Source organism: Pocillopora verrucosa, chromosome 5 (genome assembly GCF_036669915.1).
Source record: "Pocillopora verrucosa isolate sample1 chromosome 5, ASM3666991v2, whole genome shotgun sequence".
Taxonomy (NCBI): Eukaryota; Metazoa; Cnidaria; class Anthozoa; order Scleractinia; family Pocilloporidae; genus Pocillopora; species Pocillopora verrucosa.
This window is the reverse complement of record NC_089316.1, coordinates 975064-1033589: the sequence shown is the minus strand read 5'-3', so window position 1 is coordinate 1033589 and position 58526 is coordinate 975064. Positions and strand designations below refer to the sequence as shown.

At 37.7% G+C, this 58526-nt stretch overlaps 7 protein-coding genes across 15 annotated transcripts; 4 read left to right on the top strand and 3 right to left on the bottom strand.

The window, feature by feature from the left end:
- Positions 1 to 928: 928 nt before the first annotated feature.
- On the top strand, positions 929 to 4008 carry LOC131783041 (ectonucleoside triphosphate diphosphohydrolase 1). Of its 4 annotated transcripts, XM_066167247.1 has the most exons (4): positions 929 to 1084; positions 1256 to 1303; positions 1434 to 1522; positions 2682 to 4008. In XM_066167247.1, the coding sequence occupies exon 4, from the start codon at positions 2700 to 2702 to the stop codon at positions 3930 to 3932; it is 1233 nt and encodes a 410-aa protein (XP_066023344.1). In that variant the 5' UTR covers positions 929 to 1084; positions 1256 to 1303; positions 1434 to 1522; positions 2682 to 2699; the 3' UTR covers positions 3933 to 4008. The 4 variants fall into 4 exon arrangements, with proteins under 4 accessions (XP_066023344.1, XP_058955778.2, XP_066023343.1 ...); XM_059099795.2 differs by lacking the exon at positions 1434 to 1522; XM_066167246.1 differs by lacking the exon at positions 929 to 1084 and having other exon boundaries at positions 1132 to 1303.
- Positions 4009 to 5611: 1603 nt separating this feature from the next.
- On the bottom strand, positions 5612 to 12828 carry LOC131783027 (elongation factor 1-delta). 2 transcript variants are annotated; one of them, XM_059099774.2, is made up of 12 exons: positions 12608 to 12827; positions 11444 to 11512; positions 10810 to 10891; positions 10382 to 10444; positions 10042 to 10076; positions 9080 to 9163; positions 8453 to 8507; positions 7981 to 8027; positions 7195 to 7210; positions 6642 to 6704; positions 6352 to 6467; positions 5612 to 5709 (listed from the first exon to the last, which is right to left on the bottom strand). In XM_059099774.2, exons 1-12 carry the CDS (start codon positions 12728 to 12730, stop codon positions 5671 to 5673), a joined length of 792 nt encoding a protein of 263 aa, XP_058955757.2. In that variant the 5' UTR covers positions 12731 to 12827; the 3' UTR covers positions 5612 to 5670. The 2 variants fall into 2 exon arrangements, with proteins under 2 accessions (XP_058955757.2, XP_058955758.2); XM_059099775.2 differs by lacking the exon at positions 11444 to 11512 and having other exon boundaries at positions 12608 to 12828.
- A 118-nt stretch (positions 12829 to 12946) lies between these two features.
- Positions 12947 to 26316, top strand: LOC131783032 (sperm-associated antigen 1). 2 transcript variants are annotated; one of them, XM_059099781.2, is made up of 24 exons: positions 12947 to 13074; positions 13311 to 13461; positions 14154 to 14228; positions 14538 to 14622; positions 15186 to 15311; positions 15550 to 15614; positions 16113 to 16234; positions 17211 to 17372; positions 17593 to 17670; positions 18069 to 18175; positions 18289 to 18323; positions 19093 to 19556; positions 20252 to 20426; positions 20780 to 20860; positions 21156 to 21450; positions 21755 to 21862; positions 22063 to 22152; positions 22704 to 22817; positions 22989 to 23141; positions 23597 to 23722; positions 24107 to 24212; positions 24704 to 24778; positions 24884 to 24979; positions 25080 to 26316. In XM_059099781.2, the coding sequence occupies exons 2-24, from the start codon at positions 13325 to 13327 to the stop codon at positions 25178 to 25180; spliced, it is 2976 nt and encodes a 991-aa protein (XP_058955764.2). In that variant the 5' UTR covers positions 12947 to 13074; positions 13311 to 13324; the 3' UTR covers positions 25181 to 26316. The 2 variants fall into 2 exon arrangements, with proteins under 2 accessions (XP_058955764.2, XP_058955763.2); XM_059099780.2 differs by having other exon boundaries at positions 15547 to 15614.
- LOC131783033 (phenazine biosynthesis-like domain-containing protein) lies at positions 24710 to 32853 on the bottom strand. 3 transcript variants are annotated; one of them, XM_059099785.2, is made up of 11 exons: positions 32675 to 32853; positions 30143 to 30242; positions 29461 to 29559; positions 28389 to 28451; positions 27988 to 28040; positions 27635 to 27665; positions 27059 to 27143; positions 26688 to 26881; positions 26545 to 26607; positions 26050 to 26165; positions 24710 to 25156 (listed from the first exon to the last, which is right to left on the bottom strand). In XM_059099785.2, the coding sequence occupies exons 1-10, from the start codon at positions 32771 to 32773 to the stop codon at positions 26053 to 26055; spliced, it is 900 nt and encodes a 299-aa protein (XP_058955768.2). In that variant the 5' UTR covers positions 32774 to 32853; the 3' UTR covers positions 24710 to 25156; positions 26050 to 26052. The 3 variants fall into 3 exon arrangements, with proteins under 3 accessions (XP_058955768.2, XP_066023353.1, XP_058955769.2); XM_066167256.1 differs by lacking the exon at positions 24710 to 25156 and adding an exon at positions 30801 to 30853 and having other exon boundaries at positions 26026 to 26165; positions 30143 to 30244; positions 32675 to 32750; XM_059099786.2 differs by lacking the exons at positions 24710 to 25156; positions 30143 to 30242 and adding an exon at positions 30312 to 30410 and having other exon boundaries at positions 26026 to 26165; positions 32675 to 32784.
- Positions 32854 to 33373: 520 nt separating this feature from the next.
- On the top strand, positions 33374 to 34667 carry LOC136281058 (RNA polymerase II-associated protein 3-like). The gene is made up of 3 exons (XM_066167259.1): positions 33374 to 34137; positions 34243 to 34338; positions 34438 to 34667. The coding sequence occupies exons 1-3, from the start codon at positions 34089 to 34091 to the stop codon at positions 34536 to 34538; spliced, it is 246 nt and encodes an 81-aa protein (XP_066023356.1). The 5' UTR covers positions 33374 to 34088; the 3' UTR covers positions 34539 to 34667.
- A 541-nt stretch (positions 34668 to 35208) lies between these two features.
- Positions 35209 to 41622, bottom strand: LOC131783035 (phenazine biosynthesis-like domain-containing protein). Of its 2 annotated transcripts, XM_066167255.1 has the most exons (11): positions 41476 to 41591; positions 39817 to 39869; positions 39167 to 39268; positions 38490 to 38588; positions 37747 to 37809; positions 37347 to 37399; positions 36996 to 37026; positions 36415 to 36499; positions 36045 to 36238; positions 35902 to 35964; positions 35209 to 35529 (listed from the first exon to the last, which is right to left on the bottom strand). In XM_066167255.1, exons 3-11 carry the CDS (start codon positions 39246 to 39248, stop codon positions 35417 to 35419), a joined length of 783 nt encoding a protein of 260 aa, XP_066023352.1. In that variant the 5' UTR covers positions 39249 to 39268; positions 39817 to 39869; positions 41476 to 41591; the 3' UTR covers positions 35209 to 35416. The 2 variants fall into 2 exon arrangements, with proteins under 2 accessions (XP_066023352.1, XP_058955772.2); XM_059099789.2 differs by lacking the exon at positions 39817 to 39869 and having other exon boundaries at positions 39167 to 39266; positions 41476 to 41622.
- A 5802-nt stretch (positions 41623 to 47424) lies between these two features.
- Positions 47425 to 48629, top strand: LOC131783052 (neurogenic differentiation factor 1-like). Its single transcript, XM_059099805.2, has 2 exons — positions 47425 to 47449; positions 47611 to 48629. Exon 2 carries the CDS (start codon positions 47617 to 47619, stop codon positions 48307 to 48309), a length of 693 nt encoding a protein of 230 aa, XP_058955788.1. The 5' UTR covers positions 47425 to 47449; positions 47611 to 47616; the 3' UTR covers positions 48310 to 48629.
- Positions 48630 to 58526: the final 9897 nt, after the last annotated feature.

The window sequence follows — 58526 nt, the reverse complement described above, 5'->3', positions numbered from 1 at the left end:
GTAAGTATTGAATTTTTTCCGTTTCGCTTCGTTTGTATCTTTTTTTGTTTGTATTTGGTTTACTAGGTTACCCTATTAGGTTACTTAACTCTTATTTCTGTTTTTTTTTTCAACCTACCCTTACTGTTGCTCTCTAAGATAAAAGTACTTTCAGTTGTAAAGAAAACGTTTATGCTGTTACAATTTGATCTTAATAATTTAAGACAGTCTACTTCTCAAATTTTAGGATGATATCATGGCGCACTTGTGCAGTATCAAAGATATAGGTGAAGACCATTTGAATTTGCCTGATTAATACCTAATTAGCTTTTTTCTTTTGTAACATTTACCTTTCCTCTATTTTTTTGTAGGAAATTTATGTTGTAATTAGGTTTATTCAACCTTACGAGAGCACGTAAAAAGGCAATCGCTCTGACGAAGGGCTAACGCCTAAAAATAAACTTTAGGAACTCATTACGGTGACAAATTTACACTATCTACTCAGTTGATGAAACCAAATAATCTCATATGTGTCGAAAACACATTTGAGAGTAATTACGTTCTCAATGAAAGTGAAACCATGTGAAATTGTGTGTGCAATTTTGACATTTATCGTGTAAATCTTTTTGCCGTTTGCCACTGCCATGTATGGATGATTTTTCCGTTTTAATTATCGCAGAAGGACACCGTCTTCACTAATTCTCAAGAGACAGGAAAAAGACAAGTAAAGATATTTCTCCTTAATTGACAACTGTAACATTTAACACACTGCTTCACAGCTGTATTTGCAGAGACCGTAAATTTCATCATCGATTCCCATTCTGTGACGTTGTACAGTTCAAACACAACTGGAATAAATTACGAAATTCTGCTCACCAGCTGCACGAAAAAATTAGAGCTCATTAACTAACAAAGAAAAAACTGTTCGGTTTAGCATTGATGTTTTTGTCACCCTGTAATCATTCGTTCTTCTAATCGGCAGCACGTATACGTAGAGTCAATCAAAATCTGAGTTACTAGGGCGGTTCAATTTCCATGAAAGTTTATTCAACTGAAATCACTAATTAAGTTTACGAGAAAGCTAAATTTTATATTTAAGCAAGGGGTAAGTTTCGAAAGAACCTGCGCTGCGGCGGTGGGAGTGTAAAAAAAATAACCAGGTTTTATCAACTGAATTGATAATGTAAACTGCCACCGTTGCTTTCGAAGCCTTTACGGTAGCCAATTTTCAACTCGGTTGATAATATAAAACTTAAATATCTGAATTTAATTTTAGGTTATCAGTTGCTTGAGAATTTCTTCCAAGTTCATGATAACTGATCCGGTAAGTTTTTTGCCTAATTCACATTAAAGATAACTGTCGTTTTGATACATAACTCAGCGTTGAATCTATTGGCGGTGGATAATTATAAGAGAGTGATAATGAACTATTGTGCCTTAATTTGTTATCACAGCAAAACATTTAAAGGAAGTTACAAGCTCTAAAGACCAACAGTGCTAGTCGGAGAGCGCACTCGTTAAAACAGTTGGTTAAAGTCAAATTGTAAGTTGTCTTCATGTTCTGTTTTGTTGAATGTCTTCGTGGTTATGTTGTTCTAATTTCCTGGGTCTCAGTGGGTTTGTGCTATCTCATTTACACTTAGTTACACGATTGATTTACTGTAAGAGCTTTGCAACAGGTATTTAACAAGGATCAAAGACATTATAATTGGACATTTCATTCCCTATTAACCCTCAAGGCAAATATTTCGTCGAATTTATGCGACGTATATCAACAGATATCACAAAAGAGTTAAAAATTTTTAGTTTCTTATTGTAAGAAACGTTTTCTAAGGGTCTCGATGTTTCATCCGTCAAATGGCCAAAATCTTAGAGAATCTTAACGGTTGATTACAAAAAGTTATCCAGTCATTGCCGAAAAATCTCTCTGAAATGGAATCAGAATTACCGGATGTAGGTAAGACATCGGCTTCAATATTTAGGTCATCATTTGTTCTCACATTTTTACACCTGTAGTGCTGAAATGACTTCCCTTTGGAAAACCTGTAGTTTCGAAAACATGTCACGTGCATTTTTGAAAGTGAAATACCATTTCACCTCAACAAGTCACTTGGCCGCTATTTTTTGGGAAGAACTTTTACAAAAAAGTTTTTTTTAGCTTTGGAGTTACCAAAAAAAAAAAAATCGGTGAGTAGAGCTGGTAACATTTGGTTACGAAGAAGAGTGATCAAAATACACCAAAGCATTTGGTCATTATTCTTCGCTTGGGAGAGGGAGGGAGGGGGCTCTGTAATATTCTTATGACCCCGACCCCCTCCCCTCATTAGCAATTAATTGGAAAGTCGATTTTCTATAGTCTTCCCGAAAAAAAATATTGGTATCTGGGAAACTGCCCGCCTACTCCTCCCCTAACTCAAAAACAGTCAATTGACAACAATTTAAGGTTAATGTTGGGCTAGGGGAGGGGTAGGTGGGCAGTTGCCCAGATACTGATATTGATCCGTCTTCCCTTTAAATTCTGTTGGCGACTACTGATCCCTCGCTCGGTTCCCCCTGAAAATTATGTGATCCCCAAACATCCTCTGCCCCGCCCTTAATGGACCTACTTAACTATTGCTACATGGGTTTACACTTGGCCTTGAGGACTTTATTCTACGCATGCGACAATTTTGTATAAGTTTTGCTTCATTTTCTCCTAATAGTATTCTTGCAGCAAGGAAATGGGTCGACAACAAGGTAACCTTATCTTGCTACTGATGAGCCTATCAAGCATGCTGGTCCGCGGATTAGGCAGTCGCGTGGTACAAGACGAAACTGAGTACGTCATTATGTTTGATGCAGGCTCTACCAAAACAAAGCTTGAGATCTACAAGATTGACGTCGCCTCGCCCCCGTTGGAAGTAACAGACGTGCACGAACTTGATCCTTCAACCAGCAAAGCAAAACCAGGTATCGCCGACCTGGACCCATCGGAAATTGAGGCATATCTACGACCCTTACTAGATTCAGCGATGAAGACAATACCAGCGGAAAAACACTCCAGCACACATCTATTCTTCCTCGCCACTGGTGGAATGAGACTGTTAGATGAAGATAAATCTAAGGCGATTATGGAGCAAGTAAAAGGAGTCTTGAACGATAAAGCTAAATGTCCATTTATGTTTGACCCTGAAGACGCTAGAGTGATCTCGGGGGCACTTGAAGGGATCTATGCCTGGATGTCTGTTAATTTTTTGGAGGGGAATTTTATCCCAGGGAAATCCCACCATACCTACGGGATATTGGATTTGGGCGGGGCTTCCCATCAAAATGCTGTCCAATTTTGGCGAAAGAAGGATGATTTGTATTCAATCAATGTGGGAGGTAAAAAATTTAATCTTTTTGCCAGAAGTTATTTAGGGTATGGGTTGAATGAAGCTCGCAAAACATACCTTGAACGACTGCCAAAGAAACCTTTCAAAAATGGTGTTATCAAAAGTCCGTGTCACCATAAAGGTTTCAATGAAACAACTGATATCAGTGGTGAATTATTCACCGTCGTAGGAATTGCAAATGTTCCCGCCTGTCGAAGAATTATTGAGAAAACGTTTTTCTGCAAAAAGAGTGATTGCCCGTTTCATGATCAGCCCAAATTACGCGGGAATTATTTTGGTTTTGCTGGGATATATTACGCTGCCACGACCATCGGGATATTGTGTTCCGATTGCACCAAACCCCTCTCACCAGCCATGTTTGATAAGGGATCGCGAGATTTTTGCGCTAAAACACTCGAGAGCATCAACAGCAACCCGTATGCCAAAGATCATTGCTTCGGAGGCAATTTCGTTTTTGAGCTTCTCACCCACGGTTACGGCTTGTCTGCTCACAAAACTATCATGGTTGGCAACACATTGGAAGGGTTTAGTTTGGGCTGGACCCTTGGTGCTGCTCTGTTCAATTCAGAATTGTTGTGAAAAAAATACAAAGGTAGAATTCCTTATGTAGTCAGCCAATCAATGACATGCATTAGTTTATTCGGGGAAAAGTCATAAGTTACTTAGCAGGGAGAGGTATTTAAAAAAGAATAAAGTATAAAGGGATTTCAGGATAACTATCGTAAGTTATTGGATATCTCAAGTTCTGTTCAATATGCAATAAAGTACGAAACATAACTCAGTCTGCGTGACTGTGATTTTCGTTCAAGAATTACATGTGAACTTAATAAAAAAGATCTTTCCCAAAATTCATAAAGAAATCAGGAAGAAGGGTGGGGAAATTATAAACTATTTGAAATCGAATCATCTCGTCAATCATTAAAACTAGAAGCGAAGTATTCACTCGGGTTTTCCCACGAGTCGATCACTTGTGAATTTTCATTGGCTCCCTATCAAACCGTCTTGTTTTGAGAGGGTAATTTACCAACTGAGTTAATGACGTAAATTAGCCACCGTAAAGAATTTCAATCGCTCTGGCGAAGGGCCAACATTCGAAATATCAGTTTTGAACCTTTTACGGTGGTCAATTTACGCTATTACCTCTGTTGATAATACTAAATTACCCTATTGTACTCTCCCACCGGAGCAGCAGCACATTTTCTTTAGAAACTTAACCCCTTTACTCATAAGGTCATGTGATAACTTTGGTTTTTTGATACAAGTTGTCCAAAAGCGTTTTGGTCTCGCACTTGATCGCCGTCGAACCATACCGGAAATAACCGAAGAGAGCCGAGTCTCGTCATTGAGCTTCGTCGCCCGGTTTTTTTGGTCGTTTTTACTGTTACAGAAAGACGCCCTTAAATTATCAGCTTGGACGGAAGAGAAACACCAGATTGGTGAATAGAGACAAAGGAGAACGAGGACAAGAGAACTCCCAAGAATGACTGGAATCTTATTTCTCCTCACAATATCACCCACGAATCACTCATTAAGGTCACGAGAATAAAGGAAATGTTCTAAAAAAAAAAGCTCTTTATTGTTAAACGAATTCTCCTTGTTGGCACCTTAGGAATGCCTATTGGTGTTAGGGTGTAAAGGGTTAAACGGATCGTAATTGAAACTCTTGAAATATTAGGTTGGACAACTGGCGGCTGATACGCAACTCCTCCATCTAAACAGGTGTTGATAGAGGCTCAGGGAGAAAATGTTGACAGCAGGGCGTGAAATTGCGCCTAATACAGGCGCCAATGCGACTAAATTTTTCACTTTGGCGACCAAATCCTGAAAGTTAGTCGCCAAATTGGCGACTAGAACGTTTCATCATAACCTTACCAAGAGATATAGTGAATTAAAAAGATTTGCTAGGATAAATCCGCGGCAAACTTCCTCGTTAAGTTTGTTTCCAAAACGTAGCACATGCATCTCGATCGATAACTAGACGCCATCTTGGATTTAGATGAGCCTGAAGGTTGTATATCATCCATCCTAGTGTCCACTTTGTAGCACGTTAAAGATCTTTTCCCTAACTTAATTTTGGAGGGTCTATCTAGAACGCTGACAGCGTAAAGAAAGATTTTGTTTGTCTTTGAAAATGGCGACCAACTTTTTTTGAATTGACTACCACTTTGAAGAATTCAGGAGCCAAATGGCTATCAGAAAAAAAAGTTAATTTCACGCCCTGTGACATCTATTAAAACAAACAATAAAATGCCAATCGATTGAATTTAAATGAAGTTTATTCGATTGCTGCGTAAATTCACAGGCATAATTCAGTAGTTCAGAGCTTGTTGAAAGCCACGACATCCACACTTTGAACCTGCAAGGCGCACAAAAAAAAATGAAAAAAAAATATATACATACCAATGAAAATTTCAACAAGGCCGGCTTAAGACAGACAAAAGAAATCGTGGAATAATTTCTGGCGGGTGCGGCAGGGAATTTGGCCACGAAAGAGGGCGTAGGGTATGCTGTGGACTCCTTAGGAAGAGGGGGCAGGGTGTGGTGTGGAATACTTGGGAAGAGGGGGTAGGGTGTGGCGTAGACTCCTTGGGAAGAGGGGGTAAGGTGTAGTGGAGACTCCTTTGGAAGAGGGGGTAGGGTGTGGTGGAGACTCTTTTACCATTTTGATTCTTCCCCAATCTTAAGATTCCATTTACACCTAGGCAATCATAGAACTAATAAAAAACTATTGCAACTAATAATAATGATAATGATAAACGACTGTAGATGCATGTATTTCATATATTTGAAGATGAAAGTGATCATTGCAGTAATAAACACTACTCAAACATTGGTGAAAATAAAGCTTGAAAAAAAAATTCAGGCTTGTACCGTTTGTATTTTTAAAACTGCTAATTAAAGCAGTGTTCATAACTGCAACAATCTCTATCATCTGCAGATAATAACAACAATAACAAAAATGATAAAAAGAATATAAAATACATGTAATTATACTTACTAAATCTTCAATCTCTGTGATTTTTTCCTCAAGGAAATCTGTACCACATTTCTCATCTTCAACCTTACAAGAGATCTGAAGTTTTTTGATACCATATGCTACAGGCATAATCTTACCTAGGAACAAAGTGTAAGGTTTTACTCAGCAGCAGAACTCTCCTCATCTCCCATGCAGCTAATCACATCAACTGATATACTTCATATCAAAATGACAAAAATACATTATGTCCCATGGTGTGAATGTATAACAGATCAACCCTTCTCTTTTGCCAGAATTAATATTAAACTTACTTGCTTGCCACTCCAATCCATCACATTCAATTGAACGAACAGCCTTTTCCATGGCAGCAATATCTGGATACAGGAAAGGATAAAGAATTGTCAATCATCATGTACCTTTCCGCAATCCCTAACTGACTGGCTGACTAACCAACTACCAAGCTGTAATCATTTTTCACTTCTAGAGAACATTGTAGTAGAGTAACTTGAATTTGAAGCATGCTTGTTACAATTATTTAACAACATACAACTTTTCATGAGTTAAAGCTAAGAAATGGCAGAGAAATAGATACAACCCAATTTCACACACAAAACATGGAAAACATGATCATGGATCCAAACAGAAATTTCATCCAATAGCACCTTTGATTTCATGTTAGAAACTACTAGAAATGAAATCTCAGATACTGGAACAGTCATAAGGGAGGAGAGTACAAAAATTCTGGCCTAGGAGATTTTACTGGTTAAAAAGTAGTGTAGTCAAACTTGATCTAGCCACATCAAATTTAATTCCCTGTTGCCTAGCTGACTCATGCAAGCAAGTTATTAGGTATATAAAACAAACCTGTTTCATCATCCCACTGTGACAGGAAAATTAGGCAAAAAAAGAATAAAGGAATAAATAAAGTTAAAACACCACAACACTAATAATGATAATGATGACGATGATGATGATGAGAGTGATATCCATAGTGATAATTATAATGAAAATAAAATGATGAGAATGATGATGATAATAACAATCACATAATATACTACTTCCTCAATAGGGCCTCTAAGGGCCCAAATGAACAAATAATGAAAAAACTATTCAAATAAACACAACTTGGCTTAAGATGCTGACTGGCAAGGGGTGGATCAATTGGTTACTGAAATACTCAAGCCAGAGACTTGAACTTGGGACAACTACACAAGTTAAATTTGCTGGCTCGACTTTGTACAAAACTTATCTCAATTTAAAGAGCAAAGTAAATACTTTAACCCCTAAACTCCCAAGATCTGATAGTTAACTCTCCCTTCTTGCTATTACACATTTCCTTGTAAATAAGTTATGAGAACTTGGTTTTAGATTGAGATAACAATTACTACCTGGTAAGTTTGAATATTCTCGTGACCTGTTTGCTGGCTAATGTTTAGATATTGTAGGGGGAAGTCACATGTTAATCACTTCTGAAAGTTAAAGGGTTACAGGGCTAAAAACTCCTTATTTTGAGAGACTTCACGCTATTTTGGGCTAATTTGAACTACATGATTACTTGTACAACCCATAGCTTCTAAAACAGAAAATATTAATTTTCAACAACAATGACCTTCCCCATTACAACTTTATAACATTTAAGTATCATCATACCGGTTTTATATCCAATATGATATTTGATTTTGCTATTAGTGCTGGTTCTAAAATAAAAATGCACAACCAAGCTATAAGCATAAGACATGAATAAGGATTTCAGTGCATCAGATTAAGAGGTTCAGTACAGGAGGAAATTTCTTGGTAATGCCTTTCTCTTGAGAGAGATTGGAATGACAAGGCACACTGCTAGTATGATATGCTGTCAGTGGTGACTGGTGCACCCAACCACAGATTTAGAAATAGAGATTTGACTCCAAGCCAGGTCATTCTGTTGTGTGGCTCAAACCCCTTAGCCTTAAATAAGGCCTCTCTGAATCTAATAGTTTAAATATGTACTAATAGTCTGAAAATCTGAATGAAATAAAAAGTTCTACTTGGGATGGAGTGGTACCTCACCCATGAGATATGTCCAGGCAATAACCAGTCACTACAACAACTTTTGGCCTCCTGTAAAAAAAAAACAACTTACTTTTTGCTTTCTTAGCTGCATATTGTGCCAGTCTTTCTTTTGTGACCTCATCTTCCTGTGAAATCAAAGAAAAAACATGAGTTTATAGCTTGTTCTATATCTGGAAGATATAACTCCTGAGCCATCAGATAAACACAGCGTTCTGTGAACTTGGGTCAAGACTTAGATAAGTAAAGAATATCACACATATTATCTGACATGTCATAATAGTTGCAATTTCTTTATTGTCCTAAAAATTAGCAATTATCTTTAGGGCTAAATGCATAACTGTCCTGCAGGGAAGTTTCCTTTTCTAATTTCCTTGTTTTCACTCAGATTCCTAAGATTCCAAGCAAGTAGAACAAAAATGCCCTCTTTTAAAGTGGATTTCCTCAAAACCTCATTCAATTTTCTTGAACCCTTTATACCCTAACGTCAGTATGCATATTCACCATACTGTTCTCCATAAAGTTCCTACTGCGCTGACAAGGAGATGTTTTTTTTAAACAAGAGTTTCTTTAATTTGTGATAGTTTGCCCTATTCTCATTACCTTAAAGTTTGATCCAGGGATAACACTGTTAGGAGAAATTACAATGCAAGCAACTCTTAAGGCTCTAAGAGTTAAAACAAGATGTCAAGAAAATCACCTCTTCATCTTCATCATCATCTGAGCCAAACAAGTCAAAGTCCTCATCATCTTCATCTTCCTTGGATTCCTCCTTCATCTGAGGCTAAAATGCAGGAAAGGAAAAAAAGTGATAAATTCTAGTCAGCAAGAAGTCATCCAAAAGAATTTCTGAATGAGATACCTGTAAATGATTTCAAATTACTGTACAGAAGAAGAGTTGTCAAGAGAGATCTTGGTGGTTTTTTTATATGGGGGAGGGGAGGGAGTTTAAGCATGTCTTTAAATCACTGTTCACAGTCAGGTTTCTTGAATGTCCATATTTTGGGTTGGTTAATCCTTTAAGTCCCAGAAGTCACACACATGTTAATTCTCCCCATAATATCCAAACATTATCCAACAGACAGGTAATGAGAATACTCAAACTTATCAGGTAGAAGTTGTTATCTTGATCCAACAAAATTTTAGTAAATAATTCACCAGAAAATGTGTATCAGCTAGATGGGAGAATTAACAATCACACCTTTGGAGACAAAGGGTTAATCAGAATGAAGGACTAGAAGGAGGTTGACCTATGACCCCTTTTGGTAATTGTTGCCTCTAAGAGTCTGAAAGTTGTGTTTATCAGACCTGAAAAATCTCTGCTGTGCATGCAATATAGAGACAATAACCTTAACCCTTTACACCCTAACATCAGTATTCATATTCTCCATACTGTCCTCTGTACATTTACTAAGTTGCTGACAAGGAGAATTTGTTTAACAATCAAACGTTTCTTTAGTTGGTGATCATTTCCTTTATTCTCATGACATTAATATGTGATTCAGTGATGATATTACAAGGAGAAATTTGATGCTAGTCACTCTTAGGGGTTAAACAGTTAAATGAAATGCTAACTGTAAACTGACACATGATAGCACAGCAAATACATGACTTTGTATTACTGCCTACTCTGTAAGTTTTTCCGAAACTTTACTTTCTTACTTTTGATGGCTGACTTGATCCTTGTGGTTTATTTCCTATCAACAGAACAAGAAAATATACAAAAATATTGAAAATAAATATATATAAATATAAAAAATATTAAAAAAGGAGAATCTGCATAGTATAGCTAATTTCCTCTTTTTTTTTTTTACAGGCAATATGTTTGTCTAGCAATATAGAAATATTATAGCTTCACTCAATTGCTGGCGAATTCAGGGAGCAATACTCTCACATGTTAACTATAAATTTGATGTTGTTGGTGTGCCCTGGATAATAATTTGGTTAAGATAAGAACAAGCCATCTACTCATTAGTTGAGATAACTTGCCAAATGTTATTACCTTTTTCAAGTTGATCAACTCGTAGTGTGAGCTTCTGAAGGGCAGTCTTGAATTCTTCAGTGACTGTGGAAGATCAATCACAACATATATTGTATTTCAGTAATTGGAGAATGTCGTCCAATACCAGTATGTTATGATATGGTCAGGCAGAGTTGAGTGACAAGGAGAATTATGGGACAGGTCTTCACTCCAGGGTGGATAACAAGCTTGGTTGTTTGATGGAATCTGAATTGAGAGATCTGAGTTTGAGCCCTCACCAGATTGCTGCATTGTGTTCTTGACAAGTTACTAATCTCTCTTACAGTACCTCTCTTTACTTAAAAGTATAGATGGATACAGAAATTGCTGGGGGAGGGGGGAGGGGGGAGGACCTGCCATAAAAACTTTCATCCCCTCTTGCAATGTTTGAATAATAATGACAATAATACCTTTCTTAAGTTCACGGTTTTCTTCCTCTAACTGAGCAATACGATTATTTCCTCCAGCAGAAGCCGTTGTGGAAGTTAGAGCCTTAAAAGAATCACATAGGATAATGGCTAAACAGTGAGTAATAAAAATCATCTGAAAACCAATAAAATTGACATCAAATTGCCAGGAGCAAAATCTAGCACAAATCTTGATGAAAATATCTGCTGATGAAACAGCTCAAAATCCAGAATTTGGGCAACACCAGACACACTAGCATATCAAGTCTTTTGCCCATCAAATTCAGTCATTTACTTTTCTGTCAGGATCATTGACAGAGTTCTTGCTTCTCAAAGAACCTCAGCAAACAAAATCTTGGAGGAACTGTGACCAGGATTTGGGCCAAACCTCTTGGGTTTTTGGTAAGAGACTGACAGTTGGCAGAATCCTCTTGCTTGGACTTTCCTTCTTATCATTTATTACGAATGTTAATTATCCGAGTCAAAGACACAGAATCATCTAATTTGGTCTTAGCTATAGAAAATTACCATAAGATAAAGGAAGACTAACTATTCAGATCACCAGTCAAATTAGGAGTTGAGCTGGAAAACCAAATGGACTCTTAGTAAAGATGGGGCAAGCTAAACATTAGCTTACCGTGTTTAGAGTCTGTTGGATTTTTTTACGGGCATTTGCTATCTCTTGGACTGGAGAAAAGCTTGAACCCTGAGAGAAAACAGAATTAGTTTTGAAAAAGTTGGAAAGAACAGAAATGGAAATTAGAATGTTAAAACTATGCAAAGAGAAGAGAGGGAATGAAAGAAAGCGAGGAGGAAAGAGAGACTGTATGGAATTACTGGTGAGTGAAATTCTGAATGCATGCCAAGACTATGAGAAATTTGCACTCATTTGCTGGTGTATTCTTTGGTTGGTGATCATTTCCTTTATTCTTTCAACCTATAAGTGTGAGTCACAGTGATATTGTATGGAGAAATTAGATGCTCATCACTCTTGAGGGTGAAAGGTGTGAACTTCAACCTCACATTCTTTCCATCTCACAGAAAAATCAACCACGACCAATCAGTTAACTGTTTGAAGAACTAATTTACACACTGCATAATTATAAATAGGGGTTAGTTTCTTAGTAACTGTGGTGTTGCGTTGGCGGGAGAGTATAACAAGGTAATTTAGTTTTAATTAGTTTTAATTGGCCACTGAAAAGAGTTTAAAAGCTGACGTTTCGAGCGTTGGGCCTTCGTCAGAGCGATTTGATTACACGCTGCATGTGTCTGATAAACATGTACACCGTGAATTTGCAACCATAATGCAATGAGTAACGTTGCATGAGAGAGTTAAATTGACTTAAGTATTACATATGCAATACATGCAATTAGTGCACGGGTGCGTCCAAAATATTTATGTCTAAAGCTCCAAGAAATTATCTCGCGTTCTTTAGTACATGCACTGTACCCATTTCCGTACATTCTCTGGCCGAGGGAGTGAGGGAAATTAGTAAAACGAGAAATTCTGCAGTGTACATCTGTACGTGATTGTTTCAAGATGCCAAACTGCTTATGTATCCTCTCTTGAAAAAAGAAGCCTTTTCAATCACTCACTGTTAGCAATTTAATTTGCAAGCTTACAAAATAATTTTAATATATTTGCTTCAACTGTGACAATGTTCAGACGCGTGGAGTCTGGCAGGCCAAAAATGCGTCAGATCTAGAAAATTCAATTTCACCATCTTGTTGATTCCTTGTGTACATGTACGATTAACTATTAAAATCAAGATTTATGTAGGGAGAAATATACTTTAATCACCTTTTTCTCTGTGCCATGTGATCCGCCGACAGTTCCGGCGAGAAATCTTTGATAATGTGCTTCTGCCTCCTCATATTTAGGCCTGTCGACCCAGACGGATTCACAAAGCATGGCCGCACTCATGTTGACTTTCAAACGAGAAATCAATTTAATCGACTTTCGCAGCCACTAACACACTCGGTTGCGACAAAGCTAGTAAGAGAAATAATTTCGGCTCAGACTTTTTTTTCTAGTACCGGTTTCCAGATATGTCGCGAGATATGATTGGATAGCTTTGAGAAGTTGGTAAATTTAACCAATCAGATGAGGCAAAAGAAAATACACATGGTTGCTTCGCGGGCTCGCTTTAGATACCTGAAGGTTTGAGTTCGTTGCCACTAAAAAGTTTGTAGAGACGAGAACGAGTTCGGCCAATTATGCAGTCAACGAATAAAATTAATAGAAGTATGAACAGATTGTGACAAAAGGTAAGCGTAGAGGTCTTAGTTAAGAGTATAACCTGTAGTTTGCACATGGGTTGTTTGTCAATATTTTCAGGAAGTGCAAGCGAAATACACTTTTGAACCGCAAGTGTAGAGATTTCATTTTTTTACTTTTACAAGGTTAAAGCTACACTTTTTTAATCTTAAACTTATCTTAGTGAACCTGTAGTCTTAATATTTTGTTCAGACCATACAAGGTTGGAGTTGCTACTTTATTTCAGATATATTCGAGGTCATGGGGGAAGATTTTAGTTCGGGACTTTTGGAGGGATCTTCTACTACATCTGGAGTACCCATTGAGCACCTGGACTATGGATACATAGAAAAGTGTTCTAAAAGCAAGGAACTGGAAAAAATTCTTAGAGTTTTGCGGTAAGAAACTGTTTTTGATTGTTGCATCTATTTCCGGTTTGCATCGTGTTAAGATCTGATCAACGATCAATTCTCCCTATCCTATCATTGAGGTGCATATAAAGCCTCAAACACTTTTTTATTGTTAGCATACAACTTCTCCCTAAAATTTCAATGCATTATACAGTAAACTGGTCATGAGAATCAGTGCACACTTATCAGTTCAAGGGCAGAAGCTTGATTAAGCACCATATTTTCGACTTAAGTTTGAGTCAATGTCTTGCCATATTATAGGAGAATAAGTACAAGGGTATATGAAGGGTGGTCCCTGGGGTGCCCCTGACCCCCCTCTTGTAAGTCATTTTTGTCACAAAAAACATGACATGGAGGTTGACATAACAATCTTCGATATGGTGTGACACCCCCCCCCCCCCCCCCTTTTGAAAAATCCTGGCTACACTCCTGAAGTAGTCAGATCTTGTGTGTTCAAGGGAGTTGTGAGGTACTCCATATCATTAAATAGACATATTTCTCCTCCTTTGTACCAAACTCCCACCTTCCTCCTTCTTCCTTCCTCCCATTGGGTACAAGGTTCAATAATTTGAACAATACATTGGATTGAAATTCAGCCATAGCAGGAAAGAAATGTTTTGATCTTCTAATAGCAGACACTGACTTCTTCGCTTCCCCTCTTTTGTTTTGCTGAATTTCAGGTCTGGTGAGGAAGGCCATTATCCAGAGCTTATCAAATTTACAGAGGAAAGATTACAGAAGGTAAATCCTAAAAGGTGAGTTTAGCAAACTCTAATAACCTTCTTTTGTAAGTCAGACTGAGGATGTTTGACTGGAGGGGCTGTGTTCACTAAAGAGGTCATGGAAATCCAACCTAACAGATGGTGGTAAGTGGCCTAGGAATGGAGTTAGACTGCAGATAACTATATTGTATTCCTGAAATCTTTATCTGTGGCATCTACTTGAAATTAATGTTGTTATTTTCTTGTTATACATTTGAAGGGGTGCTGCTATTTTTGTTGATAAATCCTTATTGTATGAGACGTATCTTGGTTCTCGTCTCAATCTCTTTATTTCTTTGATAGCAAGAGTCTTCGTAAAGAACTCCCCATCAACACTTATCGCGATTTGACTAAATCAGAGCACCAGGAGATAACAGATGACTTGCAGGTTTGTGTCTTGTTCATAATGTTTTCACCCACTTGTCGATGAAGGGTTTGCACTCACAGAGGTGGATTCCAGCAATAAGTAATCTTAGTCCAGACTATGAAATGCAAATTACAAAGGTTGGAATCAAATCACTCAAATCCAGGCCTGTAAAATTCTTAGCTAGGTATTGCCATTAGCTTATTTTTTGGCTTCCTGTAACTTCATTTTTAGTTATATTAGGAACCTAAGAATGTGGAATGGTTTGATCATATGTATCTTATGGCTGTGTTCCTGATTATGACTTTTGTAAGATATGGGGTAAATACTGGGCTTGAGAGCCTCATTACATTTCTGACTCACTACCTTGTAAATACAGGCCTTAAATCAGTTTGTACCTTTAACCTAAACATTTTGCACTTATTGGAGCCCTGCTCCTGTTATTGTAGCTTTAGATGGTAGTAGTTGAAATATGGGTCATCTAGAGCTTTGGGAAATACCGGACAGAGTATTTCACTGCAGGAAATGATCAGATGGTAGTTTTCTCTCACACTGAGCTAATCCCAAGCTATCTATTTTTTTTTCAGGATTGGATGGCAAATATCAATGAAGAGGATGAGGCATTGAAGAAATTAGGTGGAACTAAAGGAATGGAAAATGATAATCTTCCTCCTGTTAGAACAGCAGCCAGAAGTGAAAAACCTCCTGCTGAGGTTTGTTTAAATATTGTATGGAATTCTCTGCATATGATAAGGAATGATTTCTATAATACACTGCAGGATATGAACATTTTAGTCAGGATCTCATACACATGGTTGTAGACAGGGTTGTCAGAAAGCTTTGTTAAGGGAGCACACTGTAACACTTTTTTTCCCCACTCTGATTGCTTACATAAATGATATCGCCCATGAATGATTTTAGTATAATTTGGCCCATCTCTTTCATTAGCAGCCTCAAAAATCTACAGCTGAAAAGAAGAAGCCAGTGACACCACGTAGCTATCATGAGTGGGACAGGTAAATGAACACTGCTTGAAATGTTACAGACTACTTCAGTCACATCCATCTGCATCATTGGCTGTGATGTGATGCACTGCAAATCTTCACACTTTGCTTTCCTGCATGGCAGGATTTGCCAGTTCAATGCCTCTGTCTTCAGATAGAAACTCTTGGTGGATTATATTCTAACAGCTGACGAAGGAGTTCTCTAGTTTTACAAGAAAAGTGATAATATCACCTCTTCCTCTAACCTCAGGCAGTGATTGGCAATCAAAGGTGTTTATGCCTGAGGTTCTCTGATTTTGGGGGATGATTCCCTTTAATTCCTTCCCATTACTTCTCCCATTAGAGTATATTTTATTTCCTGATTTTTGAGAGACTTTTTTTGTTGGTAGAAAGTCCTGAATGCACTCAAGAAAATTTTGCATGTAAGTCTTGCTCCTTACTCAGAGGCTTAAGAACTAATTAAAGCTGACAATAATGTCAGTTTGCCCTTTTACCTTTTTATTCCTCAAGATTTGATCCTGATAAGGAGATAGAATCTTTGGAGAAACAAGAGGAGAAAGAAAAGAAAAAGATGCAGGAGAAAGTGAGGGCAACCAACAAGAATGCAATTTCAGCAAATGTGGATTTGACAGGTAATGTGCTGTTATGCTTGAGGTATATGAAACAAAATGGAGAGATTTGAATTTGAAGGCTGCTCTGACAGATTCAAAAATTGTAAACTGCTCAATACAGTCTGACCAAATTCCCCCTGCAAAGTGTTGTTAAGTGCCATGAGCTGATGGATATGGTGCTATATAAATACTTCATAACTATTATTATTACAAGTACTTTGTTCAACCCTTTAACTCCCATAATGACCAAGACATAATTTCTCCATACAAGATCATGCAGACAAGTGATAAGAAAAAAGAAAGATATCAATTAAGGGATTATTAGTTGATCCAATACCAAATTCTCTAAACTAACATCCCAAGAACTATATGACAGACAGTAAGGAGAATTACAAATGAGATCTTGGGAGTTAAAGGGTTTAGATGAGTCGCTAAATAAAATCGAGACACATGGGGTAGTGATTAACTTGTTGGAATTTTTATAGAAAGGTCCAGGTTTAAGTTCCATCCTAGATTACTGCAATGTGGTCTTGGATACTTAGGTAAAATACTCTAAAAAAAATGAAGTATGACACTTGGTGAATGCATGGGCCATTTCATTTCATTTATGTTTTCTATGGGGATAGTTGGCCAAAATAAGTAAACAGTGACTGAACATTTTTTAATCAATTCTTTTCTTCATCTCCTCCACTGTTAACTATGGTATGGTAAAGTCAACCCATCTGGCCACTTATCTCTAACAGTTTCTCTAGTAGGGCATAATTAGGGCTACAGTTGATAGACAGCTCATGGCATGCTATTCCCAAGCAGTTTTGCCATGGGTCTCTGGAAGCACTGAGGGAGACAATTGTCTTGCCTAGTACTAGGCATAAGGATCTACACAGAATACTGACCATTATGCTTGTGTCTAGCTTGTACAAATTTATACTGCTTGATAACTACCTTGTCATTATAATTCTTTTTCAAGATTCTTTTCTTTTCCTCTCTACATTTACAGGAAAGAGTGACACGGAGAGGAAAATCCTTGCTACCAGAGAAAAGGAGAAAGGAAATGAAGCATTCCAGAGTGGCCATTACTCTGAAGCTTTGACCTTTTACTGCCGAAGCATTGAACTGGATCCAAAAGCAGCAGCAGTATACAACAACAGGGCACTTGCAGGTATAAAGTGCTCACAGTGCACCCACTGATGATGATAAGAAATTAAAGTCTTTCCTGTTATTGTAAAAAATATTGTTCCTTCTGATGTGAATTGTATAGTTTCAACTGCTTGATGTACATAAGCTTTCTTCTGGAAATGAAGAAGAAGGGATACATGTCACCTTTTGGTGAAAAGTGTGTTGTCATTTTAATTTAATAGCATATTTTCTTTATCCTAAAGAAATTAAACTTGGAAAGTTCCAAGAAGCTGTTGATGACTGTGATCATGTGCTTAGTATAGAACCCAAGAATGTAAAAGGTACTACATTTAATGATTCACAATAATTATCTTTGCATCCAACTGTATTTGTTTCCAATAGTTAAATTATGAAGGGAAAAGCTATCCATCTTGAAAAATGTAGGCTGGTAAATATTTTGTTTTAATGTTTCGGTGTGCAATCTGTGTTTTTCTTTGTGATTCACAATCATTCTTGTTACATTTTAGTTTACAGTTTCCACCTTTGTGAATTATCATTCAATGCTTCTTTGAATGAATGGACATTTTTACAACATCCAAACGAGTAATTGTGACTATCACAAAATGCTTCAGAAATCCTTTCATTTTGAAGGAAATACAAAGCTAACCTATTACCTTCTGTCAGCTGGTATTTGAAGTGAGGTCATGCACTGAACTCTCTTTTGCTTTTGTTTTCTAAGCTTACTTGAGAAGGTCCATAGCTCATCGAGGGAAAGGGCTTAATGAAGAAGCAAGGAAGGATCTTAATCAAGTGCTTTCCATTGAACCTAAAAATAAACGAGCCTTGGTATGTGTTGATAAAAATTTTAACATGTTTTTGTCATCCTCAGTCATTTAGTGGTATATATAAATCAGAGTAATTTTGCTTCAATTAGTTACTGCTGATTTGTTTTAACACAGGAATTGCTTGATGAATTAAAAAAGAAAGAAAACAGGTAACTATTGTTGTGTAGTGTAAATTAAGAATTATGTTTTTGTGGTTCTAGTTGATTTGTTCTGGAATGTTATATTTCTATAATAAATTATCACTATTTGAAGTGTTTTATTTGCATAAGACTCAAAGCTTTTTCTTACCAACATAACATGTTCACATCTGTGTGTGTTTCTTATTATGGAGGTTATCAGTAATTTAAGCCTTTAGCGCTTCAGATTGTTTATCACACTGTCGAGCACAGGTATGGTGCCAACTTCCGAGGTTGAGAAAAACAACCAAATGAAAATAAAAAGCGTAGCTTTTTGGTGATAGTAGTTAGTTGGAGTTGTTGTAGAAAGTAGTTGAAACTGGAGTCAGAGTTGGGGTTAATTAGAGAGAAGTTACTGTGATTTGAGGCTTATGGTACGTGTATCTTCCGCTCAGCGAGCTTGCTTAAGGTAGACGACTCCTAACATCTTAACAATGTTTATCGCTGCCTTACATTTGACTGTCATTACTGTTTCGCTATGGATTTAAGTTTGATACATGTTGTACAAATATTAGTTCGTGAAGTGTTTTAAGCTGAGAGTATCCGAACTATTTAGATTCGCGCATATTTTTGAACACAGTTTTCAAAAGCCACAGAGGAACTTTTTTTTCGTTTTCCCATGGCCTCCTCTAAGCACGAGAGGGTGAAGGGGGTAAGCTAGGAAGGTGAGAAGGGGGGGGGGAGTGGCACAGGGAGAATTCTGTGCGTCTTTTTACTTAGGGTTTTTTTACTTCTGTTTTAGTAAAAGTGAAGAACACAGCAAGCTTGGTGGAAAATCAGCGGAATCACACCAAGACAAAAGTGAATTAAATGGCTCTGAAAGTACTTCTTCTAATAATCATAGTTCTGTTAAAACAGAAAAAGGGTCGTCAATGAAACCCAAAGGAAAAAGGATGAAAATCATCGAGGTTGCGAGTGAAAATGAACCAGAAACTTCTGCAAAATCAAACGAGGAAAGAAATATTAATGAAACGTCAACTAAATCATTTACTCATCCAGCAGACAAAGCAGAAGCCATTCAAAGAACTATGGATGGTAAAGGAGTGCAATCGAGCGGTAAGGAAGAAGTTAAAAAACAGCCCCAACTACCTGGATTAGTGCAGAAGGCTCAAGAAGATGCCACACGACTGTTTAAACTGGGAAGATTTGCTGAGGCAGCGGAGCAGTTTACAAAAGCTATTGATATACTGAAGCAAAGTAAAGAAGGTACGGATTGATATTTTTGATTATGATTATTTCAAAGTTATTGAACATTTCAATGTAGCAACTAAGTTAAAAACGTAAAGGATTTCAAGGGAACTTCTTCAATTTATGAACCATACTGTTTACCGAGACTGTGCTCGGTAATATTTGACTGAAACCCTGAACTTCTTTGGACAGATTGAGCTGCTGTAGTCCTCTTAAAACCGACTCCAGGACATGTCAGATACTTACGGTATTCACATGACTCAGAGGAACGAAACAGAACAAGTTAACTTCACTGGCAGATTGAAACTAACGAACGATACTCGGCACTTACAGCTAATGACAACACTCCGAACATAGCCAATACTTTTTCACGAACCAACATTCAATTGGGAAACAACTCCTCACTTGACCCAGATGATGACTTCCACTTAACACTCCAACCCCTAACTTCTTCTTACAGCATCATCCTTGAATCAAACATTACGGTCTTGATGAGAAAAGGAAGGATCGCTTACGAAAGAGGCTGTTAATCTTTAAACAAATTTTGTTTTAGTAACAGGCAATGTATAGACAACAATATGGAGAAACTACAATTTGATGTCAGGGTGTAAAGGGTCGCTATCTCCGCTAGCAGTCATTTTTCAGAACTACCATCAACTGGAAGATCATAAAACAGGATCAGTTGAGTTGTTTTTGACTATTCTTATCCGCAGAGAAAGTCGTATCCCGTCACGCCATGTGTGCTTTGCTGTGTAACCGTGGCTCGTGTATGATCAAGATTGGTGACTGTACTAGTTGTATAAATGACTGTACATCTGCCTTGGAGGTTTCACCGGGTGCTTTCAGACCACTCCTCAAACGAGCCGAAGCATACGAAATCTTAGAAAAGTAAGAGGTTCTTTTAGTTTGATTTTAATACTTTAAAGCACAAAATTCAGACACGAGGCGTTCAAATTTGTACACGTTACGAAGGATCTCTTGCGAGAAACAAGTGGTACCTGTAAGAGTTAGTCATGCAACTCGCGAGATCGAAATGCAAGTGGAGGAAAGCGCAAGGAGAGTGTAAAGAGCCAGTAACGCGCGAGAGGAGGAGCTCCTTCCCCTCGTGTATCTCACCCCTCTCGCGCGCTTTCCTTGCACTTTCCATACGCTTTCCTTGCATTTGCCTCCGTCCGCGTGAAAAACGCAAACGTGAGACATGACACCATTAACTTCTGCGTTCTTGATTGTTGTTGTGCCAGGTTCGACAAGGCTTGGCTGGATTACCAAATGGCGCTGAAAATCTCCCCTCAAAACAGCACTGCATTAAATGGAAACTACAGGTGATAACTTCATGAAGGTTTTTTTAAATCTAAGAGGACATAAATAATACTTTTTCGTTTTGTTATTCTTCAATTTTTCCATGCAATAATTACCATATGTTTTCTCTGTACACTGAAGTTATTTAGTGTAATATGCCCTTGCGAAATTTTTTTTTGGGGGGGAGGGGGGGTGTTATTTTTCGCCCCACCATCTTGCTACACGTGTTCATTGGTCTATCTTTAACTTTTCAATTTGCAAACGTCTAAATACGTCAACTTTGGCAGCAAAAGAGTGACTTTGATTCAACTTGTGTAGGACTTCAAAACATCTAGAACGTCGGTTTGGAACGAACTGGAGAGGGAAAGTTTCCCCAATGGAATACTTACCAGTGATCAAGTCTTCTGTAGCGCCGCCTACCACTGACAGCTCATCAGCTCACCCTACCCCTACACAGTCAGCTGAAGAAGCCACAGACCAACTCCATCCCTCCCCTCCACAAGGGATAACCGAAAACATGCCAACCACCACTCATCCTACTGTGGAGGCCCCTGTTGATCCAGCTGTGAGGTTTGCACAGTGTAAAGAAGAAGGGAATTCGTTAGTAAAACAGGTAAATAACGTGTTACTTTTGTTGCTGTTGTTTTTATGCCAGAGTGTGTTTATATGTTTCCTTATGTTACAAAAACGAAGTGCTGCTTTCGCTTTTGTGTACTTTTGTTTGTTTGTGTTTTTTCATTTACTTTTATCATACGCGCACAAGCCATGGAGTCCGCCATGTGGAAATTTTTGTAATTAAAAAAAATCTTTTACGTGATAGAACGTGTAGTCGATCCTTCGTGCAAATTTTAAATGTACTTAAAATCCAAGGTATATTTTTATTTAGAGCAAGAGTATTTCTCCTTTTCCCGTAACAGAACCGCTGCGAGGAAGCTGTTGCGCGATACACAGAATGCATTAATATTGATCCCATAAATGTAGCAATTTATACAAACAGAGCACTATGTTACCTGCGACTCAATCAGGTAAGAGGCTGAACCCTGTTAAAAGTTAAAATTAAAAGTTCTGCATACTTGTATTAACCTTATTTTTATATTCCTCTAGAGAGAACGGACCTCTCTTTCGTCTAGCAAACATTGACTATTATTTCTTTTACTTATTTATTCCAAATTTTTTATTATTATTTGGATTCTCTGAAAACTAATCAGTTTCCTTTTGTCTCAAGCACGAGCTGGCAATCGATGATGCAACAGAAGCTCTGAGACTTCAACCTGATAACGTGAAGGCTCTTTTCAGGAGAGCACTCGGCAAAAAGGTTTGTTTCATTGCCGAGAGAGAAACATGTAGGGTATGACCTTAATGGTTAGATTAATGTGATTCAACCGCAAATGATAAGAAAACAAGAGAGAAAGAATGACGCCTTTTTTTTCCTTTTAAAAAACTTAACACTCGAAATAGCGGGAAAGAAGGTTCCCACTGACTCACGCTTCGTGAGGCTTACAGCTGGTAAATAACAGCAAACTGACTAATCACTTTCCACTAACCGGATAACACTCAACCGACAAAAAATCGCATTAGACTTCTTCTTTATGGTTACTTCTGGTCGGTTTGTGAACACATCGGTCACCACCCCCCATAGTAATCCTTTCCTGGACTACTCTTGTACAAACAATCAGACTACACGCCCTAGTTCAAACCGTATACAGTAGTTGGAAGAAGTTGCTCATCGTGCTTCAAGTTGTATCGATTTCAATGTGTTAGTTACTGTGTACCACATATTAAGTGCTGAATATTTTTTTCAACCAACTGTTAGTGTTCGTAACAGTCTGTAGTCATGACAATTGTTGCTCTGTTGGTATTTGACAGGCGTTAGGGCAGTATGATTCAGCTGCAAGAGACTTGTTATCCCTCCAGAAGATTGAACCGAAAAATGCTGCCGCCAAGAAAGAATTAAAAATTGTTCTCGAGATGTGCCGTAAGGTATTCCAACAAGACTGTTTTCATTAGTAAAGACTGACTGTGCTGGGATATTGCCCACCTGCAATAAGATACCAAATGAACGCTTTGTACTTGCGTTAACGTATTTCAAGTTTTTTCTTTCATAGTTAAAAAAAAAGAAACTCAAACTGTGATCATGTTCACTTTTGGCAGGAACGCAGGTCATCACACGACAAAAATGAAAAACTTAAAGAAAGAAAAGAGGAAAAGAAAGCCGAACAACAGGCACCGAAAATTAGTCACGAAGAGACGAAAACAAAATGGAAAAGAGTAACAATAAGGGATGTACAAGATAGAGACCACGAGGTAGGTCGAGTAAACCCCCCTCCCCACCCTCACAAAACACCAAAAAAATGTGTCTTTTCTGGACTCTGTTTTTATCTGGACTGAGTTCCTTTTAACTGGTTATGGAATCTCCTTTTGAGCGATGAGAACAACGAGATTTTACCTGAATATTGTCAAGCCCAAAAACGACTAACGCGTAAACAAGTTTGAGTAATACGACGGTTTTTTTTCCTCGCACCCCAACAACGTATGGGTGTTCGAGGATGGTACAACGAGAGAACGCTAAAGGAACCACATTTCCCTTCTCTTGTTTGTGTCAGATCTTCAGCACGCTATCCAATAAGGATTGTGATTTCAGAGTTCACTTCCCGCCGTATAAGCCTCTGGTGTATTGAAGTCATACTTGACCCTTGCGTATCACGTATGTGCTGCCTTCCCGTCCTCTACTATGACTGATGCTATCTTTTGTCTCCCAGGAAGACGAAGGGCCAGTCCCCTCGCCGAAACAGCCGTCTCCTTCTACAGCTAACAAGCTTTCAGATAAAGCGCCAATTAACCCAATGGAAGGGACCACAACTGGAAGGCCAGTCAAGCTTGCAAAGGTTGACATCTTTAATGAGCAGTGATACTGTTTTCATCGTCATTTTCACTTCGTTTGCTTCTTCTCCATCCTCCATCTCTGATCCTTTTTGTTTCACAATTCCTTCCTTGGTGATTGACGATCACTTCAACGTTTTAATCGATTTTGAATTTTGCGGATCCTACGATATCTTCGCAAAAAAATTAGTGGCCCTTGATGAAGCTTCTGAAACAACGAGAGTTGTATCAATCACTGTGAGATTTCATTCGATTTTGAATTTTCATCCTCATTTTCGGGAGAAAATCGTGATCCTTGACGTAGCTTCTATAACAATTGAAGTCTTATCACTTTCATCAACGTCATGGCGTTACATCACTTAAGTTTAAACATGGTTGTTTTTCATTAGAAAACGCCGTATGATTTCTTTCAAGCGTGGAACTCGGTGAAAAAAAATGATACTAAAGATTATGCGGATTTACTGAGGCAGCTAGAGACGAAACGCCTCACCAAAGGTACAAAGTCCGTAGAGATACTTGTTATGCTGTGTGTGAAAGGAAGGGACAGGAGAGAGGAGTGATAGGGGAAAGAATGGGATTAAAAGACAAACAAGGGAAGAGGGAATGGAGGATGAAAAAAGGAGAATTAGAGAATAACAAGAAGAAAAAGAAATGGGAAATAGAAGTGGATATGTGAGAGAGAGGAAGGAGGGTTCAGAAAAGCTCACATGAAGGAAGAATAAGAACCGTTAATCGATAACGGATGAGAGGAAAGTGGGATACAGATCGAGAAAGAAAAAATGGGAAGAGAACGGGAATGAATTTAAAGGGGGGTCGATAGGGAGTGATAGGTCATGTGGGAAAGGGGAGGATAGAAGGATATTAAGAAAGGGACACAAAAGAGAATAAGGGAAAATGGGAATATAAATTACCAAGTAAGGGGCAAAGTTTAGAGGAGTCCTCAAAGAAGGTCGTGTACTGACATTGTATGTTTTTTTTTGGGTCAGTTCTCAGTAATAAACTTGATGCTCCAATGTTAAGTAGCATTATAGCAGCCCTCAGCCAGGAAATTGTTCCACAAGGTAAAGACAAACTTTAGCTTTTTAATTCAAGAACAATTGAGGATTGAAACCTTAGTCGGAGTGGAGTCATAATCTTATCCTATGATCACTTTGTTATTGTAACAGGAGAAGAAAAACTTGCTTGCCACATTCTGGGAGAGCTTAGTCATGTTGAACGATTCGATATGGTGTTGTTATTTATGTCGTCTAAAGAAAAGAAAGGTGAGAAACTTGGTTTTAAACTTCATTTTGTTGTTATTGTCTCAAAAAATTGTTTCTTTGGGCCAGTTACAGCAATTTATCAACTCATTTCTGTTATTAGAACTTCAACAGCTTTTCTCCAACCTTCAAGTTGTGAGGGACCAGAAGAAGTTTGTCACAAGTGATGAATTTGAACAGCTACAAAAGAAGTACATGAATTAGGAACCTAGTTCACTTTACTGTAGGACAAGTTATGTGTTAGCCGTTTGACAATGTTATGAGCCTTCTTAGTTCCTTGCTCCACTTAAATCTTCTTAAAGCTGAAAGCACTACAATGTTGAAAGGGAAGGGGTGGGGTTGGGGGGGTTCCATCTTAAGGAAAAGAGAGCAACAAGGCAATGTCAAGTGAAAATAATATACCTTTCTGACAATGGTATCTTTCACCTTTGGGGAAAAATACTGATAAGGTCTTTCTCAGCAATCTCTAACGTCCAGCATGACTAACTGAAACAACAAACTAAATCTCTTCTCTTTCTTGGTTATAATTATCTATTATCTGACCACGTTTCTCTAAATAATAAATAAATTTAAAAAGATGTTGAAAATCTTTGTTTTAAGGAAGTTTGTGTGTCATAGTTGTCTCATGCATTTGTTTTGGGCACTGACGGTACCTTAGATAATCTCTAGCGTTTTATTCATGGCTGAAAGACTGTTTGCTGGTTAAATGAAAGGTATTAATTATGCTTAACAAGTGCATGTTTCAGAAACTTCTATGACAATACAAGTTTTAACTTTTGAAGAAATTATGTTTACAGAAAGTGTTTCCCTGAGAAACATCACATATGGTGTGGGAAGGTTGTAGTGCGTGTTTTCTCTTGAAGATCTTTAGTTATATGCTGTAATGTGAATTTTCTTTGATGAAACAAGACTTAATGTAGAAATGTTTTCCTTAACTACACAATCCTGCTTTTGTCCTTGTAATACAAAGTTTAATATTTCTTTACTGGTGTATGTCATATTGCGAGTGTTCTCTGTAACCGCAATTTTGGTTTGCCATGCTATTTATCAGAAAGGTTGGGGTTGCATGACACCTGTCATAAGCGTAAGCTTCCTTGAAGAACTAAGACTGCTTGTCCAGCAATGTCAACTCTGTTGTCTTCCCTGACATCAATTCTCAGTTCTCCACCACGCGATGAACACTGACGAGCTAAAAAAAGAAAATGATATGTTAGAAAAGTCAGATTAAACTTCCCCAAACACTGATATAAACGTGACAGGGAGACATTTCAAGTTAAACACAATATGGATGGTTGATCAAGCCTAACACAGCCTTTAAAGATAAACTCAAAGAGCGACGATTCAAGACACCAATTTTGTAATCATCCTTTTTCTTGGTTGGATCAAACTACACAACAAACTGACCCCTCTAAACAGGAAATATACCCTTGTAAGGCCAAATAAAAGGCAAGCTTTGCTGTTTTTTGTTTTGTTTGGAATGGGTATACTAAAAACTCGGGCAAATGTCACTAACTCCAAAATTCAGACAGCACATTTCAAACAACCTTACTAGGAATTATGGAACTCACCATAGAAATCGTTCTTTTTCAGTCTTTGTGACCAATAACTAGCAAGGACTGTATGTGCCGAGCCTAAACGAAAGATTGTAATGTTAAAAAAGGAAACTAACATTAATGAATAGAACTACCTTAAAAGCTATTTTAAAACTCACCAGTTACTGGGTCCTCAGATACTCCAACCCAAGGAGCAAAGTAACGTGAAACAAAGTCATACACCTCACCGCTACCATTCACACACCCATTCACCTTAGTCCCCTGCAGGGTTACAATCACACCACAGACAAGTTCAGTCAAGGGGGCAGACAACATAGCCTGGAAGTCTGGGGAGAGGTTTTCCAGATCTTCTCTGTGAGCAAAAGTTAAAGATTTATCAGAAATACAATGCTATTCAATGACTGAGTGAGCATCAATAGGACAAACTTGTAGTCAAATTGTGTAACAAGGTTTGCCCCTTAGCCCACACTTCCTAATTTTATGTAAGAGTAATTTTATGTTCTTTTTAATTCTTATTCCATGACCTGACCTTGTCAATGAAGGCTCCAAACACAAGAGAAGATTCTTGGTTGTCTTAGAGTATTCAACGTCTTTCACCCTAAGGTCGCCTACAACTGATAACAATTTTCAGTTACTGATTTATCTTCTAATAAGTATTTTTGGATAAGTAAACATTGTTATTTGACCTATTTCCTTCCTACAGTGAACAGAATGAATAATAGGCTTGTTAGAGTGAGAGACAGTAGACTACTTGTGGTCACAACTTTGCTCTTCCAGACACCTCCCTTTCTGACTTTGTTATTTTAAAGGCTGGAAATTTCCAAGACCCTTCCCTCTCACCAGGCCTCTGGGCCATGGAATAAAAATGGAGTTTTGGTAAATGTCAGGAAAACTTGTTGAAATACAAGAAATGGGGAGGGGGGGGGGTGGTTGAGGGTAACATGGGATGCAATGGTGTTTCATCCAGATGGAGTAGTAGTATTTGAGTCACTTGATGCTTCAGAACCAGCAGTTTCCAAGACTTAACTTTTAGTGGTATAACACCCAGACCAAAATGGGCTTCTTCCTGTCTCTTGTAAAAATTGTTGAAGAAAAAGTTGTTTACCTGCTTTAATTAATCTCTTCATTGCTTCTTCCTGACAGAAATGAAATGTGAGAAATTGATTTTAAGGCAAGAACATGCTTTGAACTTACTTGTTGAACAAGTTTTGATTCTCCCACAAAACAGCTGCTACAATAATCATAAATATTATGCTATACCCACAATTATAGACAATATTGGTTGGTAGGGAATTTTTAACTTAAAGTTTCATGAAAAAATTCTCAGACAGCGTATCCCACTTTTCATATTAGTGGCAAATGAACGAAATTTAAGATAATGTTAATTTTTAACATTCAAGGCTAGATGTAAATTTGGTACCCTATGCTGTACATAAACACAATGAAATTAACACATACTTTAGGTAATGGTTCACAGCTGTTCAAAGGGAAGTTTAAACAAATTAATGAACCTGTAACAGAAAGAAAAAAGGAAATCAAAATATGACTGCTGGCTGCAACATTCTTGCCCAAATTCATTGAGAGCACAATTAGACTCGACTTGTCAATTTCATTTTAAGATCTTGCAAATAATAAATACCACTAGTATTCACCAATGCAACTTTCTAGTATTATAATTTTAATTGACCAGAAAATTACCGTAGACATTTTCGTTGACAAGGGATGAGTGCTTGAAATGTCAGCTTTACAAACTCTCTATAGTGGAAAATTTACATTCTCAAGTTTGAACTTGGTTAAGAAAACCAAAGTATCTAACTGTGCGCTTTTAGTTAGCCTTTTACATCAAATCAGATTCCCACCTTCTTGTCTTGCCATTAACTTTCCACTTAATGTTTCAAATGTTACTTCAGCATTTGCATTACCTAGTAAGGGTATGTTCAATGATTACATATTAACAAATTGCAAATTTCTTACAATAGTTAAAATAGAAGGATTGGAAAGACTTGGGAAAACGGAGAATGCATTAATGATATATTCGGGGGGGGGGGGGGTAAGGTTACTATATACTGGATTGATTCAGTAGCAAAAGCTGTTGCAAAGGCTCAAACAATTCAGACAAGGGAATGGTACCCCTGATATTTGCATTTTTAAGTTATAAAAGTAGACAGAAGGTTAAGTAACATTTGACATAGGCAGCTATCAATGTTGTTATAACTAGTTTACTGTGGAAAAGGGTTGGCCTCTTCCATGGGGGGGTGGGGAGGGGGAGATCTGGGGTATGCTCACCAAGCTGAAACTAATAATAAAATTATGGAAGCTTCAAAATGTAATTTTTAGCTTTTATTTTTAGGGCAAATAAAAAGAGTGCTGTTTATAATAATTTTTAATTACACCTGTAATTTGTCTGTTATTCTTGACTGGTCAGAATGCTGTGTTTGTGGATAAACATAGGAAATTTGAAAATAAATGACAAGTTGGGAGGCTCTTGTTTCAACAATCTCATTCCCAGGTCTCTCTTTATTTCCTTCCTTTGGTAAAGGAAGGGTAGAACTAAGACCCTGAGAGTGAGGTTGTTGTTTTGAGACTCCCTGCCAGCTTATAACTCACTTACAAGTGTGAAAGCCCACAGGTACCCCAGCTCACAGGCTAGCCAGGGGATAACAGGTCCAAAGAGGGTGGTAGATGGCCAGTAACAAGCTTTTATTAAAACCACAACTTTCTTAACCCTTTAACTCCCAAGATCTGATTGTCAATTCTCCCCTTTAGCTACTACACATTTCCTTGTAAATAAGTTATGAGGATTTGGTGTTAGATCATGATAACAACTTCTACCTGATAGATTTAAGTATTCTCATTACCTGTTTGCTGGATAGTGCATGGGTATTGTAGGGAGAAGTTACTTGTTAATCACTTCTGAGAGTTACACCTTACCTATGGAGTCAAACAAAACAGCTGCTGAGGCTAAAGTTGCATGTCCACATAAAGGCACTTCACATGCTGGGGTAAACCAACGAAGACCAAAACAGGAACCTGCAATAGATAAAATTAGAATTCAGTATACAACATAGGCAGAGAGGTGAAAAAGCTCAGGTCATACAAAACTTACACTAAGATTAATTCGTGTTTCACCAGATTCAGTTTGCTCTCAAAATAATATGTTGTAATTTTCAGCCATAAAGGTAGATTTTCGAACAATGTTTCTACGTTCAGTTATGTCCAATACATGAAAATGCTTACTATGAACAGATATAGTAATGAGGTAAAAGAACAGAGGAAAACTTACTTAAGGTAATGCACACGTTTGGATATTCAATAAGGGGATAAAATAAGTCATCACATGCCTCCAGGACAATAACTGTTCACACCCTAACATCAATATGCCCATTCTCCATACTGTTCTTCCTACATTTCCTCAGGTGCTGATGAGGAGAATTTGCCTGACAATCAAGAGCTTCTGTAGTTGGTGATCATTTCCTTTATTCTTGTGACCTCAAGGTGTGATTCAGAGGTGATGTAAGGAGAAATTAGATGAAGGTCCCTTGTAGGGTCAAAGGGATCAAGAAGAAGGACTAACTTACTTAAATGGGTGCTATTTGCTGTGATTATTCCTAACCTTTTGAGTATGTGTCTTGCTCAGTTTTTTGGAGGATAAAAGCAGTGTCAGACAAATTAATTTCATTTGCTATCCTTTGCATGGTGTTGTCACTTAATTCCTAAATTTAAGACAAAAGCAGATGGAGTCTAAGCTTAAGTAAAACTCAGTTGGGTTTGGTGAACCTAGCCTTTTGAATATGTGTCAGGTTCATTTTTTTCCAGGATAAAGGCTGTTTCCAATAAGTTAATTTCTTTTGCAACTTTTTGCAAGATGTCATCACTAATTGCTGCTTGTAAGAACAAATTAATTCAATAAAAATTACTGGTACACATCAACTTGCAAATTACACCAGTGGAAGAAGATAATGGTGCACTTGAAATTTCAAAATAGAACAACCTTACTTGCATAGATTCCATAAATAAAACAATTTTAAATATGAGTACAGTTCAAAATGACTACAATGAAACACGCATGATTCCCTGTAACTCTGATTTTCGTGCTTACGCACTTGTCAGAAGACACTGACAAGTGTGTAAGCATGAAACTCAGAGTTACAGGGAATCATGCGTGTTTCATTTTAGTCATTTTGAACTGTATTTCGCTCTACACTCGTGTGTTGAGCACTTTCCAACAGCATTTGCTACAATTTCCCACAATTAAATGTGAGTACATATCTTTTTTTAATTGAGAAAAATTCCATAACCCCTTGACTGCCATCACTAAAAAGTCCTGTGCCAATGCAAATTGACTTATTGTTTTTTAGAAATGTTAAGGACACTAGCCAGAAGCTCATTTTTATTAAATTGATCATTGATTAGTTTAATAATAGCAGAATGATCCTAGATAACAACATAGTTGCATTGTTTATCTGTTGGTCTATATTTCTATTGTTATGAAATAGATATATATATATTATGATAGGAAAAAAGGACGCAACTACATTTCCCGACAAGCCTGTTTCGTGAATTGCTTCACTCTTCAGGGGTTTAATCATTAAACCCCTGAAGAGTGAAGCGATTCACGAAACAGCTTGTCGGGAAATGTAGTTGCATCCTTTTTTCCTATCATAATATTTATTCTGCTCTGCTTCAACGTATTGAGCACTGTTCCACGCGAAAATCGATTTGCAGACTTCCTATATATATATATATATGTATTATATATAGGTATATATATTTCTATTGGTTTTGTAATCGGACCTTCCAAGGTCACCACACACATATAAAAGCGAGTTTAGTGTCCCTGTAATCAGTTCTTTGTAAGTTTTTGAGTAGCCTTGATAAACTTCCGTCCTTTTGTTTCTTAAACCTTTGGCACAAGCGATACCAATATGTAAGTACCTTTGTAACTTTGTTCTTCTAAGTTTAGTTTTCCAGCATTGGGCAAAAGTATACAAACAGATATTTTGTTGTATTGCCATATTTTCAATTGATTTGAGATTTAAAGGCCAAAATTGTATCAGATGCAAGTGAAAGCCCACCATTTACATATAAGAACAATAGGCTGTTAACCAGCCACCAAAATTCTTAATAATTTGTACCGAAACTTTTGTCCTTTGACATAGTTTGTTCTGATTTATCAGGGTATTTGTATTGTTCATTGTCATTATAATCTTGTTATTGGCATTAAGGCCCAGTTTTTTACACGCTATTTTTGATTATGTATTTCCCAACATTTCATTAGATTGATAGAACTTCGTTGTATTATTGTTGCAGTTTACAATTGACTGATTGATTGTGAGATTGATCGTTGATTGTGGTTTGTGGTCGATTGCTTGCAGGATTAAAGATTTGTGTGAATGGTCAACTTCGGTCTGTTATTCTTCAATCTCGATCTGTAAAAATAGCCCCTAAACACCTTGTTAATCGCGTCTTGGAGTGACACCCCTTGGGATCTTATAAACTATATTTGTTTTGGTCGCTACAAGCGCTACAAGAGTTTTTAACTAGTTTTGAGCTTTGGAGGCCAGATTATTTTACATTTCCAATGCTGGAGATTTGACTGTTACTGTCATAACTTTCGATGTACTGAGTATGTCATGTAGGCAGTGAAGGGGTTAATTAAGTGTCACTTTGTAGTAATGTAATTGGAATTAAGAGATACAGTGTACATATGCAAACAATTTTACACCAGCACACTCTAAATTTAAGACCCCCATTAATCCTTTCAATTCTCAAGCCACATGATAAATTTTAGGTAAAAGAAAATAATAGGAAAGTTTTTCTTTTTAAGGCATAATACGTTTGCTGTTTGAATTGAACAACCCCCAACCAACTTCCTGTCATCCTTAAATTCTGAGGGTGGGAAACGAGTTAGTTTTGGTACAAATCCCTCCTCAAAAGTTTCGAAGCAAAATGCTTTTCAGGTCCCAGTTTTCAGGGGGAAAAGAATAGAGGCGAAACGTAAATACAACCCGGTGACTTCACTTTTATTTTTCCGTATTGAAAGAGGCAAGTTCAAGTGACCTGATTCAAGGCGAATTTAATGATATTGTCACACAATCGTCTTCCTAGCCCAATCTCACGCTTGTTGCTATTGAAAGTTTCTTACCCTTGATCCCACGAGACATACAGCAGCTGGATTCCCGCCAAAAGGTTTGTCGGTGAATGCATCGACGACAAAGATTGGAAAACTCGCTTCGACCGCCATCTTGAATAATGTCGTCTCCAATCTTCCCCGGAGTACATTTTTCCCAACACGTTGTGTTAGGAGGGAGAGGCCGGTATAGGCTCTTTTCGTCCCTCGATCGTTCGTTCGTTCGTCTCTTCGTTTGTTCGTTCGTTCGTTTCTTTCTTCGTTCGTTCGTTAGTTCGCTCGTTTTCTCGCTCGCTCCCTCTTTCGTTCGCTTGCTTGATAAGTCCTTCGTGGCTGGAAAATTGAATCTCCCAACGGATCTAGGAATTATTTAAAATCTCCTTTGCGCAAAAGGGCTTCAGCTATTATAATAGAACCATGAGCTGTGACTGGTCATCTTTACTTTCTTGCCAGTGTGCATTTATTATTATGAGAAATAAGAAAAGTTTACATGTTTATTTAGAGCTTTTTTCTTCAAACTGAATTACCTATCAATCGGGTGGTTTTCCCTCAGTTTAAGGAAAGTAGCCCCTAATCAGAAATTTTTTTGTGTGTTATTGAATCGATTTGAGACCATAAAAGTTATTTGCCTTTTTTTCATTCTTTTCCCAGTTTTTAAATTATTCTTCGTTCATTCATTTGTTCATTGAATTCTTCATTAATTCCTTTTTTATATTTCCCCTTTTCTCTTATCCCTGGGTGTCCGAGGATGGTACAACGATGGTACATCTCCCTTCTCCTGTCTGTGTCAGGTCTTCAGCACGCTATCCAATAAGGATTGTGATTTCAGAGTTCACTTCCCGCCGTATAAGCCTCTGGTGCATTGAAGTCATACTTCACCCTTGCGTATTACTTCATGATAATGGAGTGTGCTGCTTTCCCGTCCTCTTCTATGACTGATGCTATCTTTTGTCTCCCAGGAGAGAGGAGTGACAAGGGAAAGAATGGGATTAAAAGACAAACAAGGGAAGTGGGAATGGAGGATGAAAAAAGGAGAATTAGAGAATAACAAGGAGAAAAAGAAATGGGAAATAGAAGTGGATATGTAAGAGAGAGGAAGGAGGGTTCAGAAAAAGCTCACATGAAGGAAGAATAAGAACCGTTAATCGATAACGGATGAAAGGAAAGTGGAATACAGATCGAGAAAGAAAAAATGGGAAGAGAAAGGGAATGAATTTAAAGGGGGGTTGATAGGGAGAGATAGGTCATGTGGGAAAGGGAAGGATAGAAGGATATTAAGAAAGGGACAGAAAAGAGAATAAGGGAAAATGGGAATATAAATTACAAAGCAAGAGGCAAAGTTTAAAGGAGTCCTCAAAGAAGGTCATTTACTGACGTTGCACGTTTTTTTTTGTTTTGGTCAGTTCTCAGTAATAAACTTGTTGCTCCAATGTTAAGTAGCATTATAGCAGCCCTCAGCCAGGAAGTTGTTCCACAAGGTAAAGACAAACTTTAGCTTTTTAATTCAAGAACAATTGAGGATTGAAACCTTAGTCGGAGTGGAGTCATAATCTTATCCTATGATCACTTTGTTATTGTAACAGGAGAAGAAAAACTTGCTTGCCACATTCTGGGAGAGCTTAGTCATGTTGAACGATTCGATATGGTGTTGTTATTTATGTCGTCTAAAGAAAAGAAAGGTGAGAAACTCGGTTTTAAATTTCATTTGTTGTTGTTGTCTCAACAAATTGTTCCTTTGGGCCAGTTACATCAATTTAACAACTCATTTCTGTTATTAGAACTTCAACAGCTTTTCTCCAAGCTTCAAGTTGCGAGGGACCAGAAAAAGTTTGTCACAAGTGATGAATTTGAACAGCTACAAAAGAAGTACTGGAATTAGGAATCTAGTTCACTTTACTGTAGGACAAGTTATGTGTTAGACGTTTGACAATGTTATGAGTCTTCTTAGTTCCTTGCTCCACTTAAATCTTCTTAAAGCTGAAAGCACTACACGTTTGAAAGGGAGGGGGTGGGGGGGGGGGGGAGGGAGGTCCATCTTAAGGAAAAGAGAGCAACAAGGCAATGCCAAGTGAAAATAATATACCTTTCTGACAATGGTATCTTTCACCTTTGGGGACAAACACTGATAAGGTCTTTCTCAGCAATCTCTAACTTCCAGCATGACTAACTGAAACAACAAACTAAATCTCTTCTCTTTCTTGGTAATAATTAACTATTATCTGACCACGTTTCTCTAAATAAGAAATAAATTTAAAAAGATGTTGAAAATCTTTTTTAAGGAAGTTTGTGTGTCATAGTTGTCTTATGCATTTGTTTGGGCATTGACGGTACCTCAGATAATCTCTAGCGTATCATTTATGGCTGAAAGACTGTTTGCTGGTTAAATGAAAGGTATTACTTATGCTTAACAAGTGCATGTTTCAGAAACTTCTATGACAATACAAGTTTTAACTTTTGAAGAAATTATGTTTACAGAAAGTGTTTCCCTGAGAAACAACACCTAGGGTGTGGGAAGGTTGTAGTGAATGTATTCTCTTGAAGATCTCTAGTTATAGGATGTAATGTGAATTTTATTTGATGAAACAAAACTTAAAGTAGAAATGTGTTCCTTAACTATACAATCCTGGTTTTGTCCTTGTAATACAAGGTTGAATATTTCTGTATTGGTGTATGTCATATTGCGAGTGTTCTCTGTAACTGCAATTCTTTTGCTTTGCTATGTTATTTATCGAAAAGGTTGGGGTTGCATGACACCTGTCATAAGCGTATGCTTCCTTGAAGAACTAAGACTGCTTGTCCAGCAATGTCAACTCTGTTGTTTTCCCTGACATCAATTCTCAGTTCTCCACCACGCGATGAACACTGACGAGCTAAAAAAAGAAAATGATATGATAGAAAAGTCAGATTAAACTTCCCCAAACATTGATATGAACGTGACAGGGAGACATTTCAAGTTAAACACAATATGGATGGTTGATCAAGCTTAACACAGCCTTTAAAGATAAACTCAAAGAGCGACGATTCAAGACACCAATTTTGTAATCATCTGGGTTGGATCAAACTACACAACAAACTGACCCCTCTAATCAGGAAATATACCCTTGTAAGGCCAAATAAAAGGCAAGCTTTGCTGTTTTTTGTTTTGTTTGGAATGGGTATACTAAAAACTCGGGCAAATGTCACTAACTCCAAAATTCAGACAGCACATTTCAAACAACCTTACATGGAATTATGGAACTCACCATACAAATCGTTTTTTTTCAGTCTTTGTGACCAATAACTAGCAAGAACTGTATGTGCCGAGCCTAAAAGAAAGATTGTAATGTTAAAAAAGGAAACTAACATTAATGAATAGAACTACCTTAAAAGCTATTTTAAAACTCACCAGTTACTGGGTCCTCAGATATTCCAACCCAAGGAGCAAAGTAACGTGAAACAAAGTCATACACCTCACCGCTACCATCCACACACCCATTTGCCTTAGTCCCCTGCAGGGTTACAATCACACCACGGACAAGTCCAGACAAGGGGGCGGACAACATAGCCTGGAAGTCTGGGGAGAGGTTTTCCAAATCTTCTCTGTGAGCAAAAGTTAAAGATTTATCAGAAATACAATGCTATTCAATGACTGAGTGTAGCCTCAATAAGACAAACGTGTAGTCGAATTGTGTAACGAGGTTTGCCCCTTAGCCCACACTTCCTAATTTTATGTAAGTAATTTTATGTTCTTTTTAATTCTTATTCCATGACCTGACCTTGTCAATGAAGGCTCCAAACACAAGAGAAGTTTCTTGGTTGTCTTGGAGTATTCTACGTCTTTTACCTTTAGGTCACCTACAACTGATAACAATTTTCAGTTACTGATTTATCTTCTAATAAGTATTTTTAGTTAAGTAAATTTTGCTTATTTGACCTATTTCCTTCCTACAGTGAACAGAATGAATGATAGGCTTGTTAGATTGAGAGACCGTAGATTACTTGTGGTCACGGCTTTGCTGTTCCAGACACCTCCCTTTCTGACTTCGTTATTTTGAAGGGTTGAAATTTCTAAGGCCCTTCACTCTCACCAGGCCTCTGGGCCATGGAGTGAAAATGGAGTTTTGGAAAATGTCAGGAAAACCGGTTGAAATACAAGAAATGGGGGGGGGGGGGTGGGTGGGGTTGGAGGTAACATGGGATGTGATGGTGTTCCATCCAGATGGAGTGGTAGTATTTGAGTCACTTGATGCTTCAGAACCAGCAGTTTCCAAGACTTAACTTTTAGAGGTATAACACCCAGACCAAAATGGGCTTCTCCCTGTCTCTTGTAAAAATTGTTGAAGAAAAAGTTGTTTACCTGCTTTAACTAATCTCTTCATTGCTTCTTCCTGACATAAATGAAATGTAAGCGATTGATTTTAAGGTGAGAACATGCTTTGAACAAACTAGTTGAACAAGTTTTGATTCTCCCACAAAACAGCTGCTACAATAATCATAAATATTATGCTATACCCAATTATAGACAATATTGGTTGGTAGGAATTTTCTAACTTGAATTTTCATGAAAAAATTCCCAGACAGAGTATCCCACTTTTCATATTAGTGGCAAATAAACAAAATTTAAGATAATGTTAATTTTTAACATTCAAGGCCAGATGTGAATTTGGTACCCTATGCTGTACATAAACACAATGAAATTAACACATACTTTAGGTAATGGTTCACAGCTGTTCAAAGGGAAGTTTAAACAAATTGATGAACCTGTAACAGAAAAAGAAAAAAGGAAATTAAAATATGATTGCCAGCTGCAACATTCTTGCCCAAATTCATTAAGAGCACAATTAGATTCGACTTGTCAATTTCATTTTAAGATCTTGCAAATAATAAATACCACTAGTATTACCCAATGCAACTTTCTAGTATTATTTTGATGGACCAGAAAATTACTGTAGACATTTGCTTTGACAAGGGGCTAGTGCTTGGAATGTCAGCTTTACAAACTCTCTACGGTGGACAATTTATATCATCAAGTTTGAACTTCTTTAAGAAAACCAAAGTATCTAACTGTGCACTTTTAGTTAGCCTTTTACATCAAATAGGACTCCTACCTTCCTGTCTTGCCGTTAATTTCCCACTTAATGTTTCGAATGTTACTTCAGCATTTGCATTACCTAGTAAGGGTATGTTCAATGATTTCATGATTACATATTAACAAATTACCAAGCTGAAACTAATAATAAAATTATGGAAGCCTCGAAATGTAATTTTCAGCTTTTATTTTTAGGGCAAATAAAAAGAGTGCTGTAATGACACCTGTTATTTGCCTGTTATTCTTGACTAGTCAGAATGCTGTGTTTGTGGATAAACATAGGAAATTTGAAAATAAATGACAAGTTGGGAGGCTCTTGTTTCAACAACCTCATTCCCAGGTCTCTCTTTATTTCCTTCCTTTGGTAAAGGAAGGGTAGAACTAAGACCCTGAGAGTGAGGTTGTTGTTTTGAGACTCCCTGCCAGCTTATAACTCACTTACAAGTGTGAAAGCCCACAGGTACCCCAGCTCACAGGCTACCCAGGGGATAAGAGGTCCAAAGAGGATGGTAGATGGCCAGTAACAAGCTTTTATTAAAACCACAACTTTCTTAACCCTTTAACTCCTAAGATCTGATTGTTAATTCTCCCCTTTAGCTACTACACAGTTCCTTGTAAATAAGTTATGAGGATTTGGTGTTAGATCATGATAACAACTTCTACCTGATAGATTTAAGTATTCTGATTACCTGTTTGCTGGATAGTGCATGGGTATTGTAGGGAGAAGTTACTTGTTAATCACTTCTGAGAGTTACACCTCACCTATGGAGTTAAACAAAACAGCTGCTGAGGCTAAAGTTGCATGTCCACATAAAGGCACTTCACATGCTGGGGTAAACCAACGAAGACCAAAACAGGAACCTACAATATATAAAATTAGAATTCAGTATACAACATAGGCAGAGAGGTGAAAAAGTTCAGGTCATACAAAACTTACACTAAGATTAATTCGTGTTTCACCAGAATCAGTTTGCTCTCAAAATATGTTGTAATTTTCAGCCATAAAGGTAGATTTTCAAACAATGTTTCTACGTTCAGTTATGTCCAATACATGAAAATGCTTACTATGAACAGATATAGTAATGACGTAAAAGAACAGAGGAAAACTAACTTAAGGTAATGCACACGTTTTGGATATTTAACAAGAGGATAAAATAAGTCATCACATGTGTCCAGGACAATAACTGTTCACACCCTAACATCAATATGCATATTCTCCATACTGTTCTTCCTACATTTCCTCAGGTGCTGATGAGGAGAATTTGCCTGACTATCAAGAGCCTCTGTAGTTGATCATTTCCTTTATTCTTGTGACCTCAAGGTGTGATTCAGAGGTGACATAAGAAGAAATTAGATGAAGGTCCATTGTAGGGTCAAAGGGATCAAGAAGAAGGACTAACTTAGTTAAATGGATGCTATTTGCTGTGATTATTCCTAACCTTTCGAGTATGTGTCTTGCTCAGTTTTTTGGAGGATAAAAGCAGTTTCAGACAAATTCATTTCATTTGCTATCCTTTGCATGGTGTTGTCACTTAATTCCTAAATTTAAGACAAAAGCAGATGGAATCTAAGCTTAAGTAAAACTCAGTTGGGTTTGGTGAACCTAACCTTTTGAATATGTGTCAGGTTCATTTTTTTCCAGGATAAAGGCTGTTTCCAATAAGTTAATTTCTTTTGCAACTTTTTGCAAGATGTCATCACTAATTGCTGCTTGTTAGAACAAATTAATTCAATAAAAATTACTGGTACACATCAATTTGCAAATTACACCAGTGGAAGAAGATAATGGTGCACTTGAAATTTCAAAAGAGAACAACCTCACTTGCATAGATTCCATAAATAAAACAATTTTAAATATGAGCACAGTTCAAAATGACTACAATGAAACACGCATGATTCCCTGTAACTCTGAGTTTCGTGCTTACGCACTCATCAGACAGACACTGACGAGTGCGTAAGCATGAAACTCAGAGTTACAGGGAATTTCATTTTAGTCATTTTGAACTGTATTTCGCTCTACACTCGTGTGTTGAGCACTTTCCAACAGCATTTGCTACAATTTCCCACAATTAAATGTGAGTACATATCTTTTTTTAATTGAGAAAAATTCCATAACCCCTTGACTGCCATCACCAAAAAGTCCTGTGCCAATGCAAATTGACTTATTGTTTTTTAGAAATGTTAAGGACACTAGCCAGAAGCTCATTTTTATTAAATTGATTATTGATTAGTTCAATAATAGCAGAATGATCCTAGATACCAACATAGTTGCATTGTTTATCTGTTGGTCTATATTTCTATTGTTATGAAATAGATATATATATATATATATATATATATATATATATGTATGTATTATATATAGGTATATATATTTCTATTGGTTTTGTAATCGGACCTTCCAAGGTCACCACACACATATAAAAGCGAGTTTAGTGTCCCTGTAATCAGTTCTTTGTAAGTTTTTGAGTAGCCTTGGTAAACTCTCGTCCTTTTGTTTCTTAAACCTTTGGCATAAGCGAGACCAATATGTAAGTACTTTTGTAACTTTGTTCTTCTAAGTTTAGTTTTCCAGCATTGGGCAAAAGTATACAAACAGATATTTTGTTGTATTGCCATATTTTCAATTGATTTGAGATTTAAAGGCCAAAATTGTATCAGATGCAAGTGAAAGCCCACCATTTACATATAAGAACAATGGGCTGTTAACCAGCCACCAAAATTCTTAATAATTTGTACCGAAATTTTTGTCCTTTGACATAGTTTGTTCTGATTTATTGGGGTATTTGTATTGTTCATTGTCATTATAATCTTGTTATCAGCATAAAGGCCCAGTTTTTTACACGCTATTTTTGATTATGTATTTCGCAACATTTCAATAGATTGATAGAACTTCGTTGTATTATTGTTGCAGTTTACAATTGACTGATTGATTGTGAGATTGATCGTTGATTGTGGTTTGTGGTCGATTGCTTGCAGGATTGAAGATTTGTGTGAACGGTCAACTTCGGTCTGTTATTCTTCAATCTCGATCTGTAAAAATAGCTCCTAAACACCTTGTTAATCGCGTCTTGGAGTGACACCCCTTGGGATCTTATAAACTATATTTGTTTTGGTCGCTACAAGCGCTACAAGAGTTTTTAACTAGTTTTGAGCTTTGGAGGCCAGATTATTTTACATTTCCAATGCTGGAGATTTGACTGTTACTGTCATAACTTTCGATGTACTGAGTATGTCATGTAGGCAGTGAAGGGGTTAATTAAGTGTCACTTTGTAGTAATGTAATTGGAATTAAGAGATACAGTGTACATATGCGGTCAATTTTACACCAGCACACTCTAAATTTAAGACCCCCATCAATCCTCTCAATTCTCAAGCCACATGATAAATTTTAGGTAAAAGAAAATAATAGGAAAGTTTTTCTTTTAAGGCATAATACGTTTGCTGTTTGAATTGAACAACCCCCAACCAACTTCCTGTCATCCTTAAATTCTGAGGGTGGGAAACGAGTCAGTTTTGGTGCAAATCCCTTCCCAAAAGTTTCGAAGCAAAATGCTTTTCAGGTCCCAGTTTTCAGGGGGAAAAGAATAGAGGCAAAACGTAAATACAACCCGGTGAATTCACTTTTATTTTTCCGTATTGAAAGAGGCAAGTTCAAGTGACCTGATTCAAGGCGAATTTAATGATATTGTCACACAATCGTCTTCCTAGCCCAATCTCACGCTTGTTGCTATTGAAAGTTTCTTACCCTTGATCCCACGAGGCATACAGCAGCTGGATTCCCGCCAAAAGGTTTGTCGGTGAATGCATCGACTACAAAGATTGGAAAACTCGCTTCGACCGCCATCTTGAATAATGTCGTCTCCAATCTTCCCCGGAATACATTTTTTCCAACACGTTGAGTTAGGAGGGAGAGGCCGGTATAGGCTCTTTTCGTCCTTCGACTGTTCGTTCGTTCGTTCGTCTTTTCGTTTGTTCGTTCGTTCGTTCGTTCGTTAGCTCGTTCGTTTCTTTCTTCGTTCGTTCGTTAGTTCGCTCGTTTTCTTGCTCGCTCCCTCTTTCGTTCGCTTGCTTGATAAGTCCTTCGTGGCTGGAAAATTGAATCTCTCAACGGATCTAGGAATTATTTAAAATCTCCTTTGCGCAAAAGGGCTTCAGCTATTATAGTGGAGCCGTGAGCCGTGACTGGTCATCTTTTATTTTCTTGCCAGTGTGCATTTATTATTATGAGAAATAAGAATATTTTACATGTTTATTTAGAGCTTTTTTCTTCAAACTGAATTACCCATCAATCGGGCGGTTTTCACTCAGTTTAAGGGAAGCAGCTCCTAATCAAGAATTTTTTTGGTGTTATTGAATCGATTTGAGACCATAAAAAGTATTTGCCCTTTTTTCATTCCTTTCCCAGTTTTTAAATTACTCTTCGTTCATTCATTTGTTCATTCAATTCTTCATTAATTCCTTTTCTTTATTTCCCCTTTTCTCTTATCTTATTGCTTTTCTATATTTTCACGACATCAAATCCTTTGCAAATCCTAGAAGTGTTTAGAACTCTTGTCGCATATGGATCTGATATATGTCCCGATTGGCTATTTTTCTTCAGCTGTATTCAGAACACGTGCCGTGTAGTAATGGCCCAGCGCACCACAGAGTTCTCAACAGTTTCATCGGTAGAGCATTGGAGCGCGGAACCTTTCCTGAAGGCTAGGGTTGGATTCCTTATAGGAACTCAGTTTTTTATATTTCTACTACGCTTGTGATTAGATTGACTACATTTTCCTTTCAATTCTTGGTAGCTTTGTTCACAGAACATCCCGCCGCGAAATCGGGAGATCTAAGGTTCAACTTTAAATCCTGGCGAAAGACTCGGATTTTACTTCGTCTAGATCTCCCTCTTGCGACAAGTATCTACTTTCTTTTTCCTTTCCCTTTGTCAAAATCGTTAAAAAATTGTTATTTCGGAAACTTTTCTATCAAAAATTTACTGGGTCAAAACATCAGCTGTAATATCGGCCAAGGCGGTAAGGTGGACTGAAACCAATATAAGAAATGCATGCATGTCGTTGAAACAAACTTGGCGCCTTATAGATATCTCTTTTTTTGTTTTATCTCATTCATATCTAAATCATTCAATATCAGTTTATTAAGCAATAGACCCGCAAGTTATTCACGGCACATTTGAAAACCCACGCGAGCCGAAGCTTAAAGTTTACAATTTTACTGAGTGTTGTCCCAACATCACTGAGAGGGGTTATTACGCCTGTAAAACCAATAGAATGCGCAGTCTATTGCTTTCAAAAAATAGTAACGAGTTTACTAGTGGATAAAATATAGGCTTCTGACCAATCAGCATACACACAGTGTTCCAGTTACATCACGTATGCTACTTGAGTAAGTCACGACTGAAAGTTTTAAAAGTGTTAATAACTATTTCAGTTTGATGCATGCAGGATTTTGATGAGAATTTAAACAAATTGCAGTGATGCTGCATAATGTGACGCGAAACCAGTCGACCTCATAACCTGAAAAAGACTGACAATATGCTGTCGTAAGGATGTAACCCATATCAGAAGTGACTACATTGAGACAGACGGTAGAACCTCATTACTCGTTTCGGAGGAACTGGCGCACTGCCTTTACCCCTTAGAAGAGTCGATTTAGCGATGCTATGATTTCGGGCGTTTTGAAACGGCTAAACGAACGTTATCGTCAACGGGAACTTTAGGAGTATAGCAAGTTTAGAAATGATGTTAACTGAGGTCACAAAAAAAAAAAAAGCAAAGACGGTGGAGTGTTTTGTTTCGTGGGGAAACAAAAACGCATCTCTCACTCTACTTCCTGAAAACATCCTTCGCGCAGCTGCTGGCACAAGCAAACTTCTTTGCAATCTTAATAGTGTTCAGCATGTCCGTGATTTATTTGTTACAACATACTACTTCGCTAAGCAAGTTCCTGATAAAGGGATTTTGAAGAAGTCACGAAACTGAATATTTCGCCAAGTCAGCTCTATGCTGCTTTTTCAAAAGTACAGAGTCCTTACCGATAGGCAATGGTGGGCATGTTCTGCCGGCCCTCGCCAACATTTTGTTTTGTGGTCGGCTGAAGTTCCCCCTAACCCCTTACTCCGCCTCCTTAGAGGAGTACCGCTAGGGAGTACCCTTAGGGAGTACTCTGAGGGAATACCCTTAGGGAGTACTCTTAGGGAATACCCTTAGGGAGTACCCTCGACCGTGGTCAGGAATTTGCACCTAAAGCAGGCTAAACTGTAAATTACCTCGAGGCTTTGGCTAACTTCACCGGTTTCACACTTTATTATAAACTCATATACACTTTATTGTAAACTCAGCTCGCTGATAGAATCTGAATACCTGGAATACCCCCTAAATGTTTGTCAAACGACCCGGGATACATAGACCTGCAATAAATTCAAGTAAAATATTTTTAACATACCTCTACTAGATCAAGCCCGGTAAAATACTTGGTTTACCTGAATTATACTTTCTTAAACTTTTTTTATTACACTTTTTTTGCCGGGGTTTTCAGAATGAATCAAAAAAGAGGAAAAAAATGAACGTTTCTATGTGGTGGAGTACTTTCGACAGTTTAGCTTTAACCAAACCACTACTATCGTAACCCAAAGGATGACCACTAGATATCGAATATATAAACTCAAAGAAAATGCGTGCCAAACGCAGGAAAATGCACATGACTATGCGAGCCGTGATTGGCTTAGAATTAGAATATAATTGGTTTAGAATTTGCATCTGATTGGTTGAAAAAGTGACGCCAGTTTTCCAAGCCAATGGTAGAGAGCAGAAAAACAAACAAACAGTTACAGGTTTTTATTACTTGGTTTTTATCACTTGTTTGTAAGTTTCTCTAACTTGTTTTTGTACTGAAAATTTAGTGTGATTTTGACACAGTTTTAATTTGACTTTGTTTTATTCATACTATTAGTTCTCTCTCCTCAGCAGAATTACCTCCGACAATTAAGATTTATTAGTAATAACTTTTGCTAATCCTCACCACCTGAAGTCTCACGAAGTATAAGTATTGTGTGGTGAGATTTTATCAGCTGTCTTTAGGATGCAGAAATCAAAAGATTAAGGACATTACAAAATGATTTTTCGTGTCGTGCTAAATTTCAGTCTATCGCCTAAAGGAAACCAATAATATTTTAGACAGATCTGAAAACACTAAAGACGAAGGAGATAAAGAGAGCGAGAAAGGATGGTTGTTAAAATATGGAGACTTTGACCTTTCGCAGATATCAAAACGTGTGCAAGTGTTACCTTCGGTACGTGGGCAAGTGTTTCCTTCGGATGCAGCATTACAGCTCTCATTTTGTTCTTTGTTCTGCGATTTTATCTGTTTGCCGAGTTAAATTACGTTGACTCATCCACGTGCGTTATACTCGAGGAAGCATTCGGGCTTTTCTCAAGAGACAACGTCATCAAGTCATTCAAACGGAAATGAGCTCCAAGAACGTTTATCAGAAAACGTTTTGAAGGGCCTCGAGGTTTTGTGATTAGAATTGATTTGAATGTTTGTTGCTATGTTTGACTAGTCTTCCTTTGCACATGTGTTGAGTGACCCGATAAATATCTCACTAAATCGGCTAATTTTGCGGGGCGTGTGCCTTTGTTTGATAATGAAGCGTCACTGACAATGTTTTCAGCCGTTCATTTAGGAGTAGAATGATATCAAATGGGTAATTAGATATTTGATGCTGGTAAATACGTTGATTTATGGACCTGCTGGAGCAGTTTCTGTTCTAGTGGGGTGCAACAACAACTTCCATAATATTTCCTTAACTGCGGATGCTATAAAATAAAATGTATACCTAAAATGGTCAAACCCATATCTCATTTTACCCCTCATTTTCTCTCAAGTCCAAAAAATCTCTACCCTGTGAAGTAGGGCGAGCTGTTTTTACCCCATTTGCCCCCTGTTTAACGTTTATTATATTTTTTGATTAAGGAAAGATAAATAGCAAAGACACAAGCGAATAAAAGCATAGTGTGTTAGCGTAATCTACGGATTAAGGATCAGATTTACACACAGGAGGAGCAAAGCTCTTCACATTGAGGCCTGAAGTGTTGAAGATGCTTAGAGAATCCCACACGTGGCCTATATTGTGAGCTCGTGTCATTATAGCCGGGTTACCTAAGAAATGAACAGATTTGTCGAGCTTTATTAATTGCCAGGCATTGTTGATCAAATTCCGTGCACATCCTAATAACAATGTTTATTAGACAGAGAAAAATGACTCGTCAGATGGGCAAAACGTGTAAGGACAATCGCTCAGGTCCTCCGCCCTAAAACGGTTTTGTATTGAGAGATAAAAGGAAGATGGTAAAGCAGAGCCCGCCACTGAAAATATCAATTATTCACCATCAAGACATGCAGCTTTTGTTACGCTCAAACAAAAGGCTCTTTTTCATAAAACATGTTGCGATAGAAAGCGAAAATGTTCCGTTTCGTGAACTCTACGATGTGATAAACACCACCCCTCTACGAAGAACACTCTTGGAGCACATCTCAGCACGAGTGCAATATTGGACCTTTAATATTGTCGACGATAACGGCTTCTTTGCAGTTAAGAGGCTTTAAAGTGAAAATAAGGCGAATAAAATATCGGGCTATGGCAGTTTTTTCAAGTGACAATGGATTACACTAGGTTTTCTAAGGCCCCTATTTTCGTTCATTTTTGTTATTTTAATCAGTTATTTTGACGTTAAGTTCATTAATAGGAGTGTGTCGGCGACTCAAAGATGTGTTTAAATTCCCAAGAATCCTTTGAAAAGTTAATTTCAGCGCATTTCCGTAAATTTAGGACGATAACGGAAAGTGGATCGCGTTTTTCGCTCCAACACGAACAATCCTCCCATCTCGTGTCGCCATCCAAATTTAAATATTCGACGAAATGCAAATTAGATTTAAGCCCTGCCATTGACAAAAACATGTGGATAAATTCTTCTTAGAGGACGAGAAAGAATTTGAATTTCATGTTGTGAGTTTAAAATCATACCCGCACCCTTAAAAAACAGTTATTTTTCGCGCCGTTTTTATGAGTTGGTTAGGAAAACCAAAAGATCCGCGCATGCGTAGTTGTTATCAAGTTAAATTTGACTCGTAGATTTTCCATGTATTAGTCGCAAACAAGGAGAAGAGTTTTTCTTGGAGGATTTTGCAACGAAAGTGGTTTGAATTTCTTTTATTAATTGAGCTGATTTAATAAAAGTACCCTTCGCGAACAATAGTTCGGACATTGAAAAGCATGCTCACTTTTGTTTTATTATTGAGAAAAAATTCTTTTATATTCGGAGAAGTTTTTTTTACGGAATTATTGTACAAAAGTTCAATGCTTGATAGATAGCTTCCTACAACCCTCGCTGGTCTCTCACCTATTGAAAGAAAAAGAAGCGGCATCACACTCTAGGAAATCAAGTCACATTAAAACAATGTTTAGACATTTCTTTTATCCCCGGCTCGCGAGGAAGCTCGTTTGAATTGCAGTGTTATTTTGTTGTTAACGGACATGTCAGCATCCGAGCCGGTGCGCGTTAATGCAAACGTTCTCACTAATTGGTTTTGTGATTATGCCGTCGCTCCTTTGTATACATGAGACACACAGGTAGTACAGGGACTAAATAAAAGGGGCACGTGAGATAAAAATCTTGCTCATTTGATAATACACACAGTGAGGCACCGGGTAGTGGGTAAGGTTTCTTATTTCTCTCTTCATCGTGATATAAATTTTCATGTTCATTTCTTACCTAGTGCATTATGTTTCGATATGTTTTTTAGCCTTCTCTGTTTGAAGTTGACAAGGTTTTCGTCGTATTTATTCGATATAATGGTCCGTTTTTAAACCTCGTAGATTAAAATGGAAGATATCTTTCACGGAAGTTTTTACAACGAACCGGCCTTTGACGGTGCTTTTCTGAACGATGGCTTCGCCCCCGAGAGTCGAGTCGGTTTTGGCCTCACAGATGAGCAGCTGAATTCGATCGTCAAGTACAGAGACACAGAGTATCCTTCAACAGCTACCACCGTGCAATACCATGAATTATCTACCTTTTCGTACGACAAAACTCCACAATGCCAAGCGTCAGGCCAAACGCTTCAGGACAGTACGCCTACAACCTTGGAGGTGCTGGATGAAATCTGTCTGGGTAATAACACGCTGGAAAATACTGAGACCACGGGAACCTACGACGGTGATGTTTGCCCACGACAAGGCCGCGGACAACCTTTGAAAAAAATGCGCCGTCTTCGCGCCAACGATCGAGAACGGCGTCGAATGCGGTCTTTGAACAGAGCATTAGAAAGCCTCAAGAAATGTTTACCAGTTCCGCAAAGCAAGCGGCGCGTGACCAAGCTAGAAATACTTCGAATCGCTTGTAATTACATCCGGTCACTCTCGGACACTCTCAGCGAAGATTCACGAGGTAACGACGGCCCGAGTCGGGGAAGAAAGTCACGATCCCGCGGGATTGTCGGTGATCCCGTTGTAAACGGGTTTTCAGTCGCCCAAAGGTTAGAAATTCTGTCGGGAAATAACACAAACCGCATTTGAGCTGAAGAAATTCTAACGTTTTACAGGTCTATAAACTAGCTAGATTTTCTCATTGTTGCTGAGTAATTATGTATTTAATCTTCGATAATTCCGGTGAGAAGGTTGCATTTTATTGTTAATATTGTCAGATAGATGTCGACTTTGGACACCTTAAGCTTGTAAATATATCGAACGTGGTTTTTGAAAGATATTTTGAAGTCAGTAAACAAGCGTCGAAATAACTGATATGTTGCCCGAGAAACAGCGTTGGATTTGTCTTACAAATCTAGAGAGCCATCTGAACTTTTACGCATCAAATGGTTTATAACTGTGCCTTTTCATGTATGTGTTTCAATTACTGCATCTAATTTCATTGAGACTTTTAACTTCGTGTTATACGCTGCTATAAGGTAGAAAAACAACAGCGAATTCAGTAAAGAAAAAAAAATGGGAAAAAATGTTTGGTGCCCTTTATATCCGTTTAAATTTCAAACGGAAGGCGCATTTACTTATTGTGATATTTCTGCATGTTATGTTGAAAACATAAACAGCTGAAACTGGCAAATATACATATGATAGAGACGATAATTAAAATGATTGTTTTTGAAAATCATGAATGGAATACTGAATGTGTTGTGGTGTACTTATAATGGGCAAAAAAATAATACAATATTATGTCGAAGTAAAGTATAGAATATTACTACCCCCTACCGAGCAAAATAAAATTGGGATACATAGTAACTTTTAGGTCACAAAAAAACCCGCGCTTACTTTAATTTATGAAATATCCTTGGGCACAAGTCATAAGCGCTGCTCGTAAAAAATTACTTTGGGGTCGGTTTGTTTCGATGATTCCTTTCAGAATTCACAGAGTTTGTCTTTCAACCTTAAAGATGCTGATTTCTTCGTCTTTAGAAGTTTCTTTCCGTCATGTTTTAATCGACATGTACTTAGTTTTCCTCCTTCCTCTGCATAACCTCTTTAAAATATTTGACGCTTGAATGAGAAGCTACATAAAGATTACCAAGCCCTTACACTTGATTGCTCTTGAATAACCGCTCATATTTAATCCATTGTGTAAACATAATTACTCTGGTGAATGGTTTTTCCACAATGGGAGAAGACTATTTAGCACAGAGATCAGTGTCTTTCGATCTACAACAAATTGTATCTAAAACAGCGAGATTTACGCACTCAGTAAATGATGATAAATTGTAGAACTCAAAATCAGTCAAGCTTGGTCAAGTGCATGATTTGCAAATTACCAAGCGTGGTTTGCCTGGCAAGTTGTTGATATTGACTTCTTAATGATACACGTGATAAGTTTTATTAAGTACTTGTATATCTTTTGACAAAGATCACGCTCTTTTAGCGAAGGATTTTCGGCTCAGCAAACTCTTTAAAACCTGAGAAGATTGTTATAAATTTTTGGGCAAAATCCAGAAAACTTCGTAACGAAACAAAACGCAAAATCTATTCTAATTTTCGCTCGTAGAGCGAAACAAAAAAGTAATCAAGAAAGTTGTTTCCGATTACTGCAATTTTTAATTAAAACGTGTTTCTAAGACGCTGATCTATAAGTCCCTTTATGTTGCATAATAAACATCCGACGAGTTTGGCTTTCCTTTTTCTTTCTTTTGACGACAGTAATTAAAAGAGGAGGGGAAATTCTGCAAAATAATATAACCAAAACTAGTTTAATTAATTTCTTAAGTTACGGCTGCCATCTTAATTGACTTTCGAGGTTAATAAGTCGAAAGTTTTGTGTTTACTAATTTATAGATCAGACGAATAGGCCCCGGTTGTTTGCAGGATAACGCTATCCACTGGTTAGATCTTTATCCGATAGATCGCGCTGTACGTTTTCTCAGCAGTCATCATCTCGATAGCGATTTGTCCGCTGGAAAGTGTTGTTTATTCTCTCAACAACTGGACCCAGATTAATAAGGGAGGGTTTGTTTGAGTAAATCCCATTTTCTAGGCTTAACACAAAGATCTGTATCACTATTTGTTCCAAGTCAAAAGTTCACTGGACCCTTCTTGTTATTTGAAAGAAAGATTGATAAATTAAAGTTGGTCTGATTATTAATCGCGTGATTTATTCGTTAATCTTGCGCTTAGTTTCAAACAATGAACTTCGAGTTCAGGGACAGGATTTTCATTTAGTTTTAATTTGTCACCAGCTGAGATGCAAGCACTTTTGTTGAGCTTTTATTCAATTGGAGAGGTTGTATTTCAGTGTGAAAATGACCCAAAGACTTTAATCTGATATCATTAACTGTTACATATGGATCGTGCAGTTTGATCGTCCGTAGGAGAATAGTCCTGGGAGGGACTGTTGTCGAAAGCGGTGACTGACGTTTCGAAAACCTGAGCGGAAGTCAATGTCATCGAATGAATTCAACGATGTTTGGTCTGAGTCTGACAAAGGGCAATGCTTAAGAGTCACTCTTTCCTGGCTCAGTCCTTCCTCAGTCCTTTGCATTTGTCCCTTTGAATTGTTAGCGTGTGTTACGAAATTTCGCGTGCCAGCCCATGAACCAACAACAACGCAACACAGCGGTCAAACGTAGGTAGGTCATGCGTTTAATTTTGGCCGCCCGCGCACTAATTTCCCGCGCAAAATTTCAAAGGAAAACGTAACAAACAATCGCCGCTGTCTCGTAAAGTAAGCGAAAGATAATTGAGACATTCATAGATAACTGTATAAAAGGAAACAAAACCAGGGTAAAGAAAAACTCGAGACTTTTTGAACCCAAAGGTTATTCAATTATTAATTACCATTCTGTTTTGAGCTTTATTAAGAAAGTTATACACTTTTAAAACATCGTGAATTGCTGGCTTATGAGGTTGTTTGGAACTCGTGTAAGATAATTTGGTTCTGAAAGCCTGAAACATGCCACTCAATCATTATAACGTTCGCATGTGCACAGACGTTTGACCGCTGCGTTAGCTCTACTTTACATGTAGGAGCCTTGGAAAATTCGTAGACGGAGAGGTTTTCCGCAGTAGGTAACATTACCGAAGACATATTTTGAACATCAAAATTCGTCCTTGAAAGCTCAGCAACGGCAAAAAAATTGAAAGTTGTATTTCAATCGCTAAAATGCAGAGAAACCTGTATGTTTCATGTCCCAGGAACAATAGTGTGACATTTACAAACATCTTCAGCACTATAATAAATAGTTTGACCCCGGGAGTGACATGTAATAGTGTATATTGGTTTGATCGTCCGGGTGAGCGTATTCCTCAGAAGATATCGATATCCTGGGCGGAAGTCATCATTAGAGTCAAATGTCATCATCAGAGTCAGCTTTCTCTTGTGAGACAAATATCGTCCACAGAGTCTTCTTTACCCTTATTGGCCGGTCAAGGGAAGAAGGCGTTTTAGAAAAGGAATTAATACGCCGTAACAAGCAAGACAAACTATTTCCGCTCAGTCAACAGACAAAGCTGATAAAGGACCCACTCTCCTTTCTGCTTCTGGGAGGAAATTTTCCAATGCCATAAGCCCGCATGTTGGTTTGTTGGTGAAAACTTCTATTTCTTGTTACCTCATCTATCATTGTTATATATTTACTATTATTATCATTATGTAATTGATCAAGTTTCAAACAAATTGACTAAACAATAGTTATGGTTGAAAGACAACCTCCTTCCTAGGTATGATTTGGAAACAAGCGGGAAAGGGACTTCTTTTCTTTTTTTTTAATCGCTTTCACCATGAAGATCCAGGACACACAACAGAGCGAGGCTCCAAATTAAGTGTGCCCTTAATAGAGGCACTATGAGAGTAAAGTGTGTTGCCTAAGAACACAAAGCCCGGCCAAGGTTTGGACCCGAGCCTCTCGACGCGGAGGTCAATGCACTGACCATTAGACTACTGTGCCTCTCCTAGGATTTCTAAAAGAGATACGTCTCAATTTGTCTCAATTTCTGCATCTCATAATATTAACTTTGATTTACATGTTTATCGTTCAAAATCCTCGTCAATCTTCTCCATCCTTAGCCATCCTTATTCGTTTTTGGTTTATTATTATCTCATTTGTGTTTCCCCACCTAATCGAACTAATATGTCCGATTTTAAACACGAATGTTCTATTTTGGACACTAATTTCCGATTTTAGATACTAGTGACCAATCTGAGACGCCAGTGTCCGACACCAGTGTTCGTTTTTAGACACCAATGTCCAGTTTTAGTCACTGCTAACCGATTTGAGACACTGGTGTGCTTTTAGACACCATTGTCTGAGTTTAGACACCAGTGTCCAATTTTGAACACTCCTGTCCGATTTTGGATGCTGGAGTCTGATATCAAACACTAGGGTCTGTTTTTTAGAGAGTAGTGCTCAATTATAGACACAAGTGTCTGACCTTGAAAACGAGTGACCGATCTTGCACACTATTGTTCGATTTTACCCTCTAAAGTCCGATTTTATGCACTAGTATCGAATTATTTTTACTTGTGTTCTAATTTAGACACAAGTGTCCGATTTTGGACAAAAGTGTTCAATTTTAGATACCAGTGTTCTATTTCAGACACAAGAGTCCGATTTTGGACCCTAGTGTCTGATTTTATTCACTCCATCGCCCAATTTTGGAAACAATTGTTCAATTTTAAACACTAGTGTCTGATTTTAGACTCTAGCGTCCGATTATAGTTACTGTTGTGCAATTAAAGACACTTGTGTCTGACTGACGCTAATGACCGATTTTCAACATTATTGTCCGAAAATACATACCAGTGTCCAATTTTAGACTCTAGGGTCTGATTTTGGACACTTGTATTACAATATTGTCTAAATTTAGACACAAAAGTCCGATTCTAAACACTCCTGTCTGATTTTGGACATTGGTGTCCGATTTTAGACACTAATGTCCAATCTTTAACATTAGTGACCGGATATGGACACAAGAATTCGATTTTAGACACTAGTTTCCGATTTTGGACCCTAGAGTCCATTTTAGACGCTTGTATCTAATGATAGACACTAATGTCGTATCTTTCACACTAGTGTCTGACCTAAGACACCGCTTTTCAATTTTGGACACCAGTGTCCGATTATGGACAGTAGTGTCTGATACTAGACACTATTGCCGGATTTTAGACAGTAGTGCCCTATTGGGACCCAACACAGCCAAAACGGACTAATCCTTTGGTTTTTTTTATGGAAAATACTACAGAACGCTCGTTTCCAGTCCTTCTGGCCTGCGTCCTATCCTTTTTTTAACCACATTCATTTCAGATATTTTAGCAAATAAGATGAAAAGCTGTGTGCAAACATCGATAGTTTTATTGAGTTATGAATCAGACATTTACCAAGATATTCATCTATTGACGTCATGACTACTTTTAGTGATACTTTCATAACTGACGATAACACGTATCCACAGTCCGTACCCGTTAGTCCGAAGTCTGTAGTCCGCAGTCCACAGTCCACAGTCCACAGTCCACAGTCCACAGTCCACAGTCCACAGTCCACAGTCCACAGTCCACAGTCCACAGTCCACAGTCCACAGTCCATACTTTTCAGTTCGCAGCCCGCAGTCCTCGGTCTACAATCCACAAACAGAGGTCTGAAGTTGACGGTGTCAGTCCGCCGTGCACTGTTTGCAGTCTGCAGTTTACTGTCCGTGGTCCACAGTCCAAAATTTTTTGTCTGCAGTCCGTAATCTTCGTCAATTGTTCAAAGTTTGCCTCTCTCAGTACTCAACCCTTCGGTAAACATCTACCGTTTTAATCTCGCAGTTCGTGACTGCCATGGTCCAAAATATAATTCAAGATTCGAAAAAGTCACAGAAGTGAGTTTTATAGCTGACGATTTCAATTTTTTGTGTTATGTCCCCAGTCCTAAAATTTCCCTAGTTATGAACAGTTTGTGATTAATTTCAAATTGTCCGATAGTATGAATTGCATGGACTTGGTAACGAAAGCCACGGCACACATGCATGTGTGACTCATGCATGTCGTCTCTTGCTATAATGTTATTTTCACATCTGATTCAAACTTTTTTTGATCGTCATTTTAATGTGAACAGGGTTTATTAGAACAATTTTCAGTTGAGTGTCCAAAGCAATCCTTCGCTGGTCCTGATTTACAGCGCTCTGTGATTGGTGCAGAGAACTCGCCCCACTCTCTCAACCAATCATATGCAAAACTAAAAAGTTATCTCGACTTGGTTACTTGTTATCGGTCGGTTTGTACCCTCGGCCGTTTCGTAATAAAATCTAATAACTTATCGTACGCAATAATCAACATCCGTACATGTGCTCGCATGTGAGGTACTTCGAATTAATATATATTGGAATGGGCACAAATCGACCAGTAGTTTGGGTACGGACTCAGAATGAGTACAAATCGATTGAATTGGGCACGAAACGATTGTGTACGAAACAACCGTGGGTACGAAACGAATGAATACCTTCTTGCCCTCGTTTACCCGCGCTCTAGGCAGTTTGCCTGTTTTTCCCCTGACCTCTCATTGACATCGTATGTTTTCTACTACTCTGGTGGACCCTTTTGACTTCGGTTTTACGAAACTAAATTCATAGGCGCTCTATTCGTTTACCTGTGTTAGCAACGTGGAGTCTGAAAGAAGGCTCATGCAGTTGTTACCATGGCAACCATAAATGCTTGCGGTCGACTTGTTTCCCTTTAATAGAGAAACCGAGGCTTTAACAAAGATGTGACTAGTCAAATTTAAGCGTTTGAGGAGTTTTCATTATGCTATCGAAAATTCTCCGAGGAAATCCGAAAATTTTACTTGCCTCCGTCGGCTCATATTCCAGAAATCGCACGAGCCCGTGGTTCCTCGCAACAGATCTCCCAAGAAAGCTAAGCCTTAACAAAGATCAGATCATTCAGGGGGAAGACAAAAAGAGCCCTCATAATGCAATAGAAAGCTTTCCAAAAAGTTTCGAGAATCTTACGAACCTCTCTTACCTGATAGACTTCTTAGCGAGGATCAGTTGATACCGATGAAAATGTTTGAAGAATTTACATTATGCTTTCGAAAATTCCTGAAAATTAAGAAATTTTTGCGAGTCTCTCTCGACTGATTTGATAATAAGACCTCGAAAAGTTATTCGGAGAATAGCGATAACCGGGCAAAGATACGAAAATTAAATTAAGCTTTTAGGAGCCACATCTCACAACAAACAGACAACATCATGGCAACACAAACAAGCGAAATATTAAGTATGCTTTGAATCGTGTCGTAAAGAAAAGACAGGAAGATTGTAGGAAATTGTATTACATTCAGGCTTGTCATTCAAAATACAAAGTACGGTAAGACAGTAAAGTACGTCCTCGATCGGTGAAAAATCTTTAGATATCTTCCTACAAATAAAGAATGAAACGCCAGTTTTAGCTTACAACTTCGATGCGTTTTCTTTAAAAGTAAATTTTCTAAATACAACTTAATTAAAAGAGAGAAAATTTGCGTTTATGATGGAGTTCGTAAACTTCAGTTCAAACCGCTTTTATTTGCAAAAACAATACATAACTTTGATGCATTGTTTTAGAGGAGTGAGTTAGCAGTGAGTAAACATAAATTAAAACAATAAAACATTGTCTAAGTCTTTTGCATATCACTTCCAGAAGGAAACAAAACAGGCGTGCTTAATTTCACTGTAAATATGACATTAATAGAACGCATTACTTGAATAAGAAACCCCTTGAAAGTTCCGTGATGTGACGTAAGCACGACATTGATTGATTTGACGTTTTTGCGCGCGGACTTAATACGACACTAATTTCGATAGAGTTATTGTTTATATTTTTTCCATTGCCACGTGGTTATTAAATCGTGGGCAATCACGAAACGAGATCATTTACATCCTGTCTTTTGTCAAGTATTTAGTCGCAATCCAGGAGAAAGATTCCCAACTACCTGTCGATATAATACCCAATTAATGGCACTTTTACTAAACTGTTGATACTTTTTGTTTGCACGGGTGTGAGGCACTAACGAGATAAGAGTTGGCATTGTGTCAATTCTACCTCGCTGTTGAGTATCTTTCGTCACTTTTCTTTGCCGTCGGACGTACAATATTCTCAGAACACAAAAAGAAAAAAGTTTATTATTCGCTCGCATTTCGTTCTTTAAACTTTGTTAAACTTAGAATAGAGTGGTGAGTTCTCAGTTGTCAATTGCATGACGCGAAAAAACTTATCGACGACTATTTTCTTTTCAACTCGGCTGTCTGAGAAATCTGCCGTTGGTCGCTATTTATATTTATATTTCTTAATGAAACTTTTCAAGTGTTTTGCGTTTCCTTTCGAAAAATAAAGCGTGAAATTAAATTATACCCTATTCCTGCCACAATTCACTTTTGAATACAGCCGTTTCCCGCTAGTTTGTAACCCTCGCTCTTAGCTGTTTGAACAGTTATTGTTACTTTGGAAAACCCTCTTTCTTCTCGATAATCTTGTAATCTGATGGTAAAGATGCTTCTGACACATTTCCGTGCGCACAAGATTTTCTAAGTCACTCGATAAGAGAATGAAGAGTTCCTTTGAAAGAAGGTATTTAGTTCCATCTTCGCCTCACAACAATGCTCGTCTGTCTTTCGCCCGTTACATACAGCCCGATGTCTTCAGTATCTGAGAAAATACGCACCCATCCCTCCCCTAACCTAAACATGGCAGGGGGAGGGGTAAGTGCGTAACTGATCATATTCTGAAATTCTTTGTGAGTTAGCTTTCCAGTGTCTCATTGATAGTCCGGCTAATTTCTCCTCTCAACCCGGGTACCATTCAACGGAAAGGATTTTTTTGGTCACCATTTTGTGACATCATTATACTATTTTCGAGTGCTACACCATCGTTGGATAAAGATTACGACATCGTACTCTTTTGAAAGCTTTACCTGTGCGAAGAGCGTGAGCAAATATTTGGGCCAGACCCTTCACTGCCAGAATTCAGAATAAACCCCTATAAACTGCCGAAAGCGCGAGAAAACGCCAGTGATCCAGTTGTGATTCATTTTATTTTACCATCTAATTGGTTGAGAATTTTGTACGAGTTTTCTCGACCAATTAATCGAAACTCGATTTTTTTTTGTAAATAAATACCCATTGAAGATGACAATGCAAAGCCATCAAAACTGAACTTGAAAAGATTTTCTCTCTCCAAATTAGGCAAGAGGCGGGGGGAATAGGGATTTTCTTCTGATTTAAAGATTTTTTTCTCACACGAATTAAGCATGTGCCACACGCCTGCGGATTGAAAACATCGATCACTGACATGCATGACAATTCAACAATGCAAAACCAGCTATTCTGAACTATTTGTTGTTCTGGAACCTTAAATTGAGATTTATTTCCATCCGAAATAGACCAGTGAAGGGCAATAAATGCCACCACTGAGTCCAAAACATTCGTAACTCAAACGTTTTTGGCAACGTTGAGAACTTCTTCGAAAAGGTTCAGGAGTTGTCAGGTGTTTTTAGGAAATTAAGGAAGTGTCAAACGATCCTACTGGGGAAAAGAAATCATACATTTCAGACTGACCCTTTAACTCCCATGAGTGACCAAGATAGAATTTCTCCTTACAATATCAATACAATATCAACTAGATAAGTGATGAGAATAAAGAAAAATATCAATTTGGGGATAATTAGTTGATCCAATACTAAATTCTCTGAACTAACATTATAAGAATTATATGGTTGACAGTAATGAGAATGACAAATTTGATCTGGGAGTTAAAGGGTTAAAACATCTTTTCTCATAAATCGCATTTAAGATTGTAAAAACTCTTCGATATTATTTTGAACTAAAAACACATAAATTTAAGGAAACAAAACTGAAACATGAGTCACCAGAAAGGGCAGTTTCTACACAGGAAGAGTGGGTAAGTTTTTAAATGATACATTTTAGGATTTGTGAATCATTTAGCATATTTTTCAATTTTCCAATCTCAATCCGCGTGAATCCTCACCTTCCTTTGCCTTTCTCATTCCGTTTGGTCTTTTACATCCATTTTTCATTATTTTTTTTATCAAATCCAACTGGCATCATGTGGTTTCCTGAAAACCGAGATTAATTATCCGCATTGCCTGAAACAACATCTTTTGAGTCACAAGAAAAAAAAAAGGGCCCGATACCATCATATAATACTTGAGTGAAAAAAATTTATAGCATCTCTGTTTCTTGTTGCTATCCATGATAGCAATAAGAATTGGTTTACCAATTGGTTTACCACCCAAAAAGGCCAAAAACCTTTGACAGTTGGC

Excerpts from the sequence above, each read along its gene's own strand:
- LOC131783052 (XM_059099805.2), top strand. The coding sequence starts at position 47,617 with ATGGAAGATATCTTTCACGGAAGTTTTTACAACGAACCGGCCTTTGAC.
- LOC136281058 (XM_066167259.1), top strand. The coding sequence starts at position 34,089 with ATGTTAAGTAGCATTATAGCAGCCCTCAGCCAGGAAGTTGTTCCACAA. Across the intron at positions 34,138-34,242 it reads CCAGGAAGTTGTTCCACAAG|GAGAAGAAAAACTTGCTTGC; the intron begins GTAAAGACAAAC and ends TTATTGTAACAG. Across the intron at positions 34,339-34,437 it reads GTCGTCTAAAGAAAAGAAAG|AACTTCAACAGCTTTTCTCC; the intron begins GTGAGAAACTCG and ends TTCTGTTATTAG.
- LOC131783027 (XM_059099774.2), bottom strand. The coding sequence starts at position 12,730 with ATGAGTGCGGCCATGCTTTGTGAATCCGTCTGGGTCGACAGGCCTAAA. Across the intron at positions 11,513-12,607 it reads CACATGGCACAGAGAAAAAG|GGTTCAAGCTTTTCTCCAGT; the intron begins GTGATTAAAGTA and ends GTTTTCTCTCAG. Across the intron at positions 10,892-11,443 it reads TCCAACAGACTCTAAACACG|GCTCTAACTTCCACAACGGC; the intron begins GTAAGCTAATGT and ends GATTCTTTTAAG.
- LOC131783035 (XM_059099789.2), bottom strand. The coding sequence starts at position 41,574 with ATGGCGGTCGAAGCGAGTTTTCCAATCTTTGTAGTCGATGCATTCACC. Across the intron at positions 36,500-36,995 it reads GAAGAGATTAGTTAAAGCAG|TTGTAGGTGACCTAAAGGTA; the intron begins GTAAACAACTTT and ends AATTGTTATCAG. Across the intron at positions 35,965-36,044 it reads ATCTGAGGACCCAGTAACTG|GCTCGGCACATACAGTTCTT; the intron begins GTGAGTTTTAAA and ends TCTTTCTTTTAG.
- LOC131783033 (XM_059099785.2), bottom strand. The coding sequence starts at position 32,773 with ATGGCGGTCGAAGCGAGTTTTCCAATCTTTGTCGTCGATGCATTCACC. Across the intron at positions 27,666-27,987 it reads GCTGTGAACCATTACCTAAA|GAAGAAGCAATGAAGAGATT; the intron begins GTATGTGTTAAT and ends CATTTCTGTCAG. Across the intron at positions 26,166-26,544 it reads GAAAAAGAACGATTTCTATG|CTCGTCAGTGTTCATCGCGT; the intron begins GTGAGTTCCATA and ends TTCTTTTTTTAG.
- LOC131783032 (XM_059099780.2), top strand. The coding sequence starts at position 13,325 with ATGGGGGAAGATTTTAGTTCGGGACTTTTGGAGGGATCTTCTACTACA. Across the intron at positions 15,312-15,546 it reads GTGAAAAACCTCCTGCTGAG|CAGCCTCAAAAATCTACAGC; the intron begins GTTTGTTTAAAT and ends CTCTTTCATTAG. Across the intron at positions 18,176-18,288 it reads CTAAAAATAAACGAGCCTTG|GAATTGCTTGATGAATTAAA; the intron begins GTATGTGTTGAT and ends GTTTTAACACAG.